Source organism: Balearica regulorum, chromosome 8 (assembly GCF_011004875.1).
Source record: "Balearica regulorum gibbericeps isolate bBalReg1 chromosome 8, bBalReg1.pri, whole genome shotgun sequence".
In the NCBI taxonomy this organism is placed as follows: domain Eukaryota; kingdom Metazoa; phylum Chordata; class Aves; order Gruiformes; family Gruidae; genus Balearica; species Balearica regulorum.
Genome location: NC_046191.1, coordinates 22,487,451 through 22,558,117, shown reverse-complemented (window position 1 = coordinate 22,558,117; position 70,667 = coordinate 22,487,451). Strand labels below are relative to the sequence as shown.

General features: G+C 40.8%; 4 protein-coding genes across 9 annotated transcripts; all 4 read right to left on the bottom strand.

Moving 5' to 3' along the window:
* Positions 1–13,975: 13,975 nt before the first annotated feature.
* On the bottom strand, positions 13,976–18,517 carry LOC142602772 (pancreatic alpha-amylase). Its single transcript, XM_075760080.1, has 10 exons — positions 18,287–18,517; positions 17,538–17,684; positions 17,133–17,330; positions 16,168–16,398; positions 15,637–15,770; positions 15,427–15,549; positions 15,178–15,277; positions 14,842–14,963; positions 14,606–14,731; positions 13,976–14,289 (listed from the first exon to the last, which is right to left on the bottom strand). The coding sequence occupies exons 1-10, from the start codon at positions 18,452–18,454 to the stop codon at positions 14,100–14,102; spliced, it is 1,539 nt and encodes a 512-aa protein (XP_075616195.1). The 5' UTR covers positions 18,455–18,517; the 3' UTR covers positions 13,976–14,099.
* A 4,751-nt stretch (positions 18,518–23,268) lies between these two features.
* On the bottom strand, positions 23,269–27,768 carry LOC142602771 (pancreatic alpha-amylase-like). Its single transcript, XM_075760079.1, is given in 11 exon segments — positions 23,269–23,582; positions 23,899–24,024; positions 24,135–24,256; positions 24,471–24,570; positions 24,721–24,843; positions 24,931–25,001; positions 25,003–25,065; positions 25,463–25,693; positions 26,427–26,624; positions 26,832–26,978; positions 27,581–27,768. Coding segments are annotated over 11 exon segments (1,539 nt in total). The 5' UTR covers positions 27,749–27,768; the 3' UTR covers positions 23,269–23,392.
* A 4,798-nt stretch (positions 27,769–32,566) lies between these two features.
* Positions 32,567–43,273, bottom strand: LOC104639821 (pancreatic alpha-amylase-like). 4 transcript variants are annotated; one of them, XM_075760074.1, is made up of 11 exons: positions 43,181–43,273; positions 41,451–41,666; positions 39,726–39,872; positions 37,019–37,216; positions 35,272–35,502; positions 34,226–34,359; positions 34,016–34,138; positions 33,769–33,868; positions 33,433–33,554; positions 33,197–33,322; positions 32,567–32,880 (listed from the first exon to the last, which is right to left on the bottom strand). In XM_075760074.1, exons 2-11 carry the CDS (start codon positions 41,616–41,618, stop codon positions 32,691–32,693), a joined length of 1,539 nt encoding a protein of 512 aa, XP_075616189.1. In that variant the 5' UTR covers positions 41,619–41,666; positions 43,181–43,273; the 3' UTR covers positions 32,567–32,690. The 4 variants fall into 4 exon arrangements, with proteins under 4 accessions (XP_075616189.1, XP_075616190.1, XP_075616191.1 ...); XM_075760075.1 differs by lacking the exon at positions 43,181–43,273 and adding an exon at positions 40,880–40,929 and having other exon boundaries at positions 41,451–41,661; XM_075760076.1 differs by lacking the exons at positions 41,451–41,666; positions 43,181–43,273 and adding exons at positions 40,880–40,929; positions 41,287–41,384.
* A 2,816-nt stretch (positions 43,274–46,089) lies between these two features.
* RNPC3 (RNA binding region (RNP1, RRM) containing 3) lies at positions 46,090–63,537 on the bottom strand. Of its 3 annotated transcripts, XM_075760073.1 has the most exons (16): positions 63,452–63,537; positions 63,255–63,397; positions 61,225–61,272; positions 59,706–59,824; positions 58,481–58,558; positions 57,612–57,723; positions 57,061–57,129; positions 55,466–55,614; positions 54,385–54,510; positions 53,499–53,632; positions 52,487–52,648; positions 52,201–52,295; positions 52,063–52,121; positions 51,458–51,590; positions 50,416–50,488; positions 46,090–47,256 (listed from the first exon to the last, which is right to left on the bottom strand). In XM_075760073.1, exons 1-15 carry the CDS (start codon positions 63,528–63,530, stop codon positions 50,429–50,431), a joined length of 1,566 nt encoding a protein of 521 aa, XP_075616188.1. In that variant the 5' UTR covers positions 63,531–63,537; the 3' UTR covers positions 46,090–47,256; positions 50,416–50,428. The 3 variants fall into 3 exon arrangements, with proteins under 3 accessions (XP_075616188.1, XP_075616186.1, XP_075616187.1); XM_075760071.1 differs by having other exon boundaries at positions 63,255–63,530; XM_075760072.1 differs by having other exon boundaries at positions 46,090–46,312; positions 63,255–63,530.
* Between the last annotated feature and the right edge of the window lie 7,130 nt (positions 63,538–70,667).

The window sequence follows — 70,667 nt, the reverse complement described above, 5'->3', positions numbered from 1 at the left end:
TGGTATAAAATCAGTAGTTTTCAATATTCTGGATTTGAGGTCCTGTAGAAATCTGCCAAGTACTGAGCAGGTACCTCTGAATATCTCACCCTGTAAAACACTATATAGTGTACATGAGCTCAAGAACTTGCTGGTTTTCTTTCTTTCTTTTCACTGTTTCAGGTTGAGTCTATGAACAAGGATTTCCTGTTTTGCAGGTAACTTCCAGGAACACCACATTGTCAGGGAGGGAAGTTTAATGACAACGAGTTGTTTGTTGCTTTTTTAATAAACCAAGGTTTCCTGGCAAACTTCCTCCATATAAAAGCTTATCAAACCTGTACACATCTGTGAAGCATTTTGCTTTTGATGATTCAATATCTTCTCATGAAAAATTCCCATAGCCTCAGAAATTATGCAATCCTTGATTTACATTATGACGTGTGAAGAGGTATGTATATTTGGCATCTATGCACTTCATAAGATTACGCTCTAAAAGTCTATTCTGAATATTTTGTATTGCTAGTAAAAGACAACATGCATCTCCCATCTGCCCCCCTGCCACCACAAGCAGCAGGAGTCTACAACAAGTGTTGCCATATAATGGTGACTTCTCAGGCTGTACAACAAATCCTATACCATACCAATAGTCACTTTACTCTCACCATGTTGATTTTTGGTCAAGCTCATCCAGGTTGAAGTACTCTGTTTTAATTTTCCTGGCAATAAATCTAAAAAGATGAGTTTGTGGAAGTAGTATCTTCAGACTGGAAAGTCCCAAAATTAGTAGCCTTCTAATGGAAGTAAGCTAAACATAAACAACAGGACCTGAATTTACACATGAGTTTCAAGGCTGACTTATAAACCACTTTTTGTGCTTCAGCAGTGCTAGAGCACTGCTAGAGGACCTGTGCTACATAGTTCCGATTTTTACTCCTCAGATTAGCAGCCTATCCTGAAAACACCACTTTGGTAAGAAACTTTCTCTCTGTAATAAACCATAAAGCAAATATATGAAAATAAATTCAGATTTTAACAGTCTTTATGGATTCTGATGGATAAAACCAAAAGACATCATTCTTTCACTGTAGTGATACTAGAAAATGTAGAGTTATCATGGTTCAGATTTCAGAACACACTACATGTGATGTACTGCACATCCTTTACACCTAGAACCAGACTGGGGAGATAAATTATGAGGATTATGTTTATTTATGCATGAATGTAGTGAACATCTGCCAAAATCTATCTAGTTATTTTAAGTCTCCATTTCAACAAAGTTGACCATCTGCTCTGTCATCAGCAGAGATCTTGTTCTAAAAGCTAAATCAAAGATTACCTGTCTTGTGCACCTTGTTCTCGCTTAACACAAACAAAATTTTAATGGTATCCAGCTGTAGGTAGGATGGTGACCTGAAGCAGGTACATACTCATTGAGTCAAAATTAGCAGCTGGAGTTGTAGTTAGCAGAATGACAATTAAAATTTTTAGTCTCTTTCCATAACTGAAAGGCATGAAATTAAGTGTACTCGGTATAATTGTAATACAGAATCTTCAGACACCTATAAAAGCCAGCAACACAGAAATTAAAATATATAAACTGTCTTTCAGGTGATGCTAAAGTCTGCAATGAAACTGTTGAACTTATATTCTCTTTATATTTCAGGTACACATTTAATAACACAGAAAGATTCTATCACTGCATAAATATAAAATATAATACAACAAATTGCCAGATTAGTGTTTAATATGAGAAACTGACTGTTGTAATGTTCTGATTTTTAATATAATTGCTCAAACTACAGAATAGTATGTTCCATTGTTTGCTTTTTTTCTTGTTTCCCTCCCTGCCAATATGAGGGAAAATAAGAGGTAGGTGTTAGTACCTTTACATGACTTCAGTGCTCACTAAGAAAAATATTAGGGGATATTATCATACTATTTGAGTTAGTTAATGGGCTTTTATATTGCTTGCACAGCTGTCACTGTCCTTACAGAATTTTGTTGTGTTAGTTTTAACTAGAAGGTGGAAGCTTTGCATGACCGTAAGGATTTCGGTAAAGTGCTGGTTTCTTATAGAGGAAATCTGCCAGAACCAGTCATCATTAGGGACTGGTCCTCCTGACTCAGGCTGCCTGAGGAGCTGCGTGAGCATGAAACTCCTTGTGTTATTGCAGCCCAGGCCAGCTGAACCTGGGCCCCCAGCCTGCTGCCAACATTTACAATGTTTTCTTACTATTGTCAAAACCTGAAGTTTTTTCTAATTGAGGATGCAGATAACAGTACATTGTTGATGCTTAGCACGTAGCAAAAAGGCAGCATTTATGCTATGTGCTTACTTGCAATTCACTAGAACTGTTTCATCTAGCATTAGAGTGAACTTGTTTCTGTGCGTTAAGTATAGTACTATCAGCAAAAATTACATGACTTCATCAATCTATCTCAATACCAATTAGTGGTTATTTTCCAGAACAGTCCAATTTAGATTAAGCTAAACTCTTATGTTATTAGTACTTACATTATCCTGATGACCATGATCTAGCTTCTTTAATTAGGCACATCAGCATGTCTATGTAAGATTGCTCTTTTGTAGACAGTCTTTTCAAATTTTTTCGTTACAGACTCATTAGCCTTACTGACACATCACATTGTGTTCCAAGAAACACCTAGTAATCAGGCCTTATCTCTGAATTACATGTGAACTTTTCTGAAATATTTTTAAATCAAACAATCATAGGATTGCATTCAAGGAATAGAGATGAATTGAAATTTAAAAAAAAAATCTAGTTCTGCTTTACTACATGCAGGCTTAGGCTGTAGATTAGTAGAGGTAACAGACTAAAGCATGAGATTTACTCATGATGAAAGCAAATTTCTTTTCTCTCATATGACTTTACCATATCTCTCAAAATACTCCTCACCACAGCACATTTACCAGGTCCACCTGCAGGACTAGCTTTCCTGGGCTCAGGGAGGCCAGCATCATGGTGAGGACATGTGGGGCCCATCCCATGGTACTTGCAGAAGACAGGCAGGGCAGGGCTGGCTAGGGAAGTGGCCGCAGCCACCACCACAGCCTGAGATGGTCAGGCAGGTCCTCAGTGAGGTGGCCAGTCTGCAGCCAAGGCAGGCAGCTGAGCTGGCTGGCTTGAGTAAGCCAGGGCCATAGCTGTGACAAAGCTCAGACAGGGAGTGAACTTCAGGGTATCTCTCCCTGCTCCATCATGGGGTCCTCCACAGGCTGTAGTGTGGATGTCTGTTCCACCACAGTCCTCTCCACGGGCTGCAGAGGAATCTCTGCTCTAGCACCTGGAGCACCTCCTCCTCCTCTTCCTTCTTTATTTTTTTCTTTGGCGGTCACAGGGCTGTTCCTCACACTTTTTTTTAATCCTCTGCCTGTACAGCATGTTTGTCCTTTCTTAAATATGCTCTCACAGACTCACCACCAGTTTTCACTGAGGGGCTCAGCTCTGCCCTGCGGTGGGGCTGTTGTGGAGGTGGCTGGAACTGGCTGGAACCATATGGAACCTGCTGGAACCATCCAGAACTGGCTGTGCTCAGCACGAGGCAGCCCCGGCCTCCCCTCACAGGGGCCACCCTGCAGCCCCTGCCACCAGCACCTCACCACAGACACTCCATAGAGTCCCTTTAAGGGAGGTACCCTAAAATACGCACTCTAACGCATTGCTTTCTTGTCTACAATAACAACATCTATGTTTTAATGTTCAGATTTGCCAGGTCATGTTACTGACTGGCTTCAGAGACCAAAGGATAGCAGATTCAGTATTTAGCTTTAAAGAGTTTCGGGCCTGCCACATTTTCAAACACAGGATAGGGATGACTGCTTAATAATGCATGTGAAATAAAGATGTTGACTGACTGTCATCACCAGCTGCTGCAGTGGCAGTTACTCACATGAGGTCAATCTGGGAAGGCGCAAGGCACAGGACCGGTGGAGCTGCTTTCGACCAGAGTCCATGGTAAGAGGCAGGTGATGAGAGACCATCCACCTTGTCCAAAGCAGAGGGAGGCAGAAATCCTAGATGTTTGGTGGTTTTTTTGTTTTGTTTTGTTTTGTTTGTTTGGGGTTTTTGTTGTTGTTGTTGGGTTGGTTTTTTTTAGCTAGTGTTTTAATAATCTGTTTTTCTCTTAAGTTTGCTAGAGACTGAAGCCATAGCCAAGTGACAAAGAGGAGGTATCTCCTGGTGTATGTGGCCCGTGCGCGCTCCCTGGGGCCCAAGCTCTGTCGCAGCAGCAGGGTTTCCCCCAGGGCTCAGCCTGTCTGCCTCAGCCTCTTGCCGAGTCACTGTAGTTAACTGCTCATCCAGATAATCATGGGGAAAAAAGGCCTATGATATTTAATGTATACTTGACACATTTTTTCTCCGTGTGGAATGGCTTACTTGAATATATCAGATGTTCGAATAGATGACATTAGCATACTGTCTCTGAACAAAGCACTTTCCTCTGCACTAAAGTTGTCCGGGTAATAGTAAAAAGTAATTCTGAAGGTTGATGTTAAGTATAATTGAATGCATTCAAGGCACAACTGCAAATCTCTTGAAGCTGTCATAAACCCCGCAAAACTTCTTCCTCGGTGACAGTTTGTTGAGCATAAAAATGGAATTTGAAGAGCCTAAGCTATTTATTTCAATTCAGTGACATACTCAGCAAAGCTTACAATTCTGTAGAAATACAGTGTCTCCTGAACATACAGATGATGCCATCTATATTATAAATATAGCTACAACACTTCCTTTGTGAATATGTGTATATATACAATATATAAACATCGGTAGCAAGAGTAAGAATATATTTATTTTGCACAATTTAAACACTTTCAAATTTAGAGAGCAGCAGAATTGTGGTTTTATACACTATCTCTGGTTTAATGCATGTTGTTTCTAAAGTAAATAGCAGCATGGTTTAAAATAGCAAAATTGTGACCATGACCTCAATGGCAGCATGGCAGCTTGTCTAGAATCTCTAGATATTTCTTTTACAAAAAATTGTTCATTCCCACATATTAAAAGTTTGAGAATTCCTCAGTTTTGCTGAGACAAGCATTTGTGGAGCTGTGTGGTATGGCTCCAAGCTAAAAACAAGCAAAATATGTCATGAATGTAAAAAGTATCTTTTTTTCTCTTTCTGTGTATTGTAGCACTGAGAAAATTCAGTTCACGCTTGAGATACTGTAGGCTGGTAATCCCATGCACATTTAATTTCATGTAATCAGTGTCATAGCAATAATTAAACATAGCTGTGAACAAAACAGTTTTCTAACGACATGACACAAGGAATATTTTTTTTGATGGCTTGGTTTTTTGAGAGCAGAATGCCTATTATTTTTCAAGAGTGATAGAAAAATGCATGGAACCATGGACTGAAAAGATGTTGCCAAGGTGTTCTACAGCAGCACATTCCTAAAACTCCAAAGTAACTTTAATTAGTAGCAGCATAATTTTTTTTTTAACAGCTGAACAATATTGTCATGAGTCTGCAAATACTAATTAGTGGTCACTTTGCTCACATATAAACTAAATGAGTAGTATTTCCTAGGAATTGCTTGGGGACAAAATTCTTCACCTAGTTCATTTATAAAACATAATTGTAAAAGAATAGATTTATTAATTAGCCATTTTCTGGTGGGCAAAGGTGCCAATAAAATATTTTCAATCAGCAGACAGCTTTTCAATAACAGAAGAATTGAGCTGTAGATTTGCTTGAATTTTTTTCATTAGATCTACTCTAAATCTGGCTTGAAAATATGCACTTTATTGCACAACAGTTAAAGCATAAAAAGGCACAGTGTTTTGAAGCATTGTTAAGCATGTGGGAACAAGAACGTGAGGTTATATATATAGTTAATCAAGTAGTCAAAAAACAATAAAGTCATGAGAATAGATCATTGTGACAAAATAACTGTCTCATTCTAATAAGATTAATTTCTTGATGTTGAGCTGATGTTTATTTTTTATTGCTATCTTTGGCATTTATATTGCAGCTTTATCCATCACTGTAATCAACTTACTGAACATTTATTCCCTAAAAACAAAGCTCATTTTGTTAAAATGGATATGGCTAATATCTTGCCATTGAGAATATAAAATATTTTGTGTTATTTATCATTCCATTTTAAAACAGGGTATACATGCAGATGAAACCCTTTCTAACAAATATCTACTTTTTCACATATTCCATGAGAGCAGTAGGTTCAGTATAACAAAAGGAAAATTAATACAATAACATTAATGTTACCTTACATTCCTAATTATTAACAGTTTTCAAAAGGGAACACGTGAATCAGGCCTCTAACATTGTTTGTTCTCAGGTATACAGTCCAGGCATGACTCACTGTCTGGAGTGAGTCATCTATGTAAAATAGATGTTACAGCACCTACACAAGCCATAGATGACATTCAACAAAGACTTCAGTGGTCCAGAAAGCCACAGACTAAGCATGGGTACAATTTAGCCACCAAGATGGACTGAAAACAGACTGGTTTGTGTTCCTGTCCTCCATCTTGAGCTTAGATTCATTCAATCTGTGGTCCTCTTCTGAATGCAGGATATACCAACAGAGTTGCTATGTGCCTTTGGTACATGAGATGAGTGATTAGAGGACCCATCAAGGAAGTCTGTTTTATTGTCTGTGTGTGGTTTGGGGCGTGGTGGGGGGAGCGTTAGTCCTGTCTAAGGCTTATTGTAGACTTGGAGGGGTGTCAGTGCTCTGCTATGTTTTAAGACATCACTTTACTAGACTGCAAGTTATTTGGGAGGGACAGGAAAGGTGTCCTTTACCTTTTGTTGAAACTGTGCCACTGACTGTCCAAAGTTCAGTGACAGAGAGAGAGAGACTGAGCAATAGTAAGACTGATTGTGTGCCTAAATGAGATAAAGAGCAGTTTCCTTTAAGAGGAGGAATGCCAGGACTCTGGCTTTGTGTGGAGCATTCTCTCAAAACACTTTTTGGCCTAGTGTTTTCTCCTGGGAAGAGATGCGTGGCTGCCAGTTTCACATTTAGGAGCATGGGACTGTCCTACAGAAACACCCATTGCTCCTGTACAGGCAATAGCTTTCTGGGCCTTAGTGAGCTGTTTTAAGACTTTCATGACACTGCCCTATTCTTTCCTGAGTCTGCCTCAACCAAGTCTTTAATTTGGCAGCCTGAAGACAAGACAGATCCAGGCTGTTTATGCCTCAGTTGCCTTTCTGTAACACAAATCTTTCCCCAATACAAGTTGCCATGATGATAAATTCATTCATATTTTTCAGATATTTATGTATGAGGAGGAGAATGAAGGGATGAGACATAAATACAAAGATGAATAGAAGTGTCCTTATTCCACTCTCAGCCTTAAACTGAACTCAGTTTAGGACAAGTATTACTTCAATTAAAGTAATTATTTCATTCTCTATGTGACCGCCTTGTAGTCAGACACCAGCCAGACCTGTCAGCTCTCATGTTTTCTTTATGAGACTCTTCCACATGGGCTCCACGTGCTATTCCCCAGCCACAGTATTGGCATTATAAGCACTCGCAAAGCAACTCCCTGGCTCCAGGCTGCACACCAGAATGAGCTGTGATGCTGCTTAGTGCTACAGTAGTGGCAATCCCTGAACTCAAAAGCATCCTGCAGCACACACTGTGGCTCCTGCCTCGTCTTATGATACCATAGCTTCATCATCAGATCCTAAAGTGTCCACTGTCAGAGTATACAGAAGGCAAGAAAAATAATTTCTATATTCTTTTCCTCCTTGCAAATCTGAAGTCAACTCCCACCACAGTAAATATTTCAAGTAGCCATGTAGAGACAGAGTGTATACCTGCAAAATAGTGAAGGGAGAAGCACAGAAATCAGGTTTGCTTAAAGGACCCATAAATACAAGTTTGAAAAAGAACTGCCATTTCTGTCTTTTTTGAGGAATAGAAGAGGGAGTAGGGATAGTTCAGACTGCAGATATTTTACTATGTTAAGGGTGTTGGGCTTCAGTAAAAAAATGTCCACTTCTTCACTCATTTGTTAGGATAAGGGTGAATTAAAATTCTATCTCACTGTAAAATCATACAGGCATCTTAAAAGTTGAGATTAGAACTCAATATAAAAATATTCAAACAAATTAAAAAAAATCAAACATTTTAAGGGAAATATGCATAAACCAAAAACATTACCGTACCTGATGATTCTGGTCTCAGTGTTTGGTTGGGTTTTTTTCTTTCCATACTGATGTCAACCTCAATGAAAATTCTGGGTGCACAAGACATATGAGACTGGACCATTGATTATCCCAGAAATAAAACCTTATTTGCTAATTCAGATCCTGAAACTGTTATGGCAGAAATTGAACATAATGGGATCTATACATATTTCATATAATTTCCAGCTAAATGCTTAAGGGATGTCCTGCAAGCATAAGGAATGAAAAAATATATATACATGTAGATATGTGTATATATATGTGTGTGTGCATGGATACACACACCCCCTGTATATGTATATTTAAGAAAATATACACACGCAAACACAAATACTTATATACCACTTGATTTTACATTAGTCAGACCATAATCTTTCTAGGGTAGACAGATATGTTGAAAAAAGATTATATTACAGGTTAACTAACAAAGTTCATAAGTGTGTATCTATCAGAGGCCAAAAATCTACTGAATCATGCAGGATTAGAAAAATTCAATTATTAGATTTTTTTGGTGTCTACCTAGATAAAAATGAAGAAGGGAAAAGTGAATGTGGCTTTCATTTTATGACAGTGGACTTAATTCTAATGAATCTATACTACATTGACATTCAGCATACAGTTAGTTTCTCAGCTGCTGATAGGAAATACTGTCAGGGGAAAGACAAGGTATTATTTAAGGTGATTAAAGAGTAATGAGCTATGATATAAAAATGTAAATTTCAGCTTACTGGTAAAAATAAATCTGCCTATAAAGTCCATTAGGCAGTAGAGTAGCTTTTGAAAAGAAGTCACTGATGCATCAACAAAGCTATGTTAAAAGTACAGCAGATAAAACACTTAAGAGATAAGTGGAGAGGATCATCTTGTAATTACAGTGCAACTGTAATGACCCCAATGGTGTTATCCAACCTTCTGATCTCTAAGTGTGGGTTAAACAGAACATGGCATTTGAGTGTGAAGATTGAATGAATAGAAAGCCACCTGTGACACTAGAAGATGAATATTTTTCCAAAGTCAACAGATATGGAAAGAGCAAATGTATTGCATCCATGACGAATAGGAAGATAGCAGTAGTAATTCAGAGCTGGATTACGTGATGTTTCCTTCTTTTAGAAAAACACAACCCTCCACAGTGAAGTTACATCATTTCTCCAGTTTGTCAGCTTTGTAAATAAGCTGCAGACTTGTTGAGACAAACCTTCTCCAATCTCATGTGAGGTGAGAAAATGACTTGACTGGTTGTACAATGAGTTTATGATACTCACACAGTGCAACAAGAGAACATCAGTAGAGACAATATGTGGCTTTCCTAATGAAGAGCAGTAGAAGGCATTTGCCCACAATGTAGAAAATCAGGCAAGTGGTTTTTATTGCAGCTATTTTGGCTTCTGCTTTTGCATATGTAGGGGCTCCTTAGACAGAAGTGACATGTTCACGTCCCTTGGCAAGCAACAGAATACCTATCTATAGACCTTGAGGCTGGCGATGAATGTGGTAGCCATTATATGTAAAAGAGGGCTAATTTAAAAAATCTGTAGAAGCAGGTACTGAAATAGATTTCAAAGAAAAATAGAAAACTAGATCCAAATCAACTGCTCAAATTTGTCTGCCGCATTTCCTTCTGTCTTGTATCATCTGAGGTCTCCTATCAAGAGATTTTAACATCTTATTCCTCTTACACAGCATACAATCCTGACACCAAAATGTGGCAGTCTATTTGTTAGCACAATGTCATTACTTTTATTTTCATAGAGTAAATAGATGATCTGCTACAAGTTACAACTTCATAAAGTTCTATCACAGCTGTTCTAAGATATAATTTCTTTTCCCAGTTAAAGCATGAAAGGCCTACCTACAATACACAAACATGGTGCTTGCTGATCCACTTGCTTTAGTCCTGTCTCTTTGTTGTTTCAATCACCTGCAATTCCTACCCATGGATACACAGTTTTGTGCTCTGGACAAGTCATCCAGAAGGACTTTACCTGTTCTCTGTTTGTGTTCCCTCTTGTTATCTATCATTTGTGTTTATTCATCTTGTCAATATCATATTTGTCAACACTGGTATTCATTCTAGCTTACCACCTATCTAATTGTTGCGCCATGTTGTCCGTCCACCACTGACTACTCTGTCCTGTCACTGTCATCACTGTGCATACCAGCTGTCCATTGCTAACTGCACTGTCTAGTAAAGGATAAATTCAATGAGTATTTGCATGATGACAGAAATGTGCACAGAACCCAGATCGAGAAAGCTAATTTTTTCCTTATGTGTTACTAGCCTTTATTGCATTAGTTACTGCTGTACCCTATTTTCTGTCCTAATAGGATTCAGAGGAACTTGTTTGAGTTGCAGTGAGATTAGTTTGTGGAATCCACATTCTCTCTATGCCCATTTAGTCATCCTAGGATCGATGTCACCAGGAAGGTTCTGATGTGTTATTGATCCCTCTATTATTTTGCTGCAGCTTCACTGTAAGATATTGTCCTGCCGTTTTCTACCAGACCATGCAAATTATGTATGTTTAAATACAATCAAGATGGTGGTGCAAACACTGAAAGCGGGAGAGTAAAAGGCAAATGTAGGATATTCGAATGTCTGTAGAGAGGTGTGGGTATGTGTTTATGAAGCTACCATAATTTCCAAGAAATTTCCATTTAGGAAAATGCTATTCTTGCAAATGTCTTGCTTTGTGGGAAGCATTAGTGGGCCCATAGATCAAGGCTGCTGCTGCATCTGTTGTGCTTTGAACAGTGGGCTGTGACCCCAGGACTTCTTAACAAGTGCTTGTGTACTTCACTTTTCTTGCTAACTAAGGCTATACAAGAAGCTTTTTGCATTCACGCTGGTTTTAGTGCCAGAAAACAAGAAAATACCTGAAAAAAAGAAGGGGAGGGGGGGAAAGCCAAAATTACCCTTTTTGCACTGATGATGATCTGGCTGGCTCAATGTTCTTTTCCTCTTCTTTTTGTTGTTGCTAAAGATTATGACTGCTGAAATTCAACTTCATTAGTATCTAAATGACCTAAATGCAGTCAATGGCTATTCTGCAAGTGAATGTTTTTATCCTGAGAGCTCAGACAGCAATTATTTCAGCTTAGTCTTGACAATTTCCAAGACACAGATACGCCTACAAAATCTTAAAGACAGAAGACTTTGGACAATAATGGCGTAACAAACAGTTCATTTTAAATATGGGCAAATTCCAATACTTAAAATATACCACGAGGTCCTGTAAGATAATGAATCAAAATTTTAGTGAATACCTCCCACACACGCTATAAGGCAACAGCTCAGGAATAATATGAATGTAAATTAGGCTGATATCTGAATGTTCATTATTGTAAACATAATGAGTTCCCTGTAGTCATCTTGCTCAAATTCTAAAGGTTAACTTTCTTCAAGGATCTTCTGACTGACTTCATGCTCCACAGAGTATTCAGAACATTGCAGAAATTAACATCCACTGTTGTTACCATTTGTCAACTACGAACACAGAAATAGCTAAGCTGCCAAAGGCTTTCTTCACAATTGGAATGAAAAATAAAATATGATGGTAGTGGTGTATATTTACCACAACATCACCTTTTCTTTTTCCGGGGGGGGGGGGGGGGGGGGCGAAGAAGAAAAAAAATAAACCTTGGAATAATAAGGAAGCATAATGCAGTTAATTAAGCTGGCTACTCCTCCATCTTGGTGGCTGGATAATGCAATCTAATTCTTAGTTTAGGACCAAGGAAGACAACCGAATTTCATTCTCTGACAGATGTTTGGTATTTCCATTTTCAGGTCACAAGCACCACAGAATCTCTCACACTTTACTACTCCCCTACACGTGTAAGTCACTTTCTTAATCGTACATTAAATGCTCTGGCTACTTATCCCAGAACACTTAGTGTGCCAACTGGGTGAAAACCCAAGCACTTTCACTTTGACTCCAGTAACTGGAGATAGTTCACCACTATCATCTCAAACAGTGTCACCAGAATATTTATGACCGAGACCTTTGTATTAAATGTCATCTGAAAGGCAACATATTTAGTAGCATTTTTCTAGTAGCATTCTTTCTTATCGTCATTGTGATTTAAAAATAAGGCAAAGTGAAAATTGCCATGGCATGAAAACATTTGCAAAGATAGTATCTGCATGTTGTTCAGAATACATTGTGTGGTGAGACTAATAGACTAAGACTGTTAAAAACACAGATTGCGTATAAAGAAAACAAACACATGGTCAGCAATTAAAAAGTGTTATATTTTGAGTTTTTAATTTGTTTCCCTTTAAAAAAAAATGATAACTTGAATAAAATTTTCACAGTCTATAAAAAAGACAATAGACTGCTAGCTTCCCTTTGCAGAAATCTTTCTTCTGTTAGAAAAAGAAGAGTGATTCACGGAAATAATAAGCTGACACAGAGGCATGCAGAGCTGAACAAAGGTTTCCATTTTTGCTGTTGCATTGAGCTGAGAGAATGAATTGCCATGAATAATTCAGTAAAATTAACCTTCTTGTCCACTCATAGACAATCCACTAGAAGTTCATGATTTTTTTAATATCACTGTTTATTTCATGTTATCTGTCAAATACATAATTATTTTAACTCTGTGGATTAAAATGACTGAAAGGACAAACCATCCTGTGATATATCAGACCCATCATTTCTCTTTTCTGATTGGGTGATTGTGAAAATCTTTACTGCCTGTATGACTCTCTCTATATATCAACTTAAGTATTTCTGAGCAATTGTACGTACACGTAGCCATTCAATTTGAACATTGCACAACACTTCCATTAAATTCTGATCGCTATTATACTGAAAGCTACATACAGAGACAGAACTAAGGTAAGAAAAGAAAAAAAGGAAAAGCAAAAAGAAAAAGAAAAATGAAGGAAAAGGGACAAAAGGAAAAAGTATGAACAAATTTACAAATTTACTGTGCAATTACAGAAGCAGAGATTAATTTAGACAGAGTCAACTATTTATCCAGTTTATCCAACTACTTGCTTAGCTCCACTAATCTCTTGTCAGTGAATGCTACTTATGGACCACAACAGTCACGGTATGAGAAGGCACCCTCATATGTTGCATACCAAACCAGCTCCAAATAACTTTCTGAGTTATTGGCAGGACAGCCACCAAGTCTGTGCTCTGTCTGCGTAGTTCTCGGAGATACTACAGAATAAGCAAGACTAATGCACCTCGGAGACAAGAATATGCTGTGCTTCGGCCACTGTCACGAGGTCGAAACGATGCTGGGATATACAGCACGCTTCTCAGACACCTTTGGAACAGCCCCAGCGAATGTTCGTTTGCAGCAAGCCGCTGGAGCTAACGGTGGAAGGTCTGGGGTTTTGATGTGTACAGGCACAAGCTGACTGTCAACCAGGCAACCCGCTGGCTTGACTGATGTCATAGGCTGGAACAATTGATTGCACGGCCCAGCCTCCTCTGCTGACCCAGACCCCAGGTTTGGCTTGTCGCAAGAATCGGATAAACCGTCTGTGTGCGTAGGCACCGCTCACAGCCGACTGCCCACAACGTGGTTGCTCTGGGATACAGATGTGTGTCTGCGTATCGGCCTTGGAAAGACCACGTTTAAGCTTACCCAGGTGTTGGCTTGGGGGGGGTGGGGGGGTGTGTGTGGTGTGTGTGGTGGGTGTTTATGTTATTTTCTCCCATGTTTCTGTGACCTGGGAAACGGAGTGCTGCATTGCCTTAAAACCCACAACTGCACTGCCGCTAATAATGACGCGATAAAGTTACAATCCAATTCATTAAGGGAAAAAGCATTACTCTTCAATTTGATTGCCATTTATTATTCATTAGATACGGAGAATCACTCATCCTCAAATACCAGGGAATTGCATATGGGGAAACAGTAAATGCACAGACCAAACGGAGAAGGACATTTCTCCTGAGTTACAGCTTGGCATTAACATGAATTGCAATGAATGGATCTTCAGCACTGTTACTAATCTGGAAATTAGCCATTCCATCTCCAGAAACATACACCTGTATTCCAGTACATCTGTTGCCCTCCTTTTGTCCAGAAATAACATCACAGTAGGTACCAGCAGGCAGTCCGGTTTGCAAATTGGCGTTCATATTCCTATGGGAAAAGAAGTGAATGCTGTTTATCCATTGTTTCCAAACCAGATATTTCAAACTGAGTATAGGATTTTGAACCTGACACTACTGCCTTACTTTGAAGGGCAATGTAGGGTGTGAGCTTTCTGATGCTATCCCTGCTTCGCTCTCTATGCTCCTGTTTTGGCTCTCTGGACCCGGCATGCAACTGAATGATCCTAGCTCAGGGTGCAGGGATCGCTCTGATCAGGAGAAGAGGACGTTCCCCTTCCCTTCTGTACTGCTGATGAGGGATGCTATGTTTCTCCCTGGGGACCCAGTCTCTCCCACTGACTTACCAGTCATCATTATTGAAAACGATGAAGCCTTTATTACCACGGCCAAAAGCTACTTGATTGCTGCCGTTGTCCCACCAGTTGGAGAAAGGCTGACCGTCCACCACATTACGGAAGATAACCATGTTCCTGAAAATACAAGGAAGGGCTGTCACTGTGGCTGCCGGGGCTCTAAAGCCACGAGGAACATGAAGCAAAAGCAACTGCTGTTACTTATTTTTTCCTACACAGTGTCCTACTTTATTTGACGCCAACGATGTTCACAGACCCAGTCGTTGCCACAGGTAGTGTCTGCATTGATTGTAACAGGCTTTGTTGATCCATCTGAGTTGCTTGGTGGTCCAACCCAGTCATTGACGTCCTGTTATTCAAAAGAAGTGACCTATAATACTTCCTACTGAAAATACAGAGAGCCTGCCTGTAGAGAAAAGCCAGGTGGAGCATCACATTTCCACCTGCGAGACCCAACATGGGACAGAGAAATCACTTAACAAATGTCAGTGCTCTGGACTGCTGCTCTGGCTCTCTTCTGATCCTTATTCACCACAAATACAGCTTCAGCATTACAAGCTTACCTTCCCATCTACAAAAGATCTTGGCCAGCGATAACTTGACATCACACGCGTGAACCCGTACGGATGAGCAAGCATGAAACCAACTGCCATTTTGTAAAGCCTGTTTGTTAGACACACACACACGCGCACAAAAAAAAAAAAAAAAAAAAAAAAAAGGTAATGAGACGTGGAAAGAGAAACCGTGCTAAAGAACAGATAGACAAGCACGCAGAAGGACGAGGCATCACCCAGACGAGAGCAATCCCTTACCTGGCATCCCAGAAGGTTAGAATGGAAGCTCCACCGGCCCCGTGGCCCCGCTGGTTGTCGTGATTATCCACAAAGACCAGGGCTCTGTCGGAAGGCACAAAGCCCCAGCCTTCTCCCCAGTTCCTAGCCGAAAACACAAAGACTTGAAGCCACCCTGTCAACTGGTGTATCCAGCGTACCCCAGAGAAGTCACAGCACCTTCATCCTTACTTTAAGTAGGCCATCTTTTCTCCATTCCACCTGCGGATCACTGTCCCCAGTTTTGCACCGTATTTGAATTCAGTCACTCGGCCGTTTCCAAAGTACTCGCTGCCTTTGATCGGCTCTCCGCCCAAGTCAATGACCTGGTACACGAAGGAGAAACTGTGCATCTGTTCTTGTCTCACAGAGACCAGAAATACAGTATACATTCGTCAGCGCTAGTTCTTGCTTTATATTTTGAGAGAAAAAATATTGAAGTATGTTTATTTCTGCTGTGTAGATCAATCCAAAGTCGGTATAATACATGATGAACACAAGTAAAAACATGATTGACGAGAGAAAGTGTAAAGTCTAATGAAAATCTGTTGTGGAGGCATTTTTAAAAAGCAAAACTACTTATACTGGCAGGGCTGCTCCAAAGAAATGGCTAGCTCTTTCTGGGTTAAAGTTGGACGAAGACGTATTATCGCCGTTCCTCTGAAGGAGGAAGGTAAAAGAGATACCAAAGACAACCATAAAGGAAAAAAACATGGAGATTACCTCCTGGTAAATGAAAGGTTTTGTTCCTGCAGAAAACCATTTAGTATTTAGATCTTTCAGCTTGTCCAGAAATGCTTTTATGTCCCCAGGCCACATATGCTTGGCAGCATCAATTCGGAAGCCTGCTACGCCAATATCAATGAGATAGTTCATGTACTCTGCAACTTTTGAGCGTACATAGTCCTTCTCCAGGGCCAGATCAAGAAGGCCACTCAAGCGACAATCCCGGACCTGTGTGATGGGGAAGAAAAAAGAAAAAGTTTTGAGGTGCCACTCTGTCAGCTTGGAAAAGCTTTCAATGAAATGTTTGCGTGTTTCGAGCCATAAAATCAATTCTGTTTGGATAGCTAATTTGCATAGAAGAGAATTATGCCAAGGTCTGCACCAAGACCTAGGTAAATTTGCTATACAGCTCAATAATGACGTTAGGACAGTTGGTGAAGGATATCACCTCCTGTGCAGATGGCATCAGAGCTGAGGATGAGAAACTGCGTGGTGTATTGTTACAAAACGGCCAAAGGAAGAGCTGTATCCTTGAGGAAGAACTGCCACACATTCCATCTACGAAAAGGAGGAAGTTGCTCAGCCAGGGTACCACCTTGCACTGCTGTCAATTTTCCAAGGGGGCTCCTTATCGTGATCAGCTGGGTTTACAAGCTGTGAGAAAGAGCTCACCGGCTGAGCTGAGTACACTGAGCTCAGTTCAGGAGCAAACTTCTGTACATGCCCACGTGAAACATGTGGGGGCGGTTCTTGATTTCTCAGTGCGTAGAATATTTTGCACCACGCGTGCCTTTCCTGTACCTATGTTTGCTACTTCATTCACTTGTTAGGTGACTAAGCACAGGTTTTGTGAGAAACTACTTCCTTTGTCCTTACTGTAATCTTTACACAACAGGTTAAAAAAAAAAAAAAAAAAAGAGAGAAAGGGAAAAAGATTTCGAACTTTTTCCAGAGACTGTTACCTGATATATATCACCATAATTTTGAATTTCTCCATTTCCAGTGTGACATTTCCCATCATTGAAATCCCAGCCAGAGTATGGCACAGCTGGAAAATCTTCATTCCCAGCATTAAAATAGCTTCCACAGGTAGAATGTGTGCCTGAGCCACCCGCAGCCCCACACATGTGGTTGACAACAGCATCCACATAAATACGAACCTGGAAAAGCAAAAAGGGCATTTCAGTGTGTTTTGTAATGATGGTGACGTAATAGCCAGAGCTTTACCACATCACTATTAATGAGATCTTTTTTCCCCCCTTCAGTTTATTCTCAGTTTATGCCTCCTTTGAGGACAGCAGCAGTAACTTCCCTCAGCTGATACAACACTCCTTGCCCTAGCAGATACAGATTTTCAAGGCACTTACTCCTACATTGTTGCATCTGGTCACCATGTCTCTGAATTCATCTTCGTTTCCCGATCGAGTGCAGAGCTTGTAGCTGATGGGCTGGTATCTTTCCCACCAGGGTCTGTTCGGGTTAGTAATGACAATATTTTCATTTGGAGGCGAAACCTGCAGATGAAATGATGTACTTTGATAAGAAATCAGTTGGTTTTATTTCAACATTTTAAGGGCAAAATCTGCACTCGGCACCTCTGCCCTCAGAGGCAGCCTAGCACCCAACCCAGTCTTTCTCTCGCACAGCATAAGCTCAGGTCTGTGAGGTGTCCGTCTTGTAGACTGGCAAGAAAGAAGTGGGCTTTTCTTGTTCCTGTGGGCTGCCCAGGTCCAGCACGGGCCTGCTTTCAAGGACACGTGCATGGGGGGCTGAAGCCACAGGAATTACTTTTACCTGGAATAGTGACATCTTTAGGAAAGCCAAAACTCAATGCTTATGCACTTCTCTCAGAACCAGGTAAAGGGGAAAATTTAGCTTTGCAGAGGAAGCCTTGCAGAGGAAAGCATGCCCCTTTGTAACTGATCTGCTAGAGATACAGTATCACTCATTGTCCCTGAAAGGCTCTAGGCTTGCATCTAACAGCAGTTACCGCTTCCATTCGCCGCTTTCCAGCACCAAAGTTACTGAGAGCCGTCTGTCTCCGAGTCAGGCAGTTTGATTTATTAATGAAATGCTACAACGCCATTTTCTTACCTACTCGGAGGAAACAACTTACCTGAACTCCTCCAAATCCATTAGGAGCTAAGTAGCGTTCGCACTCAAGAGCAATATCGGCCCAGCGCCATTCAAAGAGATGTACAATAGACGTCGTCCCAGCCTGAATATTGGGGTTGTACTGCCCCCAGCAAAACCCTACAGCTGCGAGTAGGAGAAGGACTTGCATGATGCCTTCGGTAAAAGGCTGCGGTCTCTCCCCTGGCAATTTATACTCCCGCAAGATGACAAAGTTCCTATTGCAGCTGTCGCAATTCACATAGATCAATGCTATCAGTTATTATTTGGCTGGCTAGCTTGCTATCATTCTTCTGGTTTGTTTTCTTTTTTTCCTGGATTTCCCAACAGCTGAAGATAAAATACCTTTTCACAGTGATTAGACCTTATCATAAACCAAGCACTAGGTGAGCAGTGCAACCAAATTCAGAATTGTACTATTATTTCCAATCTTGTAAACAAAGGTACTTTGTGAAAAGTATTCCAAAACATAACACATATAGGCTCTGGAAGGTAAAAGGAAAGGGAGGTGATTCAAAGACAACTGGAAATCTAACAGCTCTAGAAGAATGAATGAGTTTGCCAGCATTCAGAGGCATCTCAGAGTTAGCGAGAGCTCAGACCAGGATACCTGATCAGCCTCTTGCAGTCAATAACAGATCACACAACACATCGTGGGTCATCACCAGATGAATTATGCTGGTAACTAGAAACCGAACCCTTTTGATGCCTGAAGTTTTTCTAGCGTCATTGCCCAGTCAGTCCCTCCTAGGAACTGTTACTGGTTTTCTTCACACGGTCATGCAGAGCAACTGTTGCTCAACCTGATTGAAAGTGATCAGAGCTGCGAGTGTTTTCCTCGCCAGCAAAGACTCTGCATAAATTTTATTCTCACTTGAAATGACCAATGAATCATCTGAGTCAAGGAAGGAAACCCAAAATCAGATGTAAAGTGATAATGCAGATGAGTTTTAGCTGCCTGACATAAAACTGAACTTGAAAGCCAGAGCTGTTGCCCAAGTCCCTTCTGGCTTTTCCTACAATTTCCTCCTCCTTCAAAAAAAAAAAAAAAAAACACCCCAAAACCCTGACTTTTGCTCATGACGTGATTTCAGGTCTTCATTTGGAACTGACTGACTTACAAGATCAAGGTCTCAGCAACAGCACTCCGTGAATAAGCTTGTCATGCTAACGATAAAACAACGCTCTGAGAGAATACGAAGACCAGAAAAATCCCTGACATTTGATGAATATCTAGGAGAGAAACAAAAAGTCCACAAAATGGCACATCTACTCCAAGAGAAAAGAAACTTCAGTGCACTTTGTACCTGAAATGCCGCTAGTATGTTCTTTCTGAAACTAGCCATACCACTGAATATGTCACATGCATCCTTCTCTTTCCCAGAATTTGTCTTCAAGGACGAAACGCAGAAGCAAGTCTCATTTGCCCACCTGTTCATTTTCATACCACATACCTTATCAAAGGTCTCTTTTTCCACTACAACAATGAAATACTAAATGACTGCGAATGACCTTGCCTATTCACTAGCAGTGTAGGAGCCAGTGAGATGATTGCACCTTGTGATTACCAATTCAGCGAGAACGGACACACCCCCCATTCCTCAATATTACCAAGAGCAACTACAGGTGCCTGAGGTTCCTTGTCACATCACCATTCCCTGTGGGGTTCCATTGATGCGATAGCATGTCACTGCATAACATCCAGTTTCCAATGACATGCGTTTTTCTACTGAAATACACTGCTGTCAGCCAAGGAGAGTAAGGCCCCATCCTTGATAGCCCGATGCAATGGCTGGCCAACCCACCGGCAAGGGGACTGCGAGCCCTCACGTCACAGGCTATTCGGCAGCTCAAGCTGAACAGGCTGCAGTGATTTAGCGTGCTGAGGAAAGGCATGAGGGCAGGAGAGAAGGTGGCCGTCCAGCATTGACAATTTATGACTCTTTCTGAAGTATAACCCCAAGCAGAAATTTTTTACTGAGCCATTTCAAACATAGCATCTCTTTCGGCATGGTAACAATGATGTCAGGTGCCTAACAAATTGGCTCTGATTTTTGGGGGGCTGTTAGGGGACTTGAAGCTTTGGGCGGCCGAGACATTGGCGGGGCGTGGCTTTGTTTTGAAATCCCATGTTTTAATCCATTTGATCCTCCAGTATCATTGGAAACCTGGTTGTGAGGAATTGGAGGATGTGAATGCTAGAAGACATTGAAACGAGACCCTTTTAGTTGCAAGCTTTTATACTGCAAACCTAAAAAAAAAGCAGGCTTGCTTTTATATGTCCCCGTGTGGTCAGAGCACAGCTCTGTCAATCGAATAGACAATGGACACGGTGCCGCAACGGCAGCGTATTCCCAATACACTGCTGCAGCGTCAATGCATACACAAGACCTAGCAGCACATGACTGGCCAGTAAACCCCTCCAAAGGAAGAAGGCTCAGAGGACACTGGGAAGGGTGACTTGCCCATGAAGCTCAGGGAATAATGCAGCCCGTGACTGTCCACAGGTGTTGCACAGAATGCTCACACAAAGAGGGCTGGAGGGTGGCCTTTATTTTAGATAAACAGATATGTCAGTTGAGTGCATCAGCCAGCAGTGAAACTGGTTCTCCCTGAGTTAATTACGAGTGTGACCATCTCCCTGGTTTAGCCAGGCCAGCATGGGGAAGCGTGTACACGTGGTTCCGCGCAACAGAGATTAGGAAAAAACCTAAACAACTAACAAAAGATTTTCAAAGACAGTAATGGGCTTTAGCTGGTTCCAACCCACATGTTCCTTTCCGGTGACTGGGGACGCCCAGCATCCTGACGGTGAGTGCGTTATAGACACTAGTAATGGAGATCATGTGATTGAACTGTATATTGCAATTGTTATATTATGCTAAGTGTAAATTGTATTTGTATTGTGAGTTCAGTGTATTTCGTATCACTCTGCTAAGTCAGAAAAAGTGTCTAGCATCAGTTATCTTCAAATAAGTAAATTTGATACTAAACATTACACTCTCCAAACGTGGAATAGCTACAAGCAGCTGTTCAGAGTGTTGGACTCTGACACAGAGCAATCTAAATGCAATCATCAACCTCACTGCTACTTAGCTTGATCAAATGAGTAATCAATATTGTTGTGCTCTGTCATAACAATGGCTTGAAGGGTATGAAAAGGCATTTAAGCATGCCTGTGTATTAAACGCGGCATTCAATCATTCCCAGACAGGTTATTAAAAACAACATGAAAGACTAAGGGAGATGACAGTCTTAAAGATGCTCACTTAGAGATATTAGACCTGAATTAACGTCTTCTAAAAAAAAAAACAACCAGAGAACATGTCTACATTTATTGCTGCTCACCAGACAGGTGAGTATCATAACGTTACAAAGTTGAGATCGTCCTCCTCTCAGGAGAGAAACAGTTCTCAGATTTCAGTGGTATCTGCCAGAGCAAGTTCACTGCGAACCCCAGGCAGGGTGGCAAATGGTGGTTTTGGAGAAGCAGAGAAAGAGCCAGTACAACAAAAGATCAAGCTGTCAGAGCTGTAGGAACTAAAAAAATCGTGCCAGTTGCCACAGCAGAGATGTATTCATTGTCTTGATTATAAATTTTCAGCTGCCAGGATACTGCCACTACCGCGCACTACGTGAGATATCACGCTTTTAAAGCGGCTTTCCTGAAAATTGACTTCAGGGATGTTCTAGCACAAGATGGATGTGAACGCATCCTTTTGCTACCCCAGTCTGCACAAACAAGAGTGATACAAAAAGTGAAGCCAGTCTGTTTCAAAGGGGCACGAGAGCTCCCTGACCTGACCCTGGTGGCAAACGACAGGTTTGCAGTGGCTATTAACATCCTGCCACATGGGTCTCCCAATCTTTGACGCTGCTCCAGTGAGCAGGTCCAGGGGCTGCATTTTGCCAGCAGGGCCCCTGCCCTCAGCAAGGTGGTGCTGGCCACAGAGAGCAAGGGAGGCAGGCGGTGGGTGCAGCCTCAGGGCCAGAGACACTGCCTGGCCCCTTCCTCCCACACCATGACTGCCTCGCCAGGCACTCCGAGCCCCTGGGCACGTTGAGAGCCAGTATCTGCCCCCATCACCCTGCACTTGCTCTCCCACCACAAGAGGGAAAAGGCCCTTAACAGCGCCCCTTGACCTGAAAAATAATAAATCACAGCACTGCTCTTCCATTTGCCCCTGCAGACTGGGTCACAAGGAGTACTTTTGGCCAAGCAGGCATTCAGACTTAAAGCACGGGCTGTGCTCTCGCATTTACCTTGGCATTTTCTCACGGCTGACACGGAAATTGGGAAAGCCGCCAAGTCTGTGCTCTGTCTGCGTAGTTCTCGGAGATACTACAGAATAAGCAAGACTAATGCACCTCGGAGACAAGAATATGCTGTGCTTCGGCCACTGTCACGAGGTCGAAACGATGCTGGGATATACAGCACGCTTCTCAGACACCTTTGGAACAGCCCCAGCGAATGTTCGTTTGCAGCAAGCCGCTGGAGCTAACGGTGGAAGGTCTGGGGTTTTGATGTGTACAGGCACAAGCTGACTGTCAACCAGGCAACCCGCTGGCTTGACTGATGTCATAGGCTGGAACAATTGATTGCACGGCCCAGCCTCCTCTGCTGACCCAGACCCCAGGTTTGGCTTGTCGCAAGAATCGGATAAACCGTCTGTGTGCGTAGGCACCGCTCACAGCCGACTGCCCACAACGTGGTTGCTCTGGGATACAGATGTGTGTCTGCGTATCGGCCTTGGAAAGACCACGTTTAAGCTTACCCAGGTGTTGGCTTGGGGGGGGTGGGGGGGTGTGTGTGGTGTGTGTGGTGGGTGTTTATGTTATTTTCTCCCATGTTTCTGTGACCTGGGAAACGGAGTGCTGCATTGCCTTAAAACCCACAACTGCACTGCCGCTAATAATGACGCGATAAAGTTACAATCCAATTCATTAAGGGAAAAAGCATTACTCTTCAATTTGATTGCCATTTATTATTCATTAGATACGGAGAATCACTCATCCTCAAATACCAGGGAATTGCATATGGGGAAACAGTAAATGCACAGACCAAACGGAGAAGGACATTTCTCCTGAGTTACAGCTTGGCATTAACATGAATTGCAATGAATGGATCTTCAGCACTGTTACTAATCTGGAAATTAGCCATTCCATCTCCAGAAACATACACCTGTATTCCAGTACATCTGTTGCCCTCCTTTTGTCCAGAAATAACATCACAGTAGGTACCAGCAGGCAGTCCGGTTTGCAAATTGGCGTTCATATTCCTATGGGAAAAGAAGTGAATGCTGTTTATCCATTGTTTCCAAACCAGATATTTCAAACTGAGTATAGGATTTTGAACCTGACACTACTGCCTTACTTTGAAGGGCAATGTAGGGTGTGAGCTTTCTGATGCTATCCCTGCTTCGCTCTCTATGCTCCTGTTTTGGCTCTCTGGACCCGGCATGCAACTGAATGATCCTAGCTCAGGGTGCAGGGATCGCTCTGATCAGGAGAAGAGGACGTTCCCCTTCCCTTCTGTACTGCTGATGAGGGATGCTATGTTTCTCCCTGGGGACCCAGTCTCTCCCACTGACTTACCAGTCATCATTATTGAAAACGATGAAGCCTTTATTACCACGGCCAAAAGCTACTTGATTGCTGCCGTTGTCCCACCAGTTGGAGAAAGGCTGACCGTCCACCACATTACGGAAGATAACCATGTTCCTGAAAATACAAGGAAGGGCTGTCACTGTGGCTGCCGGGGCTCTAAAGCCACGAGGAACATGAAGCAAAAGCAACTGCTGTTACTTATTTTTTCCTACACAGTGTCCTACTTTATTTGACGCCAACGATGTTCACAGACCCAGTCGTTGCCACAGGTAGTGTCTGCATTGATTGTAACAGGCTTTGTTGATCCATCTGAGTTGCTTGGTGGTCCAACCCAGTCATTGACGTCCTGTTATTCAAAAGAAGTGACCTATAATACTTCCTACTGAAAATACAGAGAGCCTGCCTGTAGAGAAAAGCCAGGTGGAGCATCACATTTCCACCTGCGAGACCCAACATGGGACAGAGAAATCACTTAACAAATGTCAGTGCTCTGGACTGCTGCTCTGGCTCTCTTCTGATCCTTATTCACCACAAATACAGCTTCAGCATTACAAGCTTACCTTCCCATCTACAAAAGATCTTGGCCAGCGATAACTTGACATCACACGCGTGAACCCGTACGGATGAGCAAGCATGAAACCAACTGCCATTTTGTAAAGCCTGTTTGTTAGACACACACACACGCGCACAAAAAAAAAAAAAAAAAAAAAAAAAAAGGTAATGAGACGTGGAAAGAGAAACCGTGCTAAAGAACAGATAGACAAGCACGCAGAAGGACGAGGCATCACCCAGACGAGAGCAATCCCTTACCTGGCATCCCAGAAGGTTAGAATGGAAGCTCCACCGGCCCCGTGGCCCCGCTGGTTGTCGTGATTATCCACAAAGACCAGGGCTCTGTCGGAAGGCACAAAGCCCCAGCCTTCTCCCCAGTTCCTAGCCGAAAACACAAAGACTTGAAGCCACCCTGTCAACTGGTGTATCCAGCGTACCCCAGAGAAGTCACAGCACCTTCATCCTTACTTTAAGTAGGCCATCTTTTCTCCATTCCACCTGCGGATCACTGTCCCCAGTTTTGCACCGTATTTGAATTCATGTCACTCGGCCGTTTCCAAAGTACTCGCTGCCTTTGATCGGCTCTCCGCCCAAGTCAATGACCTGGTACACGAAGGAGAAACTGTGCATCTGTTCTTGTCTCACAGAGACCAGAAATACAGTATACATTCGTCAGCGCTAGTTCTTGCTTTATATTTTGAGAGAAAAAATATTGAAGTATGTTTATTTCTGCTGTGTAGATCAATCCAAAGTCGGTATAATACATGATGAACACAAGTAAAAACATGATTGACGAGAGAAAGTGTAAAGTCTAATGAAAATCTGTTGTGGAGGCATTTTTAAAAAGCAAAACTACTTATACTGGCAGGGCTGCTCCAAAGAAATGGCTAGCTCTTTCTGGGTTAAAGTTGGACGAAGACGTATTATCGCCGTTCCTCTGAAGGAGGAAGGTAAAAGAGATACCAAAGACAACCATAAAGGAAAAAAACATGGAGATTACCTCCTGGTAAATGAAAGGTTTTGTTCCTGCAGAAAACCATTTAGTATTTAGATCTTTCAGCTTGTCCAGAAATGCTTTTATGTCCCCAGGCCACATATGCTTGGCAGCATCAATTCGGAAGCCTGCTACGCCAATATCAATGAGATAGTTCATGTACTCTGCAACTTTTGAGCGTACATAGTCCTTCTCCAGGGCCAGATCAAGAAGGCCACTCAAGCGACAATCCCGGACCTGTGTGATGGGGAAGAAAAAAGAAAAAGTTTTGAGGTGCCACTCTGTCAGCTTGGAAAAGCTTTCAATGAAATGTTTGCGTGTTTCGAGCCATAAAATCAATTCTGTTTGGATAGCTAATTTGCATAGAAGAGAATTATGCCAAGGTCTGCACCAAGACCTAGGTAAATTTGCTATACAGCTCAATAATGACGTTAGGACAGTTGGTGAAGGATATCACCTCCTGTGCAGATGGCATCAGAGCTGAGGATGAGAAACTGCGTGGTGTATTGTTACAAAACGGCCAAAGGAAGAGCTGTATCCTTGAGGAAGAACTGCCACACATTCCATCTACGAAAAGGAGGAAGTTGCTCAGCCAGGGTACCACCTTGCACTGCTGTCAATTTTCCAAGGGGGCTCCTTATCGTGATCAGCTGGGTTTACAAGCTGTGAGAAAGAGCTCACCGGCTGAGCTGAGTACACTGAGCTCAGTTCAGGAGCAAACTTCTGCACATGCCCACGTGAAACATGTGGGGGCGGTTCTTGATTTCTCAGTGCGTAGAATATTTTGCACCACGCGTGCCTTTCCTGTACCTATGTTTGCTACTTCATTCACTTGTTAGGTGACTAAGCACAGGTTTTGTGAGAAACTACTTCCTTTGTCCTTACTGTAATCTTTACACAACAGGTTAAAAAAAAAAAAAAAAAAGAGAGAAAGGGAAAAAGATTTCGAACTTTTTCCAGAGACTGTTACCTGATATATATCACCATAATTTTGAATTTCTCCATTTCCAGTGTGACATTTCCCATCATTGAAATCCCAGCCAGAGTATGGCACAGCTGGAAAATCTTCATTCCCAGCATTAAAATAGCTTCCACAGGTAGAATGTGTGCCTGAGCCACCCGCAGCCCCACACATGTGGTTGACAACAGCATCCACATAAATACGAACCTGGAAAAGCAAAAAGGGCATTTCAGTGTGTTTTGTAATGATGGTGACGTAATAGCCAGAGCTTTACCACATCACTATTAATGAGATCTTTTTTCCCCCCTTCAGTTTATTCTCAGTTTATGCCTCCTTTGAGGACAGCAGCAGTAACTTCCCTCAGCTGATACAACACTCCTTGCCCTAGCAGATACAGATTTTCAAGGCACTTACTCCTACATTGTTGCATCTGGTCACCATGTCTCTGAATTCATCTTCGTTTCCCGATCGAGTGCAGAGCTTGTAGCTGATGGGCTGGTATCTTTCCCACCAGGGTCTGTTCGGGTTAGTAATGACAATATTTTCATTTGGAGGCGAAACCTGCAGATGAAATGATGTACTTTGATAAGAAATCAGTTGGTTTTATTTCAACATTTTAAGGGCAAAATCTGCACTCGGCACCTCTGCCCTCAGAGGCAGCCTAGCACCCAACCCAGTCTTTCTCTCGCACAGCATAAGCTCAGGTCTGTGAGGTGTCCGTCTTGTAGACTGGCAAGAAAGAAGTGGGCTTTTCTTGTTCCTGTGGGCTGCCCAGGTCCAGCACGGGCCTGCTTTCAAGGACACGTGCATGGGGGGCTGAAGCCACAGGAATTACTTTTACCTGGAATAGTGACATCTTTAGGAAAGCCAAAACTCAATGCTTATGCACTTCTCTCAGAACCAGGTAAAGGGGAAAATTTAGCTTTGCAGAGGAAGCCTTGCAGAGGAAAGCATGCCCCTTTGTAACTGATCTGCTAGAGATACAGTATCACTCATTGTCCCTGAAAGGCTCTAGGCTTGCATCTAACAGCAGTTACCGCTTCCATTCGCCGCTTTCCAGCACCAAAGTTACTGAGAGCCGTCTGTCTCCGAGTCAGGCAGTTTGATTTATTAATGAAATGCTACAACGCCATTTTCTTACCTACTCGGAGGAAACAACTTACCTGAACTCCTCCAAATCCATTAGGAGCTAAGTAGCGTTCGCACTCAAGAGCAATATCGGCCCAGCGCCATTCAAAGAGATGTACAATAGACGTCGTCCCAGCCTGAATATTGGGGTTGTACTGCCCCCAGCAAAACCCTACAGCTGCGAGTAGGAGAAGGACTTGCATGATGCCTTCGGTAAAAGGCTGCGGTCTCTCCCCTGGCAATTTATACTCCCGCAAGATGACAAAGTTCCTATTGCAGCTGTCGCAATTCACATAGATCAATGCTATCAGTTATTATTTGGCTGGCTAGCTTGCTATCATTCTTCTGGTTTGTTTTCTTTTTTTCCTGGATTTCCCAACAGCTGAAGATAAAATACCTTTTCACAGTGATTAGACCTTATCATAAACCAAGCACTAGGTGAGCAGTGCAACCAAATTCAGAATTGTACTATTATTTCCAATCTTGTAAACAAAGGATACTTTGTGAAAAGTATTCCAAAACATAACACATATAGGCTCTGGAAGGTAAAAGGAAAGGGAGGTGATTCAAAGACAACTGGAAATCTAACAGCTCTAGAAGAATGAATGAGTTTGCCAGCATTCAGAGGCATCTCAGAGTTAGCGAGAGCTCAGACCAGGATACCTGATCAGCCTCTTGCAGTCAATAACAGATCACACAACACATCGTGGGTCATCACCAGATGAATTATGCTGGTAACTAGAAACCGAACCCTTTTGATGCCTGAAGTTTTTCTAGCGTCATTGCCCAGTCAGTCCCTCCTAGGAACTGTTACTGGTTTTCTTCACACGGTCATGCAGAGCAACTGTTGCTCAACCTGATTGAAAGTGATCAGAGCTGCGAGTGTTTTCCTCGCCAGCAAAGACTCTGCATAAATTTTATTCTCACTTGAAATGACCAATGAATCATCTGAGTCAAGGAAGGAAACCCAAAATCAGATGTAAAGTGATAATGCAGATGAGTTTTAGCTGCCTGACATAAAACTGAACTTGAAAGCCAGAGCTGTTGCCCAAGTCCCTTCTGGCTTTTCCTACAATTTCCTCCTCCTTCAAAAAAAAAAAAAAAAAACACCCCAAAACCCTGACTTTTGCTCATGACGTGATTTCAGGTCTTCATTTGGAACTGACTGACTTACAAGATCAAGGTCTCAGCAACAGCACTCCGTGAATAAGCTTGTCATGCTAACGATAAAACAACGCTCTGAGAGAATACGAAGACCAGAAAAATCCCTGACATTTGATGAATATCTAGGAGAGAAACAAAAAGTCCACAAAATGGCACATCTACTCCAAGAGAAAAGAAACTTCAGTGCACTTTGTACCTGAAATGCCGCTAGTATGTTCTTTCTGAAACTAGCCATACCACTGAATATGTCACATGCATCCTTCTCTTTCCCAGAATTTGTCTTCAAGGACGAAACGCAGAAGCAAGTCTCATTTGCCCACCTGTTCATTTTCATACCACATATACCTTATCAAAGGTCTCTTTTTCCACTACAACAATGAAATACTAAATGACTGCGAATGACCTTGCCTATTCACTAGCAGTGTAGGAGCCAGTGAGATGATTGCACCTTGTGATTACCAATTCAGCGAGAACGGACACACCCCCCATTCCTCAATATTACCAAGAGCAACTACAGGTGCCTGAGGTTCCTTGTCACATCACCATTCCCTGTGGGGTTCCATTGATGCGATAGCATGTCACTGCATAACATCCAGTTTCCAATGACATGCGTTTTTCTACTGAAATACACTGCTGTCAGCCAAGGAGAGTAAGGCCCCATCCTTGATAGCCCGATGCAATGGCTGGCCAACCCACCGGCAAGGGGACTGCGAGCCCTCACGTCACAGGCTATTCGGCAGCTCAAGCTGAACAGGCTGCAGTGATTTAGCGTGCTGAGGAAAGGCATGAGGGCAGGAGAGAAGGTGGCCGTCCAGCATTGACAATTTATGACTCTTTCTGAAGTATAACCCCAAGCAGAAATTTTTTACTGAGCCATTTCAAACATAGCATCTCTTTCGGCATGGTAACAATGATGTCAGGTGCCTAACAAATTGGCTCTGATTTTTGGGGGGCTGTTAGGGGACTTGAAGCTTTGGGCGGCCGAGACATTGGCGGGGCGTGGCTTTGTTTTGAAATCCCATGTTTTAATCCATTTGATCCTCCAGTATCATTGGAAACCTGGTTGTGAGGAATTGGAGGATGTGAATGCTAGAAGACATTGAAACGAGACCCTTTTAGTTGCAAGCTTTTATACTGCAAACCTAAAAAAAAAGCAGGCTTGCTTTTATATGTCCCCGTGTGGTCAGAGCACAGCTCTGTCAATCGAATAGACAATGGACACGGTGCCGCAACGGCAGCGTATTCCCAATACACTGCTGCAGCGTCAATGCATACACAAGACCTAGCAGCACATGACTGGCCAGTAAACCCCTCCAAAGGAAGAAGGCTCAGAGGACACTGGGAAGGGTGACTTGCCCATGAAGCTCAGGGAATAATGCAGCCCGTGACTGTCCACAGGTGTTGCACAGAATGCTCACACAAAGAGGGCTGGAGGGTGGCCTTTATTTTAGATAAACAGATATGTCAGTTGAGTGCATCAGCCAGCAGTGAAACTGGTTCTCCCTGAGTTAATTACGAGTGTGACCATCTCCCTGGTTTAGCCAGGCCAGCATGGGGAAGCGTGTACACGTGGTTCCGCGCAACAGAGATTAGGAAAAAACCTAAACAACTAACAAAAGATTTTCAAAGACAGTAATGGGCTTTAGCTGGTTCCAACCCACATGTTCCTTTCCGGTGACTGGGGACGCCCAGCATCCTGACGGTGAGTGCGTTATAGACACTAGTAATGGAGATCATGTGATTGAACTGTATATTGCAATTGTTATATTATGCTAAGTGTAAATTGTATTTGTATTGTGAGTTCAGTGTATTTCGTATCACTCTGCTAAGTCAGAAAAAGTGTCTAGCATCAGTTATCTTCAAATAAGTAAATTTGATACTAAACATTACACTCTCCAAACGTGGAATAGCTACAAGCAGCTGTTCAGAGTGTTGGACTCTGACACAGAGCAATCTAAATGCAATCATCAACCTCACTGCTACTTAGCTTGATCAAATGAGTAATCAATATTGTTGTGCTCTGTCATAACAATGGCTTGAAGGGTATGAAAAGGCATTTAAGCATGCCTGTGTATTAAACGCGGCATTCAATCATTCCCAGACAGGTTATTAAAAACAACATGAAAGACTAAGGGAGATGACAGTCTTAAAGATGCTCACTTAGAGATATTAGACCTGAATTAACGTCTTCTAAAAAAAAAAACAACCAGAGAACATGTCTACATTTATTGCTGCTCACCAGACAGGTGAGTATCATAACGTTACAAAGTTGAGATCGTCCTCCTCTCAGGAGAGAAACAGTTCTCAGATTTCAGTGGTATCTGCCAGAGCAAGTTCGCTGCGAACCCCAGGCAGGGTGGCAAATGGTGGTTTTGGAGAAGCAGAGAAAGAGCCAGTACAACAAAAGATCAAGCTGTCAGAGCTGTAGGAACTAAAAAAATCGTGCCAGTTGCCACAGCAGAGATGTATTCATTGTCTTGATTATAAATTTTCAGCTGCCAGGATACTGCCACTACCACGCACTACGTGAGATATCACGCTTTTAAAGCGGCTTTCCTGAAAATTGACTTCAGGGATGTTCTAGCACAAGATGGATGTGAACGCATCCTTTTGCTACCCCAGTCTGCACAAACAAGAGTGAGACAAAAAGTGAAGCCAGTCTGTTTCAAAGGGGCACGAGAGCTCCCTGACCTGACCCTGGTGGCAAACGACAGGTTTGCAGTGGCTATTAACATCCTGCCACATGGGTCTCCCAATCTTTGACGCTGCTCCAGTGAGCAGGTCCAGGGGCTGCATTTTGCCAGCAGGGCCCCTGCCCTCAGCAAGGTGGTGCTGGCCACAGAGAGCAAGGAAGGCAGGCGGTGGGTGCAGCCTCAGGGCCAGAGACTCTGCCTGGCCCCTTCCTCCCACACCATGACTGCCTCGCCAGGCACTCCGAGCCCCTGGGCACGTTGAGAGCCAGTATCTGCCCCCATCACCCTGCACTTGCTCTCCCACCACAAGAGGGAAAAGGCCCTTAACAGCGCCCCTTGACCTGAAAAATAATAAATCACAGCACTGCTCTTCCATTTGCCCCTGCAGACTGGGTCACAAGGAGTACTTTTGGCCAAGCAGGCATTCAGACTTAAAGCACGGGCTGTGCTCTTGCATTTACCTTGGCATTTTCTCACGGCTGACACGGAAATTGGGAAAGCCGCCAAGTCTGTGCTCTGTCTGCGTAGTTCTCGGAGATACTACAGAATAAGCAAGACTAATGCACCTCGGAGACAAGAATATGCTGTGCTTCGGCCACTGTCACGAGGTCGAAACGATGCTGGGATATACAGCACGCTTCTCAGACACCTTTGGAACAGCCCCAGCGAATGTTCGTTTGCAGCAAGCCGCTGGAGCTAACGGTGGAAGGTCTGGGGTTTTGATGTGTACAGGCACAAGCTGACTGTCAACCAGGCAACCCGCTGGCTTGACTGATGTCATAGGCTGGAACAATTGATTGCACGGCCCAGCCTCCTCTGCTGACCCAGACCCCAGGTTTGGCTTGTCGCAAGAATCGGATAAACCGTCTGTGTGCGTAGGCACCGCTCATAGCCGACTGCCCACAACGTGGTTGCTCTGGGATACAGATGTGTGTCTGCGTATCGGCCTTGGAAAGACCACGTTTAAGCTTACCCAGGTGTTGGCTTGGGGGGGGGTGGGGGGGTGTGTGTGGTGTGTGTGGTGGGTGTTTATGTTATTTTCTCCCATGTTTCTGTGACCTGGGAAACGGAGTGCTGCATTGCCTTAAAACCCACAACTGCACTGCCGCTAATAATGACGCGATAAAGTTACAATCCAATTCATTAAGGGAAAAAGCATTACTCTTCAATTTGATTGCCATTTATTATTCATTAGATACGGAGAATCACTCATCCTCAAATACCAGGGAATTGCATATGGGGAAACAGTAAATGCACAGACCAAACGGAGAAGGACATTTCTCCTGAGTTACAGCTTGGCATTAACATGAATTGCAATGAATGGATCTTCAGCACTGTTACTAATCTGGAAATTAGCCATTCCATCTCCAGAAACATACACCTGTATTCCAGTACATCTGTTGCCCTCCTTTTGTCCAGAAATAACATCACAGTAGGTACCAGCAGGCAGTCCGGTTTGCAAATTGGCGTTCATATTCCTATGGGAAAAGAAGTGAATGCTGTTTATCCATTGTTTCCAAACCAGATATTTCAAACTGAGTATAGGATTTTGAACCTGACACTACTGCCTTACTTTGAAGGGCAATGTAGGGTGTGAGCTTTCTGATGCTATCCCTGCTTCGCTCTCTATGCTCCTGTTTTGGCTCTCTGGACCTGGCATGCAACTGAATGATCCTAGCTCAGGGTGCAGGGATCGCTCTGATCAGGAGAAGAGGACGTTCCCCTTCCCTTCTGTACTGCTGATGAGGGATGCTATGTTTCTCCCTGGGGACCCAGTCTCTCCCACTGACTTACCAGTCATCATTATTGAAAACGATGAAGCCTTTATTACCACGGCCAAAAGCTACTTGATTGCTGCCGTTGTCCCACCAGTTGGAGAAAGGCTGACCGTCCACCACATTACGGAAGATAACCATGTTCCTGAAAATACAAGGAAGGGCTGTCACTGTGGCTGCCGGGGCTCTAAAGCCACGAGGAACATGAAGCAAAAGCAACTGCTGTTACTTATTTTTTCCTACACAGTGTCCTACTTTATTTGACGCCAACGATGTTCACAGACCCAGTCGTTGCCACAGGTAGTGTCTGCATTGATTGTAACAGGCTTTGTTGATCCATCTGAGTTGCTTGGTGGTCCAACCCAGTCATTGACGTCCTGTTATTCAAAAGAAGTGACCTATAATACTTCCTACTGAAAATACAGAGAGCCTGCCTGTAGAGAAAAGCCAGGTGGAGCATCACATTTCCACCTGCGAGACCCAACATGGGACAGAGAAATCACTTAACAAATGTCAGTGCTCTGGACTGCTGCTCTGGCTCTCTTCTGATCCTTATTCACCACAAATACAGCTTCAGCATTACAAGCTTACCTTCCCATCTACAAAAGATCTTGGCCAGCGATAACTTGACATCACACGCGTGAACCCGTACGGATGAGCAAGCATGAAACCAACTGCCATTTTGTAAAGCCTGTTTGTTAGACACACACACACGCGCACAAAAAAAAAAAAAAAAAAAAAAAAGGTAATGAGACGTGGAAAGAGAAACCGTGCTAAAGAACAGATAGACAAGCACGCAGAAGGACGAGGCATCACCCAGACGAGAGCAATCCCTTACCTGGCATCCCAGAAGGTTAGAATGGAAGCTCCACCGGCCCCGTGGCCCCGCTGGTTGTCGTGATTATCCACAAAGACCAGGGCTCTGTCGGAAGGCACAAAGCCCCAGCCTTCTCCCCAGTTCCTAGCCGAAAACACAAAGACTTGAAGCCACCCTGTCAACTGGTGTATCCAGCGTACCCCAGAGAAGTCACAGCACCTTCATCCTTACTTTAAGTAGGCCATCTTTTCTCCATTCCACCTGCGGATCACTGTCCCCAGTTTTGCACCGTATTTGAATTCTGTCACTCGGCCGTTTCCAAAGTACTCGCTGCCTTTGATCGGCTCTCCGCCCAAGTCAATTACCTGGTACGGGACAGACAGTGCGTTCTTTTCTACTTAAAAAAGCCCAAACATGTAAAAGACATTACCCTAAGCATTGTTTTAAGGAAGAGGCATTACTTGAGCTAATTATAGTATTTGGCTTTCTTGCAAAATTGTATTTAAAGCTATTTTATTAATTTTATCTCAGTCTAGCTATGAACTTGTTTTCTGTCTCCATCCTAAATCTCATTACCCTGATTGATCACTACTGCATAATTAGGGCTTGGGCTGTACCAACTTTATGTTTAGTCTAGTCACCAGTGCCTCTGCTTCCAGCACATGGGCAACTCCTTTCACTATGTAGATAAATAATGTCTCACTATTTGCCCTAGAGCTTGCAGGAAACATACTGATTTACTAAAATGTGTCTAGCAACTTTAACTTCTGCTGACTGATACCAACAACCATCCGCTTCTTAGATCTTGTTAGGAGTTGTTATTCAAACGTAAAACACAAATTCGGAATGTGAAGTAATGCTAGTTATGGCATTGGAAAACAAAGTTTCAGACCATAATCACCATTTATATCTTCTGTTGCAATTTATTATCCAGAATTTAAAATTCTGGGAGTGAAATCTCTTTTTTCAACCAGTGGAATTTTTACACCAACTTTGATGCAAGAAATTTCATCTTAAGTGAAATTTCCAGGTTACCTAGTTCCAGAAGGTCCAAAACAACTGGGGCATTTCGCATGTCAATTACCATTTGTGGAGAGATTACACATTTGTAAATTATGGTCATTAAATCTTGATGGTGATTTCTATAGATCTTAAATCTGAAAGCTGCTCAGGCCCAGCTCAAGCAAAGCATCGCTTCCAGTCTGTGCCTGCAAAAAATGTTTGTAAAGTACAATTAAAAATTTAAAAAAAAAAAAAAAAAAAAAAAAAGAGATTACCTCCTGGTAAATGAAAGCTTTAGTTCCCGCAGAAAACCAGTTAGTATTTAGATATTTCAGCTTGTCTAAAGTCGCCTTCACATCCTCAGGCCACATATGCTTGGCAGCATCAATTCGAAAGCCTGCTACACCAGTATCAATGAGGTAGTTCATGTACTCAGCAACTTTTGAGCGTACATAGTCCTTCTCCAAGGCCAGATCAAGAAGACTAGACAAGCGGCAGTCTCGGACCTATATAAAGATTCTGAAATGAAACATTTTTCACCTAGTAAATTAATGTAGTGTTCTACATATGTTTTGAATTTTGTTACCTACATTACAATACCAAATCAAACCTTCACTAAACACTGTTCACCATGCATATCTTTGCCTTGGACAGTCATCTACAGAGAAGGAGCATTAAGAAGTCTGCATTCAACCAGCTTACACAGCTGTAAGTGCTGAAGGATTAAAACAGAGAGTCAAACCAGTAAATCTATGATCAGCCTTTTAATGCAAGTATAGGGCAAAAATACGATAAATTATTTTTGCTCCAGTGTATTAAAGAAGAGATTCATTACTATTTCAAGTGCACTCATCTCCCCAGGGAAGTAGGGGATTTCCCAACATTGGACACTTAAGATTCGGCTGGACAGGGTGCTGGGCCATCTTGTCTAGACAGTGCTTTTGTCTAGATGGAGATTTTGCCAAGAGAGGTTGGATCAAATGGTCCTTGAGGTCCCTTCCAATCTAGTATTCTATGGTTCTATGATTTCTTCTCTGATGTAGGAAAGATTTCTAAAAATTATATTTCTAAATCTTTTAAAAGTCTGGATTTATTATAGCTTTACAAAACATTAACCTCTTGGGTTTTGTGCCCTTTTTGACTTTGTTTCCTATAAATACAAAATGATGGGCATTGATTTCATCAAAAGAATACTTTAAGAATACCCTGAATATACTGAAATGCCTTTTTTTTTTTTAATACCTCTTACAATGGATTTCCATGGCTATGCACATCTGCTGCACAAGGTCATCAGCCTATGTTGCAAACTGTACTAAAGAATTGGCTACAAAGATGCTCCTTTAGAACTGCTCAAGATTTCAGGGACATTTAAAGTCTCCCCTTCTTCTGCCATTTCTCTAAAACCCTCTCCCCTCAGCTCAGATTCAGGAAAGATCAAACGCGTTTGAAAGGCCTAAGACATTATTCAAGACAGACAGGTATTTATCTTTATAAAATAAAACTACCACAGAATGAAAAATTAAAGTCGGGACCTCATAATCTGATGTAGAGGAACAGATAGATGCCCAGGAAGAGAAATCTCTACACAGAAGGTTGAATTTAAAGATCCTAGCGTTATTATTTTTCTTTATGAAATCCTATTCTCTCCTGAAATTGAGACCAAAGAAAACTTCCAAGTTACAGTAAGAGGCAAATAACAACTCTTGCTTTTTTTAAAACATGAAAAACCCCCATTAATAACCCCCCATAATCCCTAATTAGATTTTATGAGCTTCAAACTGTTTTTATAATAACCTAAGCACATTTGTCTAACTCTGAAATTGAGCCATTAGCTTAAGCAGATCTATCCGTTTAAGAAGTGCTGTTCTCGATAGTAACACTAACCTCTATTATCAATTTGGATCGTTTTCCATGAGGGTTTCTGTTTTGTTTTTAAAAAATGTCTGACAGTAAAGGGGAGCAAAGAAATCACAGCCCAGAAACAGATATACATGAAAAATATATTTATAGTTCCAGGTTTACCTGAGATATATCATGATAATTCTCAATGTCTCCACTTCTAGATTTACATTTACCATCATTAAAGTCCCAGCCAGAATATGGCACAGCTGGAAAATCTTCAGTCTTTGCATTGAAATAGCTTCCACAAGTAGCATGGTTGCCAGCACCAGCAGTAGCTCCGCACATGTGGTTGATTACTGCATCCACATAAATATGTACCTACAGAACAGTATTCACATTTTGAGAATGCTCCTTCCCACAGAGCCCATAATTAATCTTCTCTCTCTCTTCTACCTCCCGCCCTATCCCCCTATTTCTGCTTGCTTGCTTCTCCCAACCCTTTATTTAAAATTTAGCTCTTATTAACATATATCAATGGTGATACAACATGCATGTCAACAGACAGGCAGATAACATAGCACCCATTTTTAAAAAGGGTAGAAAGGAGGACCCTGGGAACTACCAACCTGCCAGCCTTACCTCTGTGCCTGGGAAGATCATGGAACAGATCATCCTTGGAAGCTATGCTAAAGCACATGAAGGACAGAGAGGTGATTCAAGACAGCCAGCATGGCTTCACCAAGGGCATGTCTTGTCTGACCAACCTAGTGGCCTTCTATGATGGAGCAACTACATCAGTGGACAAGGGTAGAGCTACTGATGTCATTATCTGGTCTTCTCTAAGGTCTTTTACACGGCCGAGAAGTGGGCCCATGTGAACGTCATGAGGTTCAACAAGGCCAAGTGCAAGGTCCTGCATATGGGTTGGGGCAAACCCCGGTACCAACACAGGCTGGGAGATAAAGGGATTGAGAGCAGCCCTGAGGAGGACTTCAGGGTACTGGTAGATGAAAAGCTGGACATGACCTGGCAACGTGTGCTCACAGCCCAGAAAGCCAACCGTATCCCAGGCTGCATCAAAAGCAGCATGACCAGCAGGTCGAGGGAGGTGATTCTGCCCCTCTGCTCTCATGAGACTCCACCTGGAGTACTCCATCCAACTCAGGAGCCCTGAGCACAGAAAAGACATGGACCTGTTGGAGTGGGTCCAGAGGAGGGCCAGAAAAATAGAGGGCTAGAGCACCTCTCCTATGAGGACAGGCTGAAAGAGCTGGGGTTGTTCAGCCTGAGAAGAGAAGGCTCCAGGGAGACCTTACAGCAGCCTTCCAGTACCTGAAGGGGGTACTGGAAAGACGGGGACAAACTTTTTAGCAGGGCCTGTTGTGATAGGAAGGTAATGGTTTTAAACTAAAAGAGGCTAGATGTGTTGGGTTTGCATGGCAAGGTTTTGGTAGCAAGGTGGGGCTACAGGGGTGGCTTCTGTGAGAAGCTGCTAGAAGCTTCCCCTGTGTCTGACAGAGCCAATGCCAGCTGGCTCCAAGACGGACCCGCCGCTGGCCAAGGCCAAGCCCATCAGCACCTCTGGGATAACATATTTAAGAAGGGAAAAAAACAGTTAGAGAGCGCTTTTGCAGCCGGAGAGAGGAGTGAGAAGATGTAAGAAACTCTGCAGACACCAAGGTCAGTGCAGCAGGAGGGGGAGGAGGTGCTCCAGGCGCCGGAGCAGAGATCCCCCTGCAGCCTGTGGTGAAGACCATGGTGAAGCAGGCTGTCCCCCTGCAGCCCATGGAGGGAGGATGAGGGGGTGTAAAGATTCCACCTGCAGCCCATGGAGGACCCCACGCTGGAGCAGGTGGAGGCACCTGAAGGAGGCTGTGGCCCATGGGAAGCCCGTGCTAGAGCAAGTTCCTGGCCAGACCGGTGGACCCATGGAGAGGGGAGCCCATGCCAGAGCAGGTTTGCTGGCAGGACTTGTGACCCCGTGGGGGACCCACGCTGGAGCAGTTTGCTCCTGAAGGTCTGCACCCCATGGAAGAGACCACGCTGGAGCAGTTTGTGAAGGACTGTAGCCTGTGGGAAAGACGTTGGAGAAATTCGTGAAGGACTGTCTCCCGTGAGAGGGACTCCATGTTGGAGCAGGGGAACGATGAGAGGAGTCCTCCCCCTGAGGATGAAGAAGCGGCAGAGACAATGTATGCTGAACTGACCGTAACCCCCATTCCCCGTCCCCCTGTGCCGCTGAGGGGGGCGGAGGTTGAAGCCGGGAGTGAAGTTGAGCCCGGGAAGATGGGAGGGGTGGGGGGAGGTGTTTTAAGACTTGATTTTATTTCTCATTTCTCTACTCTGTTTTGTTTAGTAATAAATTAGATGAATCTCCTCTCTAAGTGTGGTCTGGTTTTACTTGTGACGATAATTAGTGAGTGATCTCTCCCTGTCCTTATCTCAACCCAAGCCTTTTGTTATACTTCTCCTCCCCATCATGCTGCGGGAGGGGTGAGCGAGCGGCCGCGTGGTGCTCAGCTGCCGGCTGGGCCTAAACCACGACAGTAGATTTAGACTAGATATAAGGAAGACAAGGAAGAAATTTTTTACAATGAGGGTACTGAAATACTGGAACAGGTTGCTCAAATTGATGGTAGATGCCTCATCCCTGGAAACATTCTAGGTCAGGTTGGATGGGGCTCTGAACAACCTGAACTAGTTGAAGATGCCCCTGCCCACAGCAGGAGGGTTGGACTACCTGACCTTTAAAAGGTTCCTTCCAGCCCAAACTATTCTGTGATTCTATGAAAAAACCCCGATCTTCACTTGAGTGCTACCATGTCCTCCCTTCTAAATTACTGATTGTCCTTGCATTGTTAACACCAGAAGGTTTTCAAGCACTTACTCCAACATTGTTGCACCTGGTCACCATGTCTCTAAATTCAGTTTCATTTCCAGATCGTGTGCACAGCTTGTAGCTGATGGGCTGGTATCTTTCCCACCATGGTTTCCAGGGGTCAGTAAAGATAACATTTTCATTTGGAGGTGAAATCTGTGAATAAGATGGAGTCTTGTGGTAACAGGATACCAATAATGTTTTATTTGTTTGTCTAGTATTGTTAGAGAAAGAATATAAAAATAGAAAATCAGGTCCCTTTAATGGAAGACACTTACAATACCTAACCCACATAGAGCCTCAGCATCCTCTGAGTAGGCACACTGTAGTGTGCTGGAAATAAAAGACTTAGGCCTGGACTTGCAGCAGGTGGAAATACATTATAAAAAGAATGTCTATGGACATAGCATCCTAGTTATCTTTGTGAATGCAGGCCTCAAAGATCAAAAGACGGGTCTGAAATCTGAAGGACTAGGTCAGTAGAGATAGCCCTGAATCAGGCATGTACTGACTGTAGAACAACTGACGTAAGATCCTGGCCTTAAAACTGATCCAACTTCCCATTTTTGTAATGTTTTGGTTAAAAAAGTTCTTGATGCGAGACTTGTCACAGTTTCCAGATAAGCTATACCTCTTCCTTTTATAAACTCTTTTCAGGACACTTTTCAGGCAACGAGATTTTGCTGTTACCTCCAAGTCTCTGGGCATAACCACCTGATCCCACCATTTCTCACAAAGATCCCTAGGCTGCAGCCTACCTTAGCTGCCTTGCCTTTGTGACCAGCTCAGCAAGTCTGCATCTGAAAAAACTTTCTGAGACGCTGTCAGAGCATGGATTAAAAAGATATCCAAGTGTATACCATAGTCTGAGAAATCAGTTTAAAAATCAATCAGGCCTGTGTGCCTGGAAAGAAGGTGGCAAAGAAAAGATGCCTTATTTGAAAGTTATGGGAAGGTTCTCACTTAGGCCAACTTGCAAACTCCTGGGCTACTAGAGATAGGCAGACTGCTCTTGCCAATTTTTCCTGAGCAATCTGACAATCAAACTGAAATAGTTTAATAGGTGACTGCTCTCCAGCCATACTGCCCCACCCAGCTGACACTACTGGTTCCACAGGAACACGTGTCCGTTGTTCAGATAGAACAGATTCACATCGACGCACCTCCCATAGAACCTGCATTCAGCTCATTTCTGCCTGCTCAAGCCAGGTTCCTGCAAAGAAAGGGTCTCTTAATGGCTTACTCTAACACTAGTCTTTACAGAGAGAAACTCGCCAGTTTGGGTGAACACAATTAGCAGCCTTTTATATTTATTTATTTATTTAAAATCTTCAGAACACATTGGCATTCTCTTTGGAAGCCCCTTTTTTCAGTCACAGTTTCATTTTATGTTTATCTAGCTCTTAGGAGTTTCCCTTGATTTAAGTAATACTGAGCAGATAGACGGAGGTTACACTTCACAGCAGTAAAAAAAGATTTAGCCAGTGATATGCAATTCTAATTCATCTAAACGTAATATCACAGAGCGTAAAACATGTGCTTTGGAGCAATGAAATAAATTCATGCTTACATGTTGATGGCTGAAGAATATATTTGTCAGCATTTACTACTTCCATTACCAAATTCTATTTTTCTGTCTCAGTACCTGTCCTTTGGTGAATTGAACATTTTCTCTGAAAAACAAATTATCATCTATGTAGCAATTTTACTACCTACTGATAGGAACAGACATACCTGAACTCCTCCAAATCCATTAGGAGCTAAGTAGCGTTCGCACTCAAGAGCAATATCGGCCCAGCGCCATTCAAAGAGATGTACAATAGACGTCGTCCCAGCCTGAATATTGGGGTTGTACTGCCCCCAGCAAACCCCTACGATTAACAGAAGAAAACAGATCCCCATCCTGTGCTCTGTGATCAGTTGCACTCTTCTCACTGCCTATTTATCTTCCTGCAAGAGAGGAAAGTACATGTTACAAAATACGTTTAAAAATAAATGCCCATCTCTGGTATCATATTTATTTATCTTAATTATAATTTTGTTTGATAACTGGATTCTATCTAAGCTATATCAGCCTCCCGTACTAACAGTAACTTTGTTTTTCTGAAGTTAAAATTTAGATGTGTTTAATACAGGCTGTCTCTAGTGTGCAGAAGTTGTATTTTTATTAGTATAAAGAAAAAACAACCCCAAAAGGCAAAGGAGTACTTATATAGACTGAAACAGACATTTCATTTCTCATTTTGATGTGTAAGATTGCTGAAAACTCCAACCTGCTATGATACAGATACCCAAACAAAAGTTTATATAAAACATTGCACGATTTCTACAAAATGACCCTCATTTTTATTTCAAGGAAAGGATGATCCATATCTCTTAGTGGAGCTGCACTCTTTAGAGCACGTTGAAGCACAAAATATGCCAGTTTATAAAATGTAAAACCTGCCTTCCAGAGCCTGTTGCTATCAGCTGTCACTGTACTTCACAGGCAGTCAGAGCTATTGAGAAGGAATCGTTTGGTAAATTTAACTTGTTTTTCTGCTTGTGAACAAAACAATTTTCAAGAAATTATTTACTTGTACACCTTTGGTAGAGTACACAGATAAATTTCAGCTGTAAGCAGTTTTCTACGTGCTTCCATTTCCATAAACGAATGCTTCTTTGCCCTGGTAGGAAGACTATACATTAACAGAAAACGAGCCAAGAAAGTTCAATCTTCTCTGACGAGACAAGCCATTTATCAGATTGGCTATTTTTACTTACAGCAGTAAGTACACAAAGCAGCAAGAATCATATATTTTAACCCAACCAGCTCCAATCCAAGGCCTACTGCTTGAAGCGGAGACTGAATGTAGTTTTTAATTTCTTTGAAATAGGTTTACGGCTACTCTGGCTTCAGTACAAGCAATGATAAGAGAATGGAGATGTTGAAATCCTCAACGCACTCTGAAAGCTCTAGATTCAAAATGCTTTTGAAACTTGGAAAAAAAGTAAGAGGCCTGTATTCTTTTATGGACTGAGAGAGAGCACAACTGATTGCAATTCAAAGAACACGGGAAAGAATTGTTGCTGAAGAACGCTATTGCTATTGGACAATGTGAGAACTCAGGTCAGTTTGTCTTCTGCTGGGTTAAAGTCCGTGGTACAGAACTCGGCTGCTATCTCCAAAATACTAGCAACAATATTTACATTTGGGAGAGGTTTGGCACCGGCCTGCTGAACCTTCAGATGTTAAGGCTGTTACAGGAAAGTAGCTGCCATGTGAACTTCTAGTCACTCCCCGCAGAACCTCCCCCAGCAGCGGCATGTTTCTCACAGACGAAGCAGCTCCGCCTCGGCACCTCCTTTAGAGACAGCACAACCCCCGTCAGGAGCAGCTCTACCGACCACAAATCCTGCCTGGTCTCTTCAGCACATACTTTGCGTTTGTTTATCGCCTGTGAGAAGCAGAACTCAATACGTACATTTTGTGACTGGCCTGCGTCATTTCCGGCGGAGTGCAGCAGCATCGCCCGGCGCGCCGGGGCAGCGGCGACGGGAGCCCAGCCCCTTCCGCTGGGGCGGAGCGGCGCGGCGGGAGCGGAGGCCCCGCACCGCCGGCCGAGGAAGCGAGCTGCAGGCTCTCAGCCTCCCGAAAATTGCTATATGGGAAAATAAACTGGTTTATCTAAAAGCTTTATATTGCACGTGCTTGTGCTGATCCAATATAAAATTACATTCTGGAATATATTTGTTCTCGAAATTTGAGAAAGGAAAACTCTCTGCATATACATTCTTTTTAAAGTATTTTTGTCTTTTGAGTATAGCATCACTTGGCTGTTATCCGACTTCACTGCTTTGAAAGTTTACTTAGTTGGCTTTTTACACAATATTTTCATAGCTTGGGTCTGTAGTTGTAGCTGAACGTGGGTGCTAGGACATACTGCATGTTACCTTTCTATGTGCAATAAATTGAGTCACAAAGCTTTGTGAAGTGGCTCTATCCATATACAGACTAAAACCAGAGTAGTACAAGGAAGGGTTCCACATCTTTTGAGGGCTACAGTGGATTAAGCTTTATTTTCTACTGTAATGTTGCTACAGTGGCTTTGCCATACAAAGTAACAAATGGAGTTTGTCATTATCAGACTAATGTTTCTTTTCTCTGGGAACAGTCAAAACCACAACTAGAGTAAATATTTGTCTGTATACGACACAAAAGGATCTCATGCCAGAAACTGCTTGCTAGGGTGGAGCAAGACACAGGTCGGAGTTGCAGGACTCAAGCGTTTGTCCTACAACAGGAACAGTAGCAACGTAAGCTACTTAAGGAAACCAAAGTATTTACAGTGGCAAAGGTGTTCTCTTCAGTCTTGTATCAAGTCAGGAGACACATTTCAGGAATAAACTGGAAGCAGTTGGAAATGTCTTAGAAAATAATAAAGGAAAAGCGATTCCCAGTTCGACGCTAGGTCCTCTCTTAGCTGTCAACTTCCAAAGACGAGAAGGGATAACAAAGATGTAAATTATGTAACATGTGACACGTCTTAGTGACTTTTCCAAGATACTATTTGTCATAACGATAATTTAGCTAGAAACCATTTGTTTCTGCATGCACCTTAACTACACTTTGCAGATGACATTATTATTTTTACCTTCTCAAACCCAAAATTTCTTTTCACTACCATATAGTCAAGTCCCTAAAATTCAAAGTTTTTGAGGAAAAAATACTCAAAGGACTGGAACTGAACATCAGCCTTATACATCAAACTCACACTGAGAACACTGGAAAAGTATGCACACTTTTTAAAAATCCATCTCTTCAGAATTAAAAGCCTATTAGAATGACCTCCTGAATTTGGCTTTCAAAGAAAATTCTGACAGGCACACAATTCACATTTATATATAGAAAATAAATCCAATTTAGCTTCTGCTATCACAAGATCTTTCTATATCAAGGAGTCAATTTATACAAGAGCACTATAGTAAAATTCAGGATCGTTAGAGTATCTGAGTCAGCCTCACTTTGAAAATTACAGTGATATGAGTATATTCAAAAGTTTAATTAAATAAGAGATGTTGCTGGCTATATGTCATTAGCTAATGAAGAAAAATTGTGAAGTAAGCCTGTATTGACCGCTAGCCCTAATGACTTTTTAAAAAGATAGAGGTCATTTGACCTGAAACATCAGATCAAACAGAACAAACATTCCAAGGGAAAGAAAGAAAAAGAACAAAACAAAACCACAAAACAAAACCCAACCAGCAGAAATGGATATACAAAACCACAGCTGATTAAAGGGAATGAAAGTTTTGCCTTCTGACTTTAAAAAAAAGTTCTCTCAAGTGGAGTGCAGAAGTTTCCTTGATAGATTGTCAGTATAGGACAGTGGGGAGTATGTTTTATTTATTCCTTAATAATATAACTGCACCAAAAACACAGTTTAGCTTTATTCATAATGGAACGGCCACAGTACACTCAAATTTTTTAAGCCACTTTTTTCTTTAAGCGCATAAACCCTTCAGAAGTTCTCACAAAAATTCCTCTCTCAGTGTATTTTTCCTGGCCTACTACTCCAAATACAGATAAAATAAATTAATGAACAACTACACAGTCCACATGGGAACGCAGCAAATGAGCTAAGAAGAATTCCAGTAAAAACATTTTAAAGTAATCTGCTAAGCCAGCTCATATGGAAAAAACCAGTAAAGATACACTTATTTTGGTCCAGCATCAATACTAGTGATTTAGGCTGTTTGCAGCTGGAATGACAACAAAAGTCTTTACACCAGCTGGTTACCACACCATCAATTATGAATTAATATCTATGGAATAAATTTCACCTTCAATCCCTTGGACTCTCTTGCCAAGTAAATGTCACTGCAATGTTTCTGATGTGGTTTTAGAAAGTTACGCTGATCTTCCTCGTATGTAACAAATCTTACTATGTGACCTCCACAGCATTGATTTAATGAAACACAGTTCAACAGGGCAAGGACCACACCTACACTGGTTTAACACTGTTTTAACTGCTACTCTTGTTTTAATGACATCAGACTCACTAGTGATACTTTTCAAGATGTGGATGAACAATGAAAGTTAATTACCCAAGGAAAAAAGTGCCTGATTTCACATTACAAATTCATACCAGTGGACTGTTCCTCCTGCTTAGTCTCCAAGACAAGAAAGATATTTACACTAAAATGAGATTATCCTTAGATTCTTACCATTTTACCCTGAAACACTAACAGCTAAACATCACACTCAAGGAGGTCCATATATAGTCTGGATCATCTAGAACATGCTGCACGGTTACAATTGGATTGTTCACTTTTTTAGAAAACAAGTCTTCCTCCTCCTTCCCACTCCCAAACACCACAACAAAAGTCAAAATGAAGAGAAACGAAATAATTTATTAGAGATTTCACAAGCAAACTAACATACATGTAAGTCTCGTGACAGTTTAAAGATATCTGGAATCTTTAAGATGAGAAAATTTATACTCTGCCTTAAATACTTTAGAAATGCTACTACGCACAGTTCAAGAGTCCTGATGATTACACTGCTTCTTCCCCCAGCTTGATAATACTTGAAAGAGATGGAACACAAAAGGGACCTGGAACATCACAAAGGCATGTTAAAAGTAAGAACAATTAGAAAATAGTAGTGTTATGCTTTCTTTTGACAACTAAGTGGAAAGATGCTTAGTATTTAGAAAAGTGCTGAATGTCTGAAAAAATCTGACTTAGTAGATACAAGCTGTATTAATTTTATATCATGGTAAGTTAAACAATAATGTAGTATGAAACCCACAAGAAAAATATGTCACTGGCAACAACACTACCTCAGTGCAGACAACAATCTAAAAAACCCCCCAAAAAGCCAAAACACAACAAAAAGGTAGTAGTGATTAATAGGTTGATCAATAGTTCAATTCCAAATACTTCATTGTGAGATATTGTTATATTTTCTTCTCTACGTAAAAAAAGAAAAGTAAGGCATGTACAAACTAAGTCAACTACAGACTGTTTCTCATATACCAGGACAACAGTAATGATCAAATGATCTAAAATACTGGTCAACCCTATAATATTATTAAGAATTGCTCTGCAACATATTTTAACCAACGCAGCATTATATTTATTTAAAGAAAAACAAGACAAAATCCTCAGTGTGAGCTCAGCACAGCTCCACGCACATCAATGGAATACTTCTAGCTCATGCAAGCTAAGGAATTGGACTACTAATTAGCAAATTATATGACCTTTGAGGAAGGTGGAGGCCACCTTTCAAGACTAGGAACCTTCATTGTGTCTATTCACACATCACAGACAACACATTGATTTTTTTTTTTTTTTTTCCCCTGAAAAAGTGCCCTTTGCTTTTAAAGTTACCAGATTAGTTCAATCTCTAAAACATGTAAACTCCTCCCCACACCTACTCTATACAAAAACTTAGATGTAGTTGAGCGCTATGGGAAACATTGCACAAAAAAGGATACAACAAGAAAGGATACACTCTGCATGACAGTATTACTGCAGTATTTACGCAGGAATGTTTCTAAAGAAGAACAGCAGAATGTGGTTTAATTTTACTTGATTCTCAGTATTGCATACACATAACTTTATGCTACCTATCATAAGCAAATATGCCTCTGAAAAAATACAGTTCTGACCCCTTATGAGATTTAATGAAGGCTGATGAGTCCAGCAACACTAAACTCCATATTCAAAAGTAAATACATTTTTTTGATAACTTAAAGTACTAGGACAACACCAGATTTTTCCATCTCATTAATTCTCCTTCAAGGCTTTGCCATTTTACAGACTCACTTTTTCCATCAGGTCCAAAACCCAATCATGTTTCCATTCAATGCAGGTTTTCAAGTCACTTCTTCCCTATGAAGAAGCTGGAGACCTCTCAACATCAGTTTCTTCTACATAACCTTTCTCCCAAAAAGCTGTGTTTTAGCTACAGAAAAAATAGTCACCCCAAATACTAACTGAAATTTTTGCCAGTCCATCAAGAAACAGACATTTCAGCCAGCAAGGAGTTACATAGTATTTTTATAAATGACATGTATTATTTTCTCTATGAAGGATAAAACCTCTGTAGAGAAAATACTAAAAAATAATAAAAATATTTGCAATAACATTCATGAATTTAACACAGCTTCTTCCTGTTTAAAAATAATAAAAAGTTTAACTTATGTCAATTTAGTTGTTAAAAAACCAAACAACATTGAGACACAAGATACAGATCAAATTTGAAGTCTCTCAAATGTTCGCATAAACTTGTTTACATGCATATTTATGTTTCAAATGAGCTTCTGACACTGTTCTTCCTTACAGACTCAGATTTGTATCATGGAATTTTGCACCATAAGTCAGCACCCATCAGAATATTCCAGCAGGAACAGGAAAACATAGTCATGCAGAAATAGGGATCAGTTTCATCATTAGTTGAGAAGTGAAATAAATATTTTTAATTAAACCTCATGGATCCCTAGAAATCTCTATTAGTCTATGGCACATCCTGTGATCTTTACATACAAAGTAAGGCAGAACTTCTGCCCATGATACATTAAACCAATGACACCAAAATAACTCATGTAGACTTTCAGGTGCACAAATAAATCTTGCAGAAGTATGTGTTTGCTCACTCTAAAAAAAGCTTCCAAGTTGACCATCAACATGATTAATAGCCAAATAAGCACCTCGTGATTTTCTTTATGTAATTCAACTATTATTTAGCATGCTTAGTGAAGTAAGAAGTAGATTTAATGTACAAAATTAGTTGGAAAGATACGGAATTCCTAAAAGAATAAAAGTGTTCAGACTTCATTTATAAGGCTTTCCAATAGCTAAAATACTTCAAGTTTCTTTTTTTGCGTTTAAAGAAACCTTAGTAATTTTTTTATTAGACACTGGATAAAATAATATAAATACAAGGTTTGGTTGTTGTTTTTTTTTCTAAAAAGGAAGGAGTAAGAAACAAGACTGAAATATTCCCATAAATCACTGATCCTAATAGAATACTTAAGCCAAGACTCCTTTGTCTCTTTTCCATGACCAATAGAGAAAAAAAGTGATCTTTGATAAAATAAAACACAGATTTTTGCAAACCACAAATCAATAACTCAAAACAGCAACCAGTAAGACCAAAGAGCATCTCAGAAATGAGGGAAACAAGCTCTAATATAATCTGACAAAAAAAATCCTTCGACAACTGACAGAACAAGACACCTACAATTAAAGTAACTTTTAAACAGAAATACTACCCTCACAATAACCATACTGCTGAGTCTCCAACCAATTTTTAAAAATCAAAAACAGTCGTTCACATCCTTTATTTCAAAGTTCAGGGTTTTTTCCCAAAGTAACAATGATCGAAACATCCTGATTAAAAACACATCATGGAATAAGTAGAATGTTTTAGAAGCATTCAGTCTAAGCTTTGAGTTTGTTTGGTCTTGTGTGGAGGCATAACCAGAGTGATGCCCAACTGGTATCTGTAATTAGGTTAAATGCCCTTTAAATTTGAGCTAGCTGATCTATCAAAGGTTCATATTGAGAAATAAGTGCTTCTAATACTTGCACCACTTACTTCACATTCTAATTTGAGGCAGTTAACTATTCAAATGTTTTCAGGCCATGAAAACCCTCACAGTTAAATTAGAGCTGATTTGCCTGAGTTACTCCCATATAAAGCAAATACTTAGACAGTAGTGAAGTAAAGCTAAGTTATAGGAAATAAAGTTAAACAGTGATTACTTTCTGCTAAAAGTTACTTTCCCATCAAGTTTAGACAATAATGTCAAAAATCAGGACCTATGCATTCCACAACAAAGGAAGCCTTGATCAATGCTATATTAAATAGCACTTTCTGACACAACACCCTTCCTTAAATCAGGCAAGTTTAAAGGATCCTGCAACAGTACCAAGATCTCATTTTCTGAGGTTAGCAAAGACAAAGGTCCTTTACAGAGCTAGCAGAAGTGAGTTTATTGCTGGAAACAGTTCTCCAGGATCACTTTACAATTGTGGGGACAGAAGGAAAGAAGTGAGGATTTTCAAAGCCAAAACCCCAGAAGATTACTAAAAGGTAAGTGGTCAGATTCCAGACAATTACTCTCCCCAGGTTTTCAGATTAAGGATTAGAGAAACTGACAACTACCCTAGGATGTCAGGATTAGGGAAATGGCAGTCCCCAAGTTTCTAAACAGAGTAAGAAGTAACATTTTAAACTTACACCAACTATATACCTTGCATTCTGGTTTTCTGATACAAGTGCACATAAGAAAAGAGAGAGAGAGAAAGAGAAAAGAGAGAGAGAGAGAGAAAGAGAAAAGAGAGAGAGAGAGAGAAAGAGAAAAGAGAGAGAGAGAGAGAAAGAGAAAAGAGAGAGAGAGAGAGAAAGAGAAAAGAGAGAGAGAGAGAGAGAAAAGAGAGAGAGAGAGAGAAAGAGAAAAGAGAGAGAGAGAGAGAAAGAGAAAAGAGAGAGAGAGAGAGAAAGAGAAAAGAGAGAGAGAGAGAGAAAGAGAAAAGAGAGAGAGAGAGAAAAAAGAAGAAAATTGTATGGAACATTTCTCCTCCACCATCACTATTTCTAAAGCAGCCATTAAAAAGATAAAGACAAAAAACCCCAACAAAACAAATGAAGGAAAAAAAAAACTCCTGCCTATTTCTTTATTTTTATTTTCAGGCAGAAAATCCATACCTTATGCAGTGTTCTACTTTTTTCTTTTCCCTTCATTGGCATCCTGTTTTGGTCTAGCTGAACGAGCAAATTGCTGAGATTCTGTTAAGGACTACAAGTGTCAATGATAAACAGAAGTCAATCAAGAAGCAAAACAAGTATTATTTATCTCAGCAAAAGATCGTTTAAGAAGTGGCCTTTATCTGTGCATCAATTCTACTACAGTATTAAATATTACAATAGTATCTATTAATCAAAGATTAGGACCTCACTGATCTGCAGTATGAAATATTAAGAGAGCCTGTTCAAGAGTTTACAATACTAAATAAGTAAGGATGACTAACCGGGAATGAGTTAGGTGCAAATAGAATAACTACAGCAGGATAAATGCTTGATATTTACCATCCTCCATCCCAGCGTGTTTATTCCATAACTTTGATGTCTCAGTAGGTATTTGGGAGGAAAAAAAGCTAAAAGGAACAGAGGTTAGGGTGAATAAGAGCACAAAGAAAAGGAAATGAACTATGAAACATTTTAGTGAAAAGTAAGAAAGGACAGGAAGAGATTTAAAATATACAGACAAAAACCAGGGCAATGCAATCGAAAACTGTTGAAAACCCAACATGTTCCACAGGCCCAAAAAGTAATGACAGTTCTAGCCAGAGCAGCAGTTGAAATCAAGACCACTGACCCTGACAGGAACAATTCTTTTTCTTAGTTCTGCAAACACAGACTTACCCACATCAAAAAGTCTACTTAATTTAAATACAACAGTCATACAAGCTTTTGTATTGTGTTTGCAGGATCAAAGAGCTAAGATCAGAGAAGTCAATTTTATCGTCTTAAATAAAGCACATTTACCTTCCTATTTCAGAAGAGGTGCCTCTATATTTTTCAGTTATCATGTTAGTAATACTACACTATGCTATGCTGCCTAGTTTTATTAAGGTATTAGAAATCTATGGAAAGAGAAAATAAGTGGAACACTATGACAGCAAAACTTGAGAATGACAAACAGATAGATTATAAAGAATATAATGTAAATGTTTGAAGAAAAAGATACAACCACCATGGGTTTTTCAAATAAGACATATCCATTTGCTTCTTTTAAAGCTTTAGCAGCTGCTTTTTCATTAGGAAGTCCAATGAAAGCCTGTCCCTTCATACGGCCTTCTTTCATCAAACGTATATCAAACCTAGAGGCAAAATTCAGAATTGGGAATTACTCATGTCTAACCACACCTTCATATTTCACAGTACAAATATAATTCTCATGCTTCAAGTTGGAGAAATAGCAGAAATGGGAGCAGACTCTGCAAGCCAGTATTACGTCACTGGAGACCACTTTGCTGGGGCAACCATTCAGTAAAAAGTGACATTAGACTTCAAAATGGCAAATCGGTGTGCTACTGTAGTAAATATGACATATGCAAAGTGACCAGATACACACAGTTCTCTATGCTGTTCATTCTATGTCACTCAGCCAATAAACAGTAAATTTGGTTACAAAAATAAGGGTAAGATAGTGGGGTCTTCATCACTGATAAAAAAAAAAATAATTCTACTTCTGTACTTGGGATAAATGAAGATTTTCAGATGAGATTTTCACCAGTATTACAGCAGTTAACACAAAAGGTTTAATTTTAACCAAGTACCAAGTTAACTTACATATTTCGTTCCACTTCTGACTGAAAGTCAACATATCTTCCAAAAATGAACTTGAGATCCTGAAATTAAAGGGTAGGTATAAGAGGAAAGCTGATAAAAAGCCCTTTTGATAAATATTTAATTTGCTTGTTTACCTACCTTTTCTTGGACTTGTTTAGCTAAATTCTTCACATATATCCTGCAGTTTGGATCACCTGGCTCATAGTTTTTGAAAACAGAAAATTTTTCCATTTCTTGAAGACGACAGAAAAACAGACAATGTTTTAGGTCATTTAATTACTTTGTATTTTTTTCTCAGTATAAAATAATTAAATTTAATATATGCTCAATTTATAAAGGAAATATAATAAAGGAAATACTTATTTAAACTATTTGTTGCAACAAATCAAAGAGCTAATATTAGATAATTTATTCTCAGTTATACCTTCTCTAGAAAGTCTGTTTTTTTCTAGATCCTTTCTAGAAATAAATTCTGATGGTATTTCATCCTCCTCCTCTTCAGTTTCCATTTTATCATTTGAGCTAGGAGCTGGGAAAATCCTTCCAAAGCCTGTATTATTGATTTCTTCTGTGGTTGCATAAAGGTCTGCAATTTCGACACATTACATAAGTGATTTGTAGTTTATCCACAAAAGGATCAACAGCAAGCAAAAAGTATACACCTTCCAGTAACATTTTAATATAGTAGACTTTGTAAAGAAATGTCAACACATCCTTAAATAAATGTGTCTAAATCCCTGGTTTGAAAAACACCTGCCCTATATGGTCCTATAAAATCAACTGTACTACAAATAAAAGCCATGGCGCGTGCCAGTTAACGTAAAACTAGCCTCTCTGCTCAAGCCTGTATCCATTTCAATGGTTTATTTAATTTTCATTCAAAGAAACTGTATATTACAGTAAAGTACCAAGAAACACAGACTGACCATAACCCTATAAGAAACCATCACGCCTCATTGCTATTATCGCCCAGCATTTTTATAGCAGACAATCAGTGCATCACAGAGAAGGAGTTGGCAATCACTTGAATGCTGCTCTCTAAGAGCTGGAAAAGGAAAATCTGAAATTAGCCTGATATATTCAATTATACTGTATAATACTGAGAACGCATTTTAACATATTTGCGAAAAACACCTTAACATTTAAAAAGAGAGTGCAATTTACCATGATCACGCAGATCACACAGGAGAGAAAGAGACCTTTAAAATCCTCTAAATCATTTACTATACCAAAGCACAGAACTTTGTGCTTTAACATGGGAAAAACAGCAAATGCAGACAAGGTACAAGTTGGTGTTCTTAAACAAACCTTGATGTACACTAGTTATGAAAGCTCCAATAAGAAAAGAAATCCCTGGCCTGAATTTTAGCAGTCTTCTACACACTGAAACCACAAGAATTTAATATTAAGTACAGTTGCAGTACAAACTCTCTTACCATTTTTTTCTTTTTCCGAGTTTATCTGAAAAACAGCTGGGATGTCAGTAGTAATATGGAACTCAATTTTTTTATGACCTACATGCTGTGGCTGCTCAAAGACATCTGAAGGTGATAGTGTAGGGTGCAAATTACTGTTTAAAACAACAACATGTTAATTAAGAGTCAGATACCGATGAATGCATAGTCAAATACAAGATTTCTTCCAGATAGATTTTATGCTGCTGTTTACCACAAATACATAAGTTCTCAATTTCATAAGTTTTACCCAATATAGTTCAAATTGATTCAAACACTGCAAATGCAGTAGGTATGGCTGGCAGCAAGAGCAAACCCAAGAATTACATACCACGTTACAGTACAGACAGGCACTTACGAAAAACTTTATTGGTAACTTAAATACAAAAAATAACTGGCTTTGCTGCTCTCTTGCATAGTGTATAAAATACACCAAATTTTCAAAAAAATACATCAGATCACTTGGAGGAAGAAGGCAGCTATTAGTAAAAATGCATTCACAATTGATCATCACTACACAGAAATACTAGACTGGTGTCTATTGTGCCATACTACTGCACCATACTACCGCACCATACTACCGCAGTTTCAGAAACCAAAATTATTTAAAACCAAATCAGTTTTTATTCTTCCAGTATCACACTTCTTAAAACAAAAATTTTTAATTAAAAAAAAGAAGATCCCAAACAATAAATCCAGATTGCTTCTGTTGGGGCTGAGACATGAAACTGTTGTTTCCAAAATTCACATATCGGTGAAGAATGCTTGTTTTAAAAACAGTAACACTAAAGCAAACATGATACAGAGAACATTTAGTAAAAGGAATAATCTTCTGAAAAAGTGCAAAAACCACAGAAATAATACAAACCTGTGGGGAGTACACACAGGAACATTCAGTAAGTCTTTAATTCTTTGCTTTTTTCTAACACCACGCCTCTTTATGTTTATTGGTCTTTTAGGCTGAAGGGTTGCTAATTCCATCAACTTGGTCATTCTATTTTAAAGAAAATTTAAAGAAGAACCAAAGTGGCTTACAGTTTATTTGAAAATACTGATTTTGAGAGCCCTTCCCCCTTCCTTTAAGCCCTTGAAATACAACTTTTCAGAATATGGTTATAAATCTAGCTACTTTATGACCAAAACTACATTAATAAACTATAACACATAAGTGCTTTCTGTATATCAAGCTGCTAAGTGATCAATCAAAATTGTAGTGAGTTCAATGATGCCCCTTCCTCCCCCAAACATGCACCTAATTAAGACACTGAAGCTGCAGAAATGCCAAGAAACCCAAAACTGAACCTTTATCTATAATATTATATCTACTCAACAGGAGTGCCTTTTTCTAAATGCATGTATTTTTCTGAATATAGCATAGGGACTTTCTGGTTTACTTTTCAGTTTAAATAGCAAATTAAGAAAATTGCTTCTTCATTTAGTATTACTTTAAAGATTGAAAAAACAGCTATGATGCAATTCAATACCAAAACTGCAAGAGAATTCTCAGCATGCACAACCTCCCATTATTATTACTCCGAGCAACACACGCTGATGTACAAAGAACATTTTGGAAGTCAGAGCGCACGTATGATTCAGGCTGAGTAGTTTACTCAGTAAAAATGTGGAAAAAATGAAGAATCCAGAAAAACTAATTATTGCTTCCTTGTATCTGCACTCTCTCTTCATTCTGAGCTTTTGTTTTGTTGGGTTTTTGGACATGGAAACAAACGATAATTCATATACCATTTGGTCATTTTCCTTCTCTTACTGTGATTCAAAACAGCACTGTCCCGTTTAAGTGACCCTGGAGCTTCCTGAAGCATCTGGAAAGATTATCTATATGCTGCCAATGTTAATTGATATCACCATTTGCTGAACCAGAAGCTATAAAAGTAAAAATGTCATTTTAAAAGAGGCCAAAAACTTACGAATGACTGTAAAATGCTTACCTCTCCTTCTCCTCTTCATTATCACTTTCATATTCTGATTCATCTCCACTAGATAGTTGCTCTTCTTCCTCTTCAGGCAAAGGAGGCTCTTCAGGAGGCAGAGGTGGGACTGGGGGAGGTGGCGCAGGCACTGGTAAATACTCTTCATACTAATTATGGGGAAAAAGTTAAAAAAGTAAATAAACATTTTAAGAAAAAAATGACTATCTTGTTTTCCTTACATAATAAAAACAGTCAAAACAATTAATTAGAAGTGACAAGAAGGGTTTTTTTAAAGTGTGTTTATAGGGATCTATATGCTATTTTGCTAAACTATGTTACTAATGAAAACCTTCCACAAGAAAAAAATTGCTGCTTTCTGAAGTATAACAGTGAATGTTTTCATTCTTTTAATTTGAGGAGTTAAAAAAATTGCAGCCACGGCCCTGGGTTTTTACTTTGCACTCAGCTTTAAGGACTTTCCTGAGGGGAATGTGGTCAAACCATATAGGAGGAGGCCTAAGCTCCCACACCATCTCCATTTCTACACTGGATCTTCCATCACCTATCAAAGTTGTATTTCTTTCAGGAGTGAGGATTTCATGAAATGAATTAGATTTTTAATTGAGACTGCAAAAACCTTATATAAGGAATTCCCTATGTACAGAATATCTCCAGCCCCACTTTCAGCAATCTTACTACACTTAACAGCTACTTTTATGTACCATCACTTCTATAAGGCCCTGATGTCTTCTGGCATTAGAAATACTGTGGCCTTTAGAAACTGCTCCAGGAATTTCAAGGAATGGTTTCTCACCTTACTACTCTTTTTGCATGACCATTAAATTCATGGTGCTTAACCTGACTCAATACCAGGCAACGAATAAAATTATTGCCAGAAAATCAGTGTGAATTCATTTATTTGATAGATTTATTTCATAGTTTTCTTCACCAGCTAGCTCTTCTGTTATGAGAAGTGTTCTGTTAAGGCAAACACAAAGCGTAGCGGAGCACAACTTCACTATATTAAAATACTGTAGCTATCACTAGTAATGCAAGTCCTCACTCTATCTTCCACTGGCAGTCAGTCAAACTACTCTATCACAGCAACAGAGAACTGAGACCACAGACCCAGTATTTCTATTTGTCTTCAGAAACAGCTCCCCATAAACCTCTGCCAGTTTCCCTCAACACCGCCTCTTTCAAGTTAAATCCAGAAGTGCTGTATAATCTCATTAACAATCTGAATCTAATCAGAACTCCAACGAAACACATGGATCAAAGAACTTAACACATCTTTGTAAGGCAACAGGCTAATCATATTCTTTATTTCCTGTATCTGTAACATGATGCTATAACCTCCCTTTTTTTAATAGTCAGTTTGAAATATTCCAGTGCTACTGTCATACATGTATATTCTTTGTTCTAACTATAGATAAAGATTTCTTTAGAAGACTAACACGCACGTCTTACCCAATAAAATGTAGCAGTATTTCCTATCCTCTAGAGATTTCTCCAACTTCTAGAAGTTTGAAATTAGATCTCCTACCATGTTGCTAACATTTAAAATTGTGAATCTATTTTACAGTACTTAAAACATATATTAAAAAAGTTACCATGGGAGGGCGAGCAGTAATTGGTCCAAAAGGTGGAGGAAGATTCATTTTATTCATAAGATGAAGCACCTGAAATGATTCAAGACAAGTAGATTTCCTTTAAATAAATATAGTTCCTTGCTAGTTATCATAGCCGATAACTTCTGGCAGGTGTGAATCAGCATAGTATTAATGTAGACACAACTACATTGATTATTAAACAATGTGAAAGCCTGCACTTGAGATCCAACACTAATGGTAAATATGAGTAACAGTCTAAAAAGGCTAATCAAAAAAAGTAAAGCATCTTCTCTGAATGAAACTCCAAGCACTCAAGTCACATCTAATTAGGAAAAGCATATCCAGTTAAGTCTTCAGTGTCAATGAAGCAACAGTTACTTCTGGTCAACGAAATCTTATTATCTCAACATAGTAAAAAATTAACATTGGTTAACACTATCATAGGAAAACTAACTTTATATTTACTGCGACAAAAAAATATTTCTGTGGATAATTAAAAAAGGAGATGCTTTTATTTTTATATTTTGGGTTTTTTGCTGTTTTTTACTTACCTGGACATAAAATTTGGGCACGCTTGCCAAGGCATTTGCTATATTTGCTAGAATTGTACTTGAAGGTGGTGGATACAAATATTTGAGGCAAGAATTGATGGGAAAGGTGAGGCTGAGGAAAAAAATTTAAAAACAAGGAATCTTAGCACCATCACCACATAATGACTGATAACAATTAATGATTAATAGAGGTCTAACTATTCATTACATCTGAAGTATCACTGAATTATTATTTCCTCTAGAATAGTTTTGGACCACTTACATTTTGTCTTTAAAGTCAGGGAACAGTCCCATAACGCATGACAGACTTATAGGCTTTGGCACAATGAAAGTACCAACACACACGGAAAGCCTAAAGCACACAGAAACAATCAACATGTCCAAAACCAAAAGCACAGCATAGGATGCTGTACAAGCAACTTAAACTCAATGCTCAAAGCACTGGATTTATTAGCCCAAAAATAAATTTACTCTTCATGTATGCAAAAATGTAAATGGCAGGATAAAAGAACAAGAAATATCCAGAAAAACAAATGTCAACAGTATTCTGCTGTTAACACTGGGACAAACTACCCAGTTTTCAAACTCTTCCTGAGAAAGCAATGCATCACGCTAGAAGGCTATTATGCAATCCAGAGCTTCACAGCTGAAAGCACCAGTTGCTAGTCGACTGTGAGGGTTCTAAACTTGAAGAATTAAAATTTCACCTTTATGACAATTCCTACAGCTATGCATGTAGAACAGTAGCATACTATAAAACACGAGAAAATGCAGCATACCACATTCTCTCTAGTTCAACAGTGCATAACTCTTATTTTAAAAATAAAATGTAACAGAATAAAATAATTAAAACAAAAAAACCCACTAACCCATGGCTGGGTGCAATTCCATTCTCTATTGTAACACAGTTTGGTTCTTTCTTCTCTTCTTTCACTGGTTCTTCTGAACTGAAAAGTAATTTAGCATTAACTAAAACAGGGCAAAATTTACATAATGTATGAAATATGTTTAATCTCATATTTAAAAAGGTAAGAAATAGATTAGTATAATGTTTTTAACATCTTCTATCAATGGCATTACTACAGCCATTATTAATTCTTAAGAATTAATACATGTGGATACTTACAGTAGCCAGACTTCTAAGGCCTACATAAATAAATATTTGTGCATATTTAAGTAAGCCTCCCTATATTTAAACACTTATGACTTAAATCTACTCACAGGAAAAGAACTAAAATTATTTCTTGTTGCTCTCTGTTCAGAGACTGTGTAAAATCAAAGGTATTAAATTACTGATTTGTTCATATTCAGAGAGTGGAATAAATAACTTAAAACTTCCAGAGTTGATCTTAATTAAGCACTATCACATAGGTTCTATCACTTAGTTACATATTACACAGGTAAAAGTGAAAGCCTAACTATGCAACTTTTTTTTTTTTAAAGTACTTGACAGACAATTGAAATCCAAACTACCACAGTTCTTGGTCACACTAGTATTAGGATTCATTGACATTTTCATCTATTTTTAAAATATTACATATTCTTTAACTATTTGAATAGAGACTGACAGTTTTGTTCTGCGTCAATTTGCATAGATATATGCAAATCAGCTCCAGCCTAGAAGCCAGTGGCTATAATAGTATAGTCTTATACAGTTATGCTAGCAGGTGTCAGTTCTGCCTGACTCTTGATTAGATTAGAAACATTGCACGCACTATTTAACAGCAAAAGAAAATTATAATTCTGACACACACAAAAAAAAGTAGAAGAGTTTTTTAAACATAGGGAACCTGTGCAACTCAGAGGTCAACTGCCACTGACTGGAGCATTGCTCTGTAAATGAAAACAAACAGGGCCATCTGCTGATTAAAGATATTAATAACTACAGGAATAAGGATGGGAATTATTACGTGATAATACTGAATGAAACATAATAGGAGGAATGCAGTCACTTATCTGTAGATCTGAACCTGCCTGTTAACACTTCTAAACTAACAATTTATCCTTTGACTTAACAGTATTACGAAAGCATCATGAATACAGAATTTCCTTTTCTTGACCACAAACATAGAAACTAAATTATGATGCACATACCTTTTACAATTCTCTGAGACAGAAGGCTGGCTAAGTACCTGCACACTATCTTGCTCCTTTGCAAATTCAACAACTAAGGTGTGACCTAAAAGTTTCAGCTGATGCAGTCTTGACAAAGCCTTCAAATAATTATAATGGAAAAAAGAAAGAAAGGGAAGAGGAAAAACATCAGAATTATTTCAAAGCATAACTGTTTTTTCTTTGGTTGGCAAACTAGACATAGGATGCAGTCCCAACTGCTTTAAGCTAAGTCTGTGCCACTACAGACGCAGGTAGTTCTGCACTGTTCCTGCCTTCACAGCACTGCTTTTAGCAACCAGCCCCTTTCCTGCCAGCAGGAAGGGAAGAGAGGAGGTTGCACAACTAGAACCATAGAATGGTTTGGGTTGGAAGGGACCTTAAAGATCATCTAGTTCCAACCCCCCTGCTGTGGGCAGGGACATCCTCCACTAGACCACGTTGCCCAAAGCCTCATCCAACCTGGTCTTAAACACTTCCAGGGATGGGGCCTCCCTCCACAACCTCTTTGGGCAACCTGTTCCAGTGCCTCACCACTCTAACAGTAAAGAATTTCTTTCTAATATCTAATCTAAATTGACCCTCCTTAACTAGAACCATTAGAGAGACTTAGGTCATCTGAACACAGTAGCAAGACTGCAGCCTTGATACTTATTACATAGCCTAGTAAATCCCTGTGATTTTAAGTAACTAATCTCTTGCTCATGAACTACAAACATGCTTAAGTCCACTAGCTGACAATTTTAAAAACAAGAGTCTTAACAGTGACACTAAGAAGCTTCAGCATTCTGCAAGTCCAGATCCTGATAGGCTGCCAGCAACTGACATCAACCTAAATTCACCACTGTTCACCTCACATAGTCTGTAACTTTTTTGAGTAGTACTTTACAGCATGGCCTAAAAAAAAAAAAAAAAAAAAAAAAACACCATAAAAGCAATACCAGAAAAAAAAAAACCAAAAACAGGGTATAACAGGGAAACTCAGGACACAGGCTTCTTACCAGTTTCATATTTAAAAAGCACTAGTAGTGTTAGCTTTTTGGTATCCATGTCCCCCATTAACACTGCAATTTTCTTTTTCTTATCAAAGTTGGGCATTCAAGGCTATCTTGAATTGTGTACATCACTATGTATGAATTTTGCAGCAAATATGCAATTATGCAGGAGACAAATTATGTTTGGTTTATAGTTAGTATACAAATACACACACAGCCTAGACAATGCCCTGATCAGTCTCAACTCACATAAGTTTGTCATGCTCTAAGTGACAGGTTGGATCAGAAGACTTCCACAAGCCCCTTCCAATGCACCTTTCTTATGATCCTCCAGAAGTGTTCATTTTATCAAATCCTTCAATCATCTCCTGTCACAGAGCTAATATTACATTGGTCTGCATTTTCCTGACACTGCTTACTAGATGACATGTAAAACATTTTAAAGCACAACTGGCAATTCAGAAAAGTGTTTTGCTAAAACATTCAATAACAAACTCAGTACAAACCTTCACAGCTGCATTTTCACTGGGAAAGGTAGCAAAAGCAGTATGTTTCTAGAAAACAAAAAAAATTGTCATACTGAATTCAAATGAAAAAGGTAAGAAATTGCACATAAGACATTCACCCACAACTAATTCATAAGTTCAAGTTTACATATTTGAAAGCTTCCAGATACTAGTCATCTACCTCCCACGTGGGTGCAAAGGTGAAGGACTAGAAAACGGTTTTCTTAAAAATTTAGGACAAGCACCTCCTGCATTCAAAAATTAAGATAGGATCTCAGCAGTTTGAGGAATACAGGAAAACAGTATTTTTTTTTTCTAGTGAGCAAAAGCCATCTTAAACTGCAAGCAAGTACATATTGATAAAGCATCACAGAATGGTTAGGGTTGGAAGGGACCTTAAAGATCATCTAGTTCCAACCCCCCTGCTGTGGGCAGGGACATCCTCCACTAGACCACGTTGCCCAAAGCCTCATCCAACCTGGCCTTAAACACTTCCAGGGATGGGGCATCCACAACCTCTCTGGGCAACCTGTTCCAGTGCCTCACCACCCTCACAGTAAAGAATTTCTTCCTAACATCTAATCTAAATCGACCCTCCTTCCGCTTAAATCCTTTATCCCTTGTCCTGTCACTACACTCCCTGATAAACAGTCCCTCTCCATCTTTCCTGTAGGCCCCCTTCAGGTACTGGAAAGACACAATTAGGTTTCTCCGGAGCCTTCTTTTCTCCAGGCTGAACAACCCCAACTCTCTCAGCCTGTCCTCATGGGAGAGGTGCTCCAGCCCTCTGATCAGCTTCGTGGCCCTCCTCTGGACTCTCTCCAGCAGCTCCATGTCTCTCCCGTACTGGGGCCCCCAGAGCTGGATGCAGTACTCCAGGTGGGGTCTCACAAGAGTGGAGTAGAGGGGCAGGATCACCTCCCTCGACCTGCTGGTCACACCTCTTTTGATGCAGCGCAGGACACGGTTGGCTTTCTGGGCTGCAAGCGCACGCTGCCGGCTCATGTTGAGCTTCTCATCAATCAATACCCCCAAGTCCTTCTCCTTGGGGCTGCTTTCAATCCATTCCTTGCCCAGCCTGTAGTTGTGCTGGGAATTGTGCCGACCCACGTGCAGGACCTTGCACTTGGCCTTGTTTAAAGAAGTTCAATCCCTTTTCCAAAAAAGGAAATTGATTTCAGCACCTCTCTGTAGAACATTTTCATGAAAGCAACTCTTAAAAGTAATACTTTCCTGCTACAAAAGTTGTAATTATTGTTGTGCCCTGAAAGTTTGGATGGTTTTTAACTAACACTTTCCCTTACTTTTTAAGTTTAAAAAAACCTTAAGCTTTCCAAATTAGATCAAATCCTCACAGAATACACAGTTCTTCTTAAATTTGTTTTAACAAACTTCATTACTTCATCTTGCCACTACATGATCTGGTATTAGAAACCCAAAACTTTAATACTGTTATAATAGCCACTAAGAGGAAAATCATTGTAATGAAGTCAGTATTTTTAACATCCTATAAAAGAAAGCATGACGCTGACACAAGATGTAGACTTCATTTAGCTGCAGTTCTGCAGGAATACAGGGCTCTTTCCAAACAGCATTTGTCACCTGACAGATATTCCTATGTTTTTTGTAATTTGGAGAAAGAAAAAAAAATAAATAATGATTTTAAGAGACAGACCTGTGAAACTGCATCCCTACACCTACCAACAGACCCGCACTGCTTTTCCACAGCCTTATTCCTAACAACAAGCAAGGCCAAAGCTGCAGCCGAGGGAACAGCACTTGCAGCCGGCAGGGACACGGGACCCCGCGACAGACGCTCTCCCGACCGCCCCGCCTTGGCCCGGCGGCACTCTCCCGGCACGCAGGGCCATCGCGCCGCAGTCCTCTCCACTCCGAGCGGGCAGAAGGAAGAACCCTGACCCGGCAAACACGCTCACACGCTCCCTGAGGCGCAGCCAACGGCCCAGGGCGGCGGCAGGTCTTTCCTCCCGCTCCCGCCGCCCGAGGCCGCCCAAGGCCCCAGCCCTCACCAGCCGCCCGTGGTCGGACAGGACGCGCACAGACACCGCCCCGAAGTGCTTCAGCAGATCTTCCTTCTCCGCCGCCGTCAGCTCGGCGGGCAGGTGCCGCACCAGCAGCGTCCGGCCCCGCCGCCGCGCCACGCCGGGATGAGGCGGGACGCCGGGATGAGGCGGGACGCCGGGATGAGGCGGGACGCCGGGATGAGGCGGGACGCCGGGATGAGGCGGGCCGGCTCCCAGCCCCACACCGACCGCCCGCGCCTCCTCACAGCCCAGCGCCGCCATCGCCGCACGCACCCGGAAGCAACAGGACAAATCGCGCGAGAGCGGAGGCGGGGCTTGGGGCTCAAGTCTCGCGAGACTGGCAGGGCACGGGGAAGGGTTGTAGCTAGCGTCAAGGGCGGGACGCGCGTGCTGCAGGCGCGTTCGGGAGGTGCCGCCTCAGGCCGGCGCTGGCGCCGTGCTGGGCATCTGCTGGCAGCTGGGGCGGAAAGGGGCGCCTCGGTAAGCTGCTCTGCCTACCTGCTCTGGCCCGTGTGCTGGCGGGCGGCTGGAGCAGCAGCCTGAGTCAGCCGTCAGGGTCTGCCTGCCCCCTCGGTCTCGCTTGCTGTAAGCGCTGTGGTGGGCTGCCTGGGAGCCCTTCTTCCAGGGCCATGTCTCAGGTGATGCCTCAAAATCTGTACCAAATCTGCCTTAGTCAAGTCTGAAATAATTCTCCAAAGGAAGAAATAATCCTTGCCCTCTTTCCCTCCCTTAACAGTTAAGAGTTTGTTGTCAGACCAAATTGTGAGAAGTTGTAATGCTTTCAAAAATACAGGATTCTCATTAGCCTTTAGCTGAAGAGACTTCTCTTTTCCTCTGCCACTTCACCTGAACAGCAAGGTATTAAGATCTTTCTGGCATAGACATCGATATGCTGCTTGAGGATAGCAGCTGTTGAGTGTCTAGCAAAGGCAAGCAGCATGGGTGAAGCACAGCCATAATTACAACCTGTAATTATGGGCATGAGGGAATTCTGCAGCACAAGCACTAAGTACAGAGGCAGTTACCAGCCAGCTCCTACTGAAACCAGACAGATTGATCCAGAGCCAGCCTTTTTTTCTGAGCCCAGAGGCTGTGACCTCAAAAGGGGAAGGGAATCCTCAAACTTAACTAATGAAATCTCAGGTCTTATACCTAATTAGCTGGTTGCTGGCTGGCAAATACACCACCTGCCTAGATCACTGTTGCCACTAGGTCTGGGTCCAACAGAGCCATAGCACCTGATGCCACTGTGCAGAGCTGGAAGGACTTGCCCTGGCACTGGCCAGTGAGAGCACTGAGCAGGGAGAGCACTGAGGGAGACCCAAGCTCTGGGACTGGTGTCTGGGGTACACTGAAGCCAGCCCCAGAGAAAAAATACTTTGTAAGGTGTGCAGTGTACCTGGTGAACAGGAAATCATTGCTTATTGCATCTTTCAATAGAACAAAATAAGGCCTTCAGTCATGAAGTCCTCAGGACTGCTCCTTTTCCTTGAAGAGTCATGATGGACCTGGCCTTCTATGTGCAGTACACCTGAAGGGTCTTGGGCCATGCTCATTTTATGACTGAACACTGACAATTTGGGGAAAGATCTGGCCATCATGGGTGGTCACAGTGTTCTCACTGGGTAGATCAGATGACAGTCCAAGTTCATCAAGATGGGTTTGGGAAGGAGTTGGGAAAAAAGACTGAGGAAGCACAAAATGTTCAAAAGGGATCTAGGAAAAAAGCAGAAATGTAGCTGCAATTTCTTACAGGATCCGTTACTGCATTTTTGTTGCTGCAATTAGTATAAGCTAGGAAATATCTATGAACTTGCAAACAGGTGGAAGAATTGGCACAGTATGCAAATACGGCAGTGTACTTTCCCTTTTGATGATACCAGCAGTACTGTTTTTTTCTGAGACTGTTGAAACTTTAAAAGCAACACTGGCCAGCCTAGTAAGTTCTGTGTGTGGCCTGTAATTTGTATATAGTCCAGAAGACTTTCTGGGATATGCTGGTCAACGTGCAATTGTAGTAGAAGGGAACGTCAGGATTGCAAAAGCAAGTCTATGGTGGCTGTGCTGCTGCATCCTATTTAAATTGGCCTCACTTGTAGTTCACTCCTGGGTAATGACATAGAAGAACTTTTTATGCAACAGGTCTGTGAAACTTGTAATCAAACTAAACTTCCCTGTTTCCCTTGTAGCTTTCTAGTAATTCCAATTACTAATCTGCACATCAGTCACCAGATGGTGAAATAATGATATAATTTCAAATATGTTTTCCCCTCAGAACTAAGAAACACTGTTCTCAGTTCCAGTCAGGGTAAGCTGAGGAAAATAGGTGTTTTCTAATGACATTGAACACTAAAGTCACCAGAGCAATTTCACTGGAAACAACTCTAATATCTCATGGCTGTTCAGTCCCCTTGTCCCTCTCAGCACAGAATCCCCTTCAAAGAAAGAAAAAAACATTTTAAAAGTCTGTTCACCCTGATGGACAGGTGCCTGAAACTGAACTTCTCTAGAGCAGAGGTTTAACAGTGTCATGCGCATCAAGGCAATAAAAATGTACAGGATTTTTTCTAAGATACAAGAAGCAGAAAAAAAATTTATTTTTTTCCTTTCTCTCCCCCTCATCCCCACATTTAAAATAGATGACTAATGTGTTATTTTTTTTTCTTTCCAAGATGTTAAATTTGTAGATACTTGAACAACAGCTTTCCTTAACACAAATGCATTTATGTTGAAATATTAGGTTTGCACGTGCAAGTGGTTTAGTAATAGCAGGATGAGTCAGAACTACAGACTCATTCAGGTCAGAAAGGAAGGAGATCCTTTTGTGGAGATTTCTAGTCCAGCCTCCTACTCAAAGCAGGGTCAACACTGAGTTCCAACCACATCACTCAGGACTTTCTCCAGCCTGGTCTCAAAAGACCCTAAGGGTGAAGATTCTATAGCCTCTACAGACAAGCTTTTCTATTCCTTTAATAATCTCCCAGTGATTTCCCCCCCCCCCCCCCTTTTATCCAGTTGGAAGTGACTGTATTTGTATAAATGTGTAGTAAGTTCATAAAGACAAAATTTCAAATTCCCAATTAAAATTTATTGAGTTGGTAAGAAATACAAGTTTGAAAAAAATCAAGAAAGCTAAAGCTAGCTTTGCAGAATACCATGATGTTTTGCACACTATTCGTTACCCACCCCATAAAGCTGTCCATTACTGACATCAAATCAGCAGTGGCCAGGGACAGATATAGTTGTCCAAAGTAACAGAAGTCCAACTCAGCCTGTCCTTTGCAGTTATTTATGAAAGCAGCAAGTCAGTGACACATTGAATGATAAACTGATATAAATTTATTAAAAAAAAATATGTAAGGGTCCACTTGAAATAGATGAGTTTAATTTTGGATGGTATGAGTTAGCAGGCTCACAATTTTTTGGAAAGTACTTATCTGCATCCTTAAACAGGGAAAGGTGAACATTACTGACAGCAGCAAAGCTACTATTTCTTGAAGCAATTGAGATACACAAAGATGCTGTTAGATCATTATGCTGATAAATTGAGACCAGAAAGAGGCTAAATGTTGAAGGAAAGCTGCAGTGTGGGATTTCTAGACCCTGCTGTTATCGTTATTGATTTTGGGTTTTTTTAAATATATGCCTCTAGGTATTTTATGTTGTCTCCAATAGATGTTCCAGTTGGCTGGACACAAGCAAGCTCTGAGCGAGGACACAAGTAGCTGTGTTGGCATGAAGATAAGCACAAGGTAGTATGGCTTGTTATACCTTGTCTACAAAATACTGTATACCCATGTAGTACATGAGTCTCCAAGGGCAACCTAACATTTTGGAACTCTCTTGTATGGCTAGGGCCAGAAAGGCTACCAGAAGCAGAGTTTTAAATGGCCCCCAGAACTGGTTGCACAATCCACAGAATAAATAACACTTTATAATGGGGTCACATTCTTACATTAATGAAATTGCATATTAGAGTTAGCACTACAGAAAGACTGTACAATTGAATTTACTGACTGTTCTGGTTTTGCATTCATCCTTTACTGACCAAAAAAAAAAAAAAAAAAAAAAAAGCACCTTCAGATTACAAAAGCAGCAACTCCAGAAAATCTTAATTCAAGTTCCTTCCCCCAGAAAGAACAGATAGAACTTTTAATACAATTTGAGAGGCTGTCAGAAAAGGCTTTTTAAAAAGAAAACAGTCTCTTCACTAAGGGGAAGAAAAAAATGCTTTCCTCTGTTATTTTTTCCCCAGATGATACAATTGTTTTTCTTGGGGTTTTTTTTCTGCCTTTAATGAAATACGTGAAAGACTTTTGGTACACTATATATTTTGTGCATAATTCCAGTAACAAAGTAAGGAAAGAGGTTTTCCCTGCACACTGAGAAGCCTCAGCAGCGATTTCTAATAATTTCTTTGATTTTTAAACAAAGTTCACAGAGTTTGTTCTAACACTGGTACCTTTTGCCTTTCTTTCCCTATGCAGTTGTGTTGTGGTTGCTTTTCCTCCAAGCCTTTGTCTGAATAAAAAGTTTTGTAATAGCATCTGCATGTTTAAGTATGTCTTGCAGCATAGGAGTAAGAAACCATTTAGTGTAACACTTTCTCTTTATAATAAAAGCGCTAAATTTAAACAGTGAAGTGTCAATCAAAACAAATTACCTGTCACTCAGTATGTTGAAGGGAAGAACTACATGCTGCATTTCATCAGTTTTCAAAGTCAATTCTCCGGTTACATGTCTAATGTTAAGGTGATGTATTTTATATCTTAAAGCAAGTGTCAACAACCTTTCAGGTGGAAGCGTGAAATGCACTTCTGCATAAGCCGAGTGCCTGGGTTTTTTACCCACAGGTTCAGGACCAATGCCTTATTGTGTGTTATTCTTCTATGTAAGACACTTAGTGTCTTTTTCCACCAAATACAATCAATACTTTATATGCAAGTACAACTTTATCATAGATCATTATGCTATGAGGTTTCAGACGTGCTGCCTTATATTAAAATGAAGAGCCTGTATGCTGCTATTCCAGAAGTAATTGGCATTTTACTTTCAGCAAGCTGTTTGACACAGCAAGATCTGACAATTGCAATCTGCAGTTTCCCTTCTTTTTGTCTCTCCTGCCTTGTGGAATGATATCTATAGCTATGTAAGAAATAATTATAGGTGACAAAAAATAGCCAGGGGAGGGGGAATCTTTCTTTTCCTTCAGAAAGACGAGTGTATAACAAGCAAATGGCTTTTAGAATGATGACATCCACAGGAATATAATTTTAGTTCTCCAGAGTTGCAAATTTGGCACCTGTCAAATTTGATTCTTTCATCCTGTTTTTTTAACTCATATATTTTCTGCCTTATTTCAAAAGCCATCAGAAGAGACTTGGTATAATCAAAGACTGTCTAGTATAGGACATTTATTACCTGTGAATCAGAGTTAATTCATCATATAGGATTTGGTGACATCATTACTCTGACTTTAGTGTGAAAAGTTTCTAGTGACTTTAATATTTGTATACCAAGTGTTTGGCACGAGAAACCAAAGATATTCAAAGCTGTAAATAAATTTAATTGCATTCTAATTCTATGTTGATATGTGAGTTTTCTCAAAATACCAAAAATGTTTACCTGTTCAGTATGAGGTGTTCTTTAGGATGGTATCAGTGCTGACTTTGCTGTTTCTGCAGTTGCATCCTTTAAAGCAGAAATTCTCTGTTTGTGGATCATGGTGCAGAGTAGGTTCTACCAATTGGCTGATAAATAAATACATTTCATCTGTGAAAGAGCCTGAGTACCTCATGGGAAAATAAACCACATAGTTCTCAAGTATGCCTTCATCACAAGTAGAAGTCTCTGTATGAAACCATATCCAACACTAGAGTACTCAGCCTTATTCTTGGGACAAATGTCAATGAAAGACTAATATCATTTCAAAGTACAGGTTCCATCTTAGGTCTCAAATGCCACATGAAACAATTGATCTGTAACTATGCAGTTACTTGCAGAACTGTAGAATGTGCAGCCAGGACTGTTTGGTTCGCTGAGTGAAGTCTGCTTTTACTTTTCCTTGATAAATTCAAAATACAGGTTACAAATACTGCGTAGCACTCCAGTTTCTACAAAGCTTCTGCAACCACTCTTGTACGTTAGCATACAGACAAATTGAGAGGTTGATGAGAATTTTGCCACACGCTTCATTGATTTCAAGGCTCTGCTGTCATACTAGGTCTATATTTCTGCATTAGAGTGATAAATATTTCATTCTGTACAGAATGACTACTTATTACTACAGTTTATATCAAATCTATTTTTCAGTACAGAGGTAAACAGACATCTGATAAGAAAAATTGATGTTACATCTAAACAAGTTAAGACAAAGCTCCAGACTGGCCTAGATGAATTCAAGCAAAGCAAGTCTGACATGCCTCAGTCCTGAGGCTTTGCAAACTCAGTGAAAGCCTGTGGCTCATTATTAGTAATGGCAATACTGTCTTTACTGGCCTCCAGGGTAACATCCTATATTACCAGGTCATTATTGCAATAACAACTCTGTAGATCAAAAATATAGGAGGTATAGGTGATACTACTTGTTATTCAAATTCAGTCCTCCAAAAAATTTTTTTCTGCCTAGCTGCTTGTGAGCTAGACAAGGCTAGCAAGGCGTTTATTAAGAGTTTTAGAAGCCTCAGGACAAAATGTTTTAATTACTAAGGCAAAAAAAGAAAACCACAAGAGCAGCTTTGAGACAGAAATGGCAAAATTCTTAGGGAAAATTTGATTTTCATGGTGACAGTTCTGGAACTTTCTTCATATTAATATGAATAGTGTAGTGTAACAAATTAGCCTTAGAAATAAGGTCACAGAAGGACCAGAATACTACTGACAAGATAATATCTGTTACTGCTAGCATCATGTATACACATTACAGAAGCTTCAGACATGGACAAGAGCTGAAATTTGTTAGGTACTATGTAAGGATACATATAACCTCAAAGAGAGACTGCAAAATGATTGCTAAATGTCATTTCACTTGACTTGTACATTTTGTGGAGGATTTTATTTCCACTTGGAGTATATCTGAATACAGGTAAAGAAAATGTGAGTAAGAGTACATGATGTCTCCTCTATTAGTGTGCTTATTAAATTTCTTTTCTATGAAAAAAAAGAGAAAGTAGACATTTAAAAAGCCTGCTCTCCTGGTTTTTGCCTACAATGCTTTCTGAAGTGTAAGTAGTCATTTTCTTTATGCTTTCAATTTTTTCTGTCTGAATAAATACCAAAACAACGGATAATTCACTTAGAATGCTGCTTTTCATATTTGACCACTAGGTGATGCTGTGACTCTTAATTGCAAATGATACTGTACTGTTAACATTTTGTTGTTATTCTTTCGTTTTATAG

What these genes read in the sequence shown, in the direction of transcription:
- RNPC3 (XM_075760071.1), bottom strand. Translation starts at nt 63,530, where the DNA reads ATGGCGGCGCTGGGCTGTGAGGAGGCGCGGGCGGTCGGTGTGGGGCTG. An exon ending in TGCCCAAATTTTATGTCCAG is followed by an intron (nt 57,130 to 57,611) that starts GTAAGTAAAAAA and finishes GAATCATTTCAG; the next exon opens with GTGCTTCATCTTATGAATAA. An exon ending in TTGAAAAACCCATGGTGGTT is followed by an intron (nt 50,489 to 51,457) that starts GTATCTTTTTCT and finishes ACAGAATCTCAG; the next exon opens with CAATTTGCTCGTTCAGCTAG.
- LOC104639821 (XM_075760074.1), bottom strand. Translation starts at nt 41,618, where the DNA reads ATGGGGATCTGTTTTCTTCTGTTAATCGTAGGGGTTTGCTGGGGGCAG. An exon ending in GAAAAGATGGCCTACTTAAA is followed by an intron (nt 34,139 to 34,225) that starts GTAAGGATGAAG and finishes GTTTTCGGCTAG; the next exon opens with GAACTGGGGAGAAGGCTGGG. An exon ending in CTAACCTTCTGGGATGCCAG is followed by an intron (nt 33,869 to 34,015) that starts GTAAGGGATTGC and finishes TCTAACAAACAG; the next exon opens with GCTTTACAAAATGGCAGTTG.
- LOC142602772 (XM_075760080.1), bottom strand. Translation starts at nt 18,454, where the DNA reads ATGCAAGTCCTTCTCCTACTCGCAGCTGTAGGGTTTTGCTGGGGGCAG. An exon ending in CTAACCTTCTGGGATGCCAG is followed by an intron (nt 15,278 to 15,426) that starts GTAAGGGATTGC and finishes TCTAACAAACAG; the next exon opens with GCTTTACAAAATGGCAGTTG. An exon ending in GTTTTCAATAATGATGACTG is followed by an intron (nt 14,290 to 14,605) that starts GTAAGTCAGTGG and finishes CTTTTCCCATAG; the next exon opens with GAATATGAACGCCAATTTGC.